General features: G+C 53.5%; 2 protein-coding genes and 1 pseudogene across 4 annotated transcripts; all 3 read right to left on the bottom strand.

The window, feature by feature from the left end:
• Positions 1-18,447: 18,447 nt before the first annotated feature.
• On the bottom strand, positions 18,448-23,868 carry TMEM270 (transmembrane protein 270; the record flags this gene model as incomplete). Its single annotated transcript, XM_084651174.1, has 4 exons — positions 18,448-18,501; positions 21,773-21,973; positions 22,536-22,976; positions 23,836-23,868. 4 exons carry the CDS (start codon positions 23,866-23,868, stop codon positions 18,448-18,450), a joined length of 729 nt encoding a protein of 242 aa, XP_084507300.1.
• Positions 23,869-31,803: 7,935 nt separating this feature from the next.
• Positions 31,804-70,364, bottom strand: LOC311532477 (claudin-4 pseudogene; annotated as a pseudogene). 2 transcript variants are annotated; one of them, XR_014714588.1, is made up of 3 exons: positions 70,290-70,364; positions 60,694-60,777; positions 31,804-32,682 (listed from the first exon to the last, which is right to left on the bottom strand). The product of XR_014714588.1 is annotated as a claudin-4 pseudogene (transcript). The 2 variants fall into 2 exon arrangements; XR_014714589.1 differs by lacking the exon at positions 70,290-70,364 and adding an exon at positions 66,678-66,751.
• Positions 43,294-44,524, bottom strand: LOC311532478 (claudin-4-like). Its single transcript, XM_084650968.1, has one exon. The coding sequence runs from the start codon at positions 44,451-44,453 to the stop codon at positions 43,824-43,826; it is 630 nt and encodes a 209-aa protein (XP_084507094.1). The 5' UTR covers positions 44,454-44,524; the 3' UTR covers positions 43,294-43,823.
• Positions 70,365-70,855: the final 491 nt, after the last annotated feature.

Genomic DNA, 70,855 nt, shown 5'->3' with positions numbered 1-70,855 from the left:
CCGAGGTCCAGCACACATCTGAGCAATTGAAACTTACCTTCACTACCACTCCAGTATTGGCCCATCCTGACATGACACAAGTGTTCATTGTGGAAGCCAATGCCTCTGTTACAGTGGCTGGGGCAGTCCTTTCCCAAAGGCATAGACCCGACCAAATACTGCACCCATCCCCTACTACTCAAGGAAAATTACATGTGCTCAGTGAAAAAAATGAGATCTTGGATAAGGAGCTCCTGGCATTTGAAGACCAACTTCAAAGAATGACGACATTACTTGGAAGAGGCCTGTCACCCAGTCCAAGTATTTACTGATCATAAGAACCTGGAGTACCTGTGCAAGGCCAAGACCCTGAACCAACAACTCCAGTGGACCCTATTCTTCTCCCAGTTCAACTTTACTTTTTGACCTACTGACCTGGAACCAGAAACAGCAAGGCCTAGCCTTATCCAGAAGATATGGCTCTGACTCATGAGGCCCCAGTCCAGAACCAGCCTGCATTCTCAAGTCCCATAATTACCTTAATGTAACTTGCTGCCAGGACCTGCTCATGGTCATCCACTCTGTCTCTGTCTCTGTAATTCCACCCAATGGATTGGCCATCATCAACCTGGAACCATATGACACTCGGGAGGTGATCACACTCATGAGGGACTTCATCTATGTTCCCCCAGACCTGCAAGAGTGGCAGTTGAAGAAACTGTGCCATGACTCCACCTTGGCAAGACACTTAGGATGATATAATACCCAACAATTAACATCCCATTTCTTCTGGTGGCCCTGAATGTGCCCCATGATAGAGACCTTTGTAACTTCCTGCAAGGTGTGTGCCTGAACTAAGATCCTGTGACGTGTCATTCCATATTCTTTATGAAAATATGATATAAACATGACATAACTGAGATATACTTTATGCAAGATGGCTCATGTGAGATATCATTGGAAAGGTTATGATTTACTGAATGTGATTATCCTATTTGTATGCCTGTATCTTTTCTATATCTGAAATTAGGAATATTGACTATATAGCTGTATTTCAACTATCTGCTTTGGGTGACGCCCACTGCCAACACTTCAGGTACAACAACAGAAAAGCCAGACAGTGCTGATGGCCTATCAACAAGGACAATGGACTGTAAAAGAGCTTAGTCTTCCTGTAACCGTGTGGTCAGCCTGTGAAGAATGGCTACAAGGGCCATACAGAGTCAGGTGGTCTTGTCACCTGATACTGAAACATTACCTGGGACTTCTTGTAACTTTCCACTGTAAGGGAAGGGGGGTCATACTAGGAAACAAAGGACTCCTGCCTTATGCAAATCCTATTTAAGGGTGGGGAGTGAGGTGATCCTGGTCGTCAGTTCTCCCCTGCTACCCCGCCCAAGATGACTGCTGGAAACAACTAAGACTGAACTGGGAGAAGGAACTGGGCCCAGGCTGGCCTGTGAAGAAGATTATTAGAACCACATTTAGGGTGACAATTTACATGTAACCAGTTTCTTTAGTGTATTAAGCTTAGTTTGCGTGCTCTGTTTTATTTTCTTAGTAATCTGCCTTGTTCTGTCTGATACCTCCTGAACTACTTAAAATAAACCTGTTATAGTGAATAAATTTATTTTAATTTTATTTATTTATTTATTTATAATATAACCCAGTTTATGCAATTTCTAACTGGGCGGTGCGAAAAGTGTGCACATCCCTTTTCCACACTGAGGGAAGAGGCGAATTTCATAATATATTTTTGGGTCTGTACTCCAAGGGAGGTGGACAGCTGAGTGCTGGAGGAGGTTTTAAGAGCCTGACTCAGCAACCACTTTGTCTGTTCTCTAGCCACCACACTTAAAACTCACCTAAAATCACCACCAGTGTTTCAGGGCAATAAGCTGTGCACACGATCCTGCCAACTACACCACTGTGACAGGTTGGACCCCTTGGGAAGTCACCTGATGTGCTGAGATACCACTGAGTCTACGAGTTCTGCCAGCATGGCCCTCTTTTACCTTGCTGAGCCAGGTTCTTAAAACCTCCTCTAACACACACAGGCAGGGACACACCCAGCTGCAGATCAGCTCTGAGAAGAAGGGACTCAGTCTTAGTTGTTTCCAGCAGTCATCTTGGGTAGGGTAACAGGGGAGAACTGATGACCAGGATCACCTCACTCCCCACCCTTAAATAGGATTTGCACAAGGCGGAAGTTCTTTGTTTCCTAGTTTGACCCCCCTTCCCTTACAGTGGAAAGTTACAAGAAGTCCCAGGTAATGTTTAGTATCAGGTGACAAGACCACTTGACTCTGTAGGATCACAGCGTCCATGAGCCAGGGGCAGTATGGAGCATCCATAGGAAGGCCGAGCTTTTCACAGTCCATTGTCCTCTCTGATGGGCCATCCACGCTGTCTGGCTTTTCCATTGTTGTACCTGAAGAGTTGGCAGTGGGCGTCACCCAAAGCAGATAGTTGAAATACAGCTAGAAGTCCCAGGTAATGTTTCAGTATCAGGTGACAAGACCACCTGACTCTGTATGGCCCTTGTAGCCATTCTTCACAGGCTGACCACACGGTTACAGGAAGACTAAGCTCTTTTACAGTCCATTGTCCTTGTTGATAGGCCATCAGCACTGTCTGGCTTTTCTGTTGTTGTACCTGAAGTGTTGGCAGTGGGCGTCACCCAAAGCAGATAGTTGAAATACAGCTATATAGTCAATATTCCTAATTTCAGATACAAAAAAGATACAGGCATACAAATAGGATAATCACATTCAGTAAATCATAACCTTTCCAATGATATCTCACATGAGCCATCTTGCATAAAGTATACCTCAGTTATGCCATGTTTATATCATAAGCATATTTTCATAAAGAATAGGGACTGACACGTCACAGATCCCTCTTCAGAAACCCTGAAGTTTCCTCCAACCTCTGGACACCCCATCTCAGCCCTAGGAGGCCATTTCCTTGGACTTTGTGGTGCAACTGCCAGATTCCAGAGGTTTCACACCATTCTGACAGTGGTAAATCACTTTTCTAAGATGACTCACTTCATTCCCTGCATGGGTTTACCCTCCATGGAGGAAACTGCCCAGGGCTCTGGATAAACAATGTAGTCTGTCTTCACAGCCTCCCAGATCTGGTCATCTCCCACCAGGAGACACAGTTTCCTTGCCCACTTCTGGCACATAACCCTGTGCTTATTAGGAGTCCATGTGCACCTGTCCTCTGCCTACCATCCTCAGTCGAAACGCCAAATGGAAAGAATCAACTGAATCCTCAGAGAATATTTACAATGCTACATCAACCATCACCAGGGTGACTGGTTTTCATGTTACCCTATGCCAAGTTCTTGTACAATAATGCAGACCATGCATCCGCAGGCCACAGCCCTCCCTTTATCAGCTCTGGACATCATCCCCAATTTCACCTACATCTACCCACATCTTCTGCCAATCCATTTGCCTATGACTTAGTACAACACATCCATCACATGCAAGAGGAGGTGAAGGGACACCTTCAAAAGGTGAATGAGAACTACAAAAAGCACGTGGAGAAGCACAGACAATAGGATCCTGCTTACTCTGCTGGACAAAAAGTATGGCTTTCTACAGAACACCTCCACATGGACAGACCATCTCAGAAGCTAACCTATTGGTTCCTTGGCCTGTACCAGATTCAGTGACAAATTAAGATTGTCACCTTCAGGCTCCAGCCCCCTCAATCCCTTAAAATCCACCATGTATTCCACGTCTCAATTCTCAAACTATACACTGAGAATACATTTCCTGGCAAAGCCCTATCACTGCCCCCATGGGTGTACTACAGGGTCAGGAGGAATACATTGTTAATGAAATCTTTGACTGTAAGATCAAGCAGGGCAAATTATAGTACCTGATTGATTGGGAGCATTATGGCCCAGAGGAACACGCTTAGGAACCATCTGAAAATGTTCATGCTCCCTGTGATGTTGCATTCTGTATGATTTTATAAAAATATGCTAATGCAAAAGGTCTCTTGTAAGGTATCATTACAAAGCTTATAATCTACTGAGTGCGGTCATCCTATTTGTATAAATGTAACACTCTTGTATCTGAAACTAGAAATATGAAATATAACTCTGAGGTCCTCTTGTAGTTATGCAAAGTGTGGGCCATTAATGGTGCTTTGGAATTTTAATGGCTCCCATTAACCAGGACAATTACCTGTAGATGGTTCTGTTTTACTTGTAAGTCTTCCTGTATACCTGTGGGCTGGCAAGTGGGTAATGAAGTCTTACAGTGACACGTGATCATGTCACCTGAACTGGAATCCATCTTTAATCTGCAAAAAGAAAAGGAGTACTTGTGGCACCTTAGAGACTAACCAATTTATTTGAGCATGAGCTTTCATGAGCTACAGCTCACTTCAATCCGATGAAGTGAGCTGTAGCTCACGAAAGCTTATGCTCAAATAAATTGGTTAGTCTCTAAGGTGCCACAAGTACTCCTTTTCTTTTTGCGAATACAGACTAACACGGCTGTTACTCTGAAACCTGTCATCTTTAATCTGGTGCTTTTCCATTGAGAAGAGGGGTGGGAATCCAGAGGGACAAATGATTTCCGACTTTTACTAAAGATATATAAGTGGGTGGAACAGAACAAATGGGGCGGCCATCATGAGAAATCCCCTAGCTACCACCTGAGCTGAAACAAAGGCTGTACCAGGGGAAAGGATTGTGCCCAGACTAGGCAGACATCCAGTCTGTGAAAGAAATTTATTGAAACATCTCTGAGGGTGAGATTTTAACTGTATTCAGTTTTATTACTGTACTAGACTTAGACTTGCGTGTTCTATTTTATTTTGCTTGGTAATTCACTTTGTTCTGTCTGTTACTACTTGGAACCACTTGAATCCTACTTTCTGTATTTAATAAAATCACTTTTTATTTATTAATTAACCCAGAGAATATATTAATACCTGGAGGGGGAGGGAACAGCTGTGTATATCTCTCTATCAGTGTTATAGAGGGTGAACAATTTATGAGTTTACCCTGTACAAACTTTATACAAGGTAAAATGGATTTATTTGAGGTTTGGACCCCACTGGGAGTTGGCCATCTGAGTGTTAAAGACAGGAACATTTCTAAAGTTGCTTTCAGTTAAGTCTGGAGCATTGGGGCACGAGGTTCAGACCCTGGGTCTGTGTTGGAGCAGACGGGCGTGTCTGGCTCAGCAAGACAGGGTGCTGGAGTCCCCGGCTGGCAGGAAAGCAGGGGCAGAAGTAGTCTTGGCACATCAGTTGGCAGCCCCAAGGGGGTTTCTGTGATCCAACCCATCACACTGCCACCCTGGTTCAGGCCTTCCATAGGAGCAACCCTGAGAAACCTAGACCCACATCTCCTGAAGGTCACCCCAAGGGGAGGGGATGATGTCTTCATCCATGGGTCTCAAAGCTGAGTTCATGGGAACAGCCACACTCCTACCCTCCACCTGGCAGCCTTCTGACAATTGCTCACCTGGGACACACAAAGCCCAAGCCCAGTTTGAGGCCCTGCCCCTGAGGTCCAATTGGCAGAGTCTCAGAGTGGCTGACTGACCCACTGACCCTAATTCAGCCAGCGTGTTTTGAAAATGACTTTGAAAAAGTCACTGCAAACTTGCTGAGGTGCATTAGTCCCTGAAGAGTGTACAAGTCTCTGACCAGGAGTCTGAACCAGACTCTCTGGGCAGAGCTCATGGTGTGAAGCAGAGTGCTGGAGCCAAGAGGCTCAGTTTCGGAGGCAGTAAGGCTGCATGCCCTACCCTGAAGAAAGAGTGGGGATCTGGCACACTGAAGGCTCCCTCCAAGTAACTGTTTAAAAGCTGGGGCATAGTACTGAGCCTATGGACCTATGGCAGTTGGCCATCCCAGCAAAAGTCCAAAAGGACCTTCTGAATTCTTTCTAAAAGGAGTGGAGGGAGATCCAAAACAATCCCCTTATGTCACAGCATAGAGGAGATTAAATTGTTAATGACTAACATGTGCCCTCGGAAGGAGAGTCCAGGCAAACACCACTTCCACTTCATAGAATCATAGAATATTAGGGTTGGAAGAGACCTCAGGAGATCATCTAGTCCAACCTCCTGCTCAAAGCAGGATCAACCCCAGCTAAATCATCCCAGCCAAGGCTTTGTCAAGCCTGACCTTAAAAACCTCAAAGGAAGGAGATTCCACCACCTCCCTAGGTAACACATTCCAGTGCTTCACCACCCTCCTGGTGAAAAAGTTTTTCCTAATATCCAACCTAGACCTCCCACACTGCAACTTGAGACCATTACTCCTTGTTCTGTCATCTGCCACCACTGAGAACAGCCAAGCTCCATCCTCTTTGGAACCTCCCTTCAGGTAGTTGAAGGCTGCTATCAAATCCCCCCTCACTCTTCTCTTCTGCAGACTAAAGAAGCCCAGTTCCCTCAGCCTCTCCTCACAAGTTAAGTGTCCCAGCCCCCTAATCATTTTCATTGCCCTCTGCTGGACTCTCTCCAATTTGTCCACATCCCTTCTGTAGTGGGGGGACCAAAACTGGACACAATACTCCAGTGCCGAATAGAGGGGGATAATCACTTCCCTCGATCTGGGGCAATGCTCCTACTAATACAGCCCAATATGCCATTGGCCTTCTTGGCAACAAGGGCACATTGTTGACTCATATCCACCTTCTCATCCACTGTAACCCCTAGGTCCTTTTCTGCAGAACTGCTGCGTAGCCAGTCGGTCCCCAGCCTGTAGCGGTGCATATTTGCCTCTGTTTGCCAGAAGCTGGGATTGGGTGACAGGATGCAATTAATCCCATCATCCAGATCATTGATAAAGATGTTGAACAAAACTCCTGGGTCACTCCACTTGATAACGGCTGCCAACTAGACATCGAGCCGTTGATCACTTCCCATTGAGCCCGACAATCTAGCCAGCTTTCTATCCACCTTATAGTCCATTCATCCAATCCATACTTTTTTAATTTGCTGGCAACTTCTGCAACCTCCCTTCCAACTTCTCCGTAACTCCCTCACTATTGCAGCCCAAAATATCATCTGGTTACAACATAATTTCCAATGCCTTAAAGCCAGTTCAGCTCCACAATAACCCATCCTCCAGCAAAGCTGGAGGAGCTGAAGTCACCTAGGCCCCTTACAGGAGTATGTCACTCTTCCCCCAATTAATGCAAGCTGAGGAAGCCTGCTTCAAAGAGTGATGGAGATGGTATGATGGGATAACATGATTTTGGCAATTAATTGATCTTTAAAGATTCATGGTAAATAGGCCCAATGGCCTGTGATGGGATGTTAGATGGGGTGGGATCTGAGTTACTACAGAGAATTCTTTCCTGGGTATCTGGCTGGTGAATCTTGCCCACATGCTCAGGGTTTAGCTGATTGTCATATTTGGGGTCGGGAAGGAATTTTCCTCCAGGGCAGATTGGAAGAGGCCCTGGAGGTTTTTCGTCTCCCTTTGTAGCATGGGGCACAGGTCACTTGCTGGAGGATTCTCTGCTCCTTGAAGTCTTTAAACCATGATTTGAGGACTTCAATAGCTCAGACATAGGTGAGAGGTTTTTCGCAGGAGTGGGTGGGTGAGATTCTGTGGCCTGTGTTGTGCAGGAGGTCAGACTAGATGATCATAATGGTCCCTTCTGACCTTAATATCTATACGTCTATGAGTCTATGACCTTCAGTCAAAACCTGGACAGTGCACACATGAGAATAAATACAGTCACATCATCAGCATGTGGGGAGACTGTCACCAAAGTACAAGCTGGAACAGGGAGAGAAAAGCCAGAAAGACGAGTTCTTAACAGAGGCTCCATCGAAGGAGCTTACAATAACCCAGACGGGGAACATTCCCCTACAGACTGGAAAGGGGGTGCTCGAAACCCCAGTCACCTTAAGAAGACTATATATATCATTATACAGTAACTGAAATCAGGGGCCAAACCTGGGCCCAACACCAAAAGTTCAAAGGGTGTGAAACAAATGCCCATGATCTATGCAATCAAAAGCCTTCTCCTGGTCACAGAAAATCAACCCAACATTCAAATCAAACATTTGAAGCGAAACTCAAACAGCTTAATGGGGCTAAATCGGGGGGCCCAGATAATCTTCATCCAAGAATATTAAAAGAATTGGCACAAGAAATTGCAAGCCCATTAGCAAGAATTTTTAATGAATCTGTAAATTCAGGGGTTGTACCATATGATTGGAGAATTGCTAACATAGTTCCTATTTTTAAGAAAGGGAAAAAAAGTGATCCAAGTAATTATAGGCCTGTTAGTTTGACATCTGTAGTATGCAAGGTCTTGGAAAAAATTTTGAAGGAGAAGGTAGTTAAGGACATTGAAGTCAATGGTAAATGGGACAAAATACAACATGGTTTTACAAAAGGTAGATCGTGCCAAACCAACCTGATTTCCTTCTTTGAGAGAGTAACAGATTTTTTAGATAAAGGAAACGCAGTGGATCTAATTTATTTAGATTTTAGTAAGGCGTTTGATACTGTGCCACATGGGGAATTATTAGTTAAATTGGATAAGATGGGCATCAATAGGAAAATTGAAAGGTGGATAGGGAATTGGTTAAAGGGGAGACTACAACGGGTCCTACTGAAAGGTGAACTGTCAAGTTGGAGGGAGGTTACCAGTGGAGTTCCTCAAGGATCAGTTTTGGGACCAATCTTATTTAATCTTTTTATTACTGACCTGGGCACAAAAAGTGGGAGTGTGCTAATAAAGTTTGCAGATGATACAAAGCTGGGAGGTATTGCTAATTTAGAGAAGGACAGGGATACCCTACAGGAGGATCTGGATGACCTTGTAAACTGGAGTAATAGGAATAGGATGAAATTTAATAGTGAGAAGTGTAAGGTCATGCATTTAGGGATTAATAACAAGAATTTTAGTTATAAGCTAGGGACGCATCAACTAGAAGTAACGGAGGAGGAAAAGGACCTTGGAGTATTGGTTGATCATAGGTTGACTATGAGCTGCCAATGTGATATGGCTGTGAAAAAAGCTAATGTCGTCTTGGGATGCATCAGGAGAGGTATTTCCAGTAGGGATAAGGAGGTTTTAGTACCGTTATATAAGGCACTGGTGAGACCTCACCTGGAATACTGTGTGCAGTTCTGGTCTCCCATGTTTAAGAAGGATGAATTCAAACTGGAACAGGTACAGAGAAGGGCTACTAGGATGATCCGAGGAATGGAAAACTTGTCTTATGAAAGGAGACTCAGGGAGCTTGGCTTGTTTAGCCTAACTAAAAGAAGGTTGAGGGGAGATATGATTGCTCTCTATAAATATATCAGAGGGATAAATACCAGAGAGGGAGAGGAATTATTTAAACTCAATACCAATGTGGACACAAGAACAAATGGATATAAACTGGCCACTAGGAAATTTAGATTAGAAATTAGACGAAGGTTTCTAACCATCAGAGGAGTGAAGTTTTGGAATAGCCTTCCGAGGGAAGTAGTGGGGGCAAAAGATCTATCTTGCTTTAAGATTAAACTCGATAAGTTTATGGAGGAGATGGTATGATGGGATAACATGGTTTTGGTAATTAAATATTCATGGTAAATAGGCCCAATGGCCTGTGATGGGTTTTTAGATGGGGTAAGATCCAAGTTACCCGGGAAAGAATTTTCTGTAGTATCTGGCTGATGAATCTTGCCCATATGCTCAGGGTTTAGCTGATCGCCATATTTGGGGTCGGGAAGGAATTTTCCTCCAGGGCAGATTGGAAGGCCCTGGAGGTTTTTCGCCTTCCTCTGTAGCATGGGGCACGGGTCACTTGCTGGAGGATTCTCTGCTCCTTGAGGTCTTCAAACTACAATTTGAGGACTTCAATAGCACAGATATAGGTGTGAGGTCTTTTTTAGGAGTGGTGGGTGAAATTCTGTGGCCTGCATTGTGCAGGAGGTCAGACTAGATGATCATAATGGTCCCTTCTGACCTAAATATCTATGAATCTATGAATCTATTTCTGAGGCCCCAGTTAAATCACTCAACAGGAAATGGTTATCAAAAATGTACCTGTTGGGGATGCAACAAGGTGCATGGCTGACCCAATCACAGTTTTCTGTTAATTGCCAAGGTCATTGAAAAAAGTTTATAGTCAGAGCAAAGTAGGGACATAGGTCTCCAATTCTTCACCTCCCCAAGATCCCCCTTCTTAGCCAACAGAGTAAGAACTGCTCGATGACAACTGAGTGTCAATATCTTCTCCCTGATATTCTCCTGAAAACCTGGAGAAAATCAGATCCCAGAAGGGTGCAAAAGGCCTTGTAGAACTCAATAGGAAAACCATAAGTACGAGGTGCCTCACTGGAGCAAAGCTGTTTAGGACAGAAGTCAATTCTGAGAGCATCAGGTCCTGTTTTCCACATCCAACTCTGAGATCCTGGGAAGATCCTCAAGGAACTGCTGAGTCTCAGATGGATACATTTTATGCGGCAAACAGGTCTAAGAAAAAGTCCACAGCAGAATTCCTGATCTCCACAGGACCCCAAAACACTCAACCCAACAACCGCCTTGAAAGAGCCAACCATCTTCCACTCCGCAAGTTTCTTCTGCAGGCCAAAAAACACCTGAGTAAGCACATGCATTTGAGAAAGGTCCTGAATCTGGACCCTAACCAGAGCACCCTGATCTTTGCTAGGAAAGTCCTGCAAGAGCAGGTTTTTACATTCAAGTTCTCACGTAATCCAGCATCATTACTGCCAGGAAAGGCTTTTTCAAGTTCCACAATCCCCAACTCTAACTCCTTCATACTCCAGCGAAGGCCCAGGTTGTCGGCTCCAAGCACTGCTGACAAAAACATGTAATATTAACTTTACCCACCTCCCACCAATGCCTCAAGGAGGGAAAATCATCCTTCAAGGCAACCCTGGCTTCCCAAAAATGATTAGCATAGACATCTTGTAAAAGGTGAGTATTAAAATGCCAATAAGGTCTTGAGTAAGGGGAAGGGCTAACACAAATAAAACCAAACATGATCTGAAATCCCAGGAGTATGATACAGCTAGAAAGCAAACAGTGATGAGTAAAACCACATAAATGATCCAAATGGCCCAGAGAGGAAGACCTGCCACCGGCACTCAACCAGGCGTGCTGCTGTGCCCAAGGTGGAAAATGCCACCACACATCTGCCAGGTCAGAAGGCTGTAAAAGAGTTAAAAGTTGCTGAGGAAGACAGTGGATGTGGTTCCAGATGACTCCTATCCAATCCTTCATTAACAGTACAATTAAAATCACCCCCCACTCCTCAAAAAGTAAAACATCACTTGTCAAACAATTTGACAAAAGAGCACCCAAAGTCTGGGAAAAGGATCCCGTCTTTCCTGACAGTAGGAGCAGAGAGTAATCAAAACAAAGAGAATATTGCTCAAAAGTAGCTCGAACTGTCTTTAAGAGCCTGGAATAACACCGTGCACAATCTCTGAATCAGGCTTCACCTCGTCCGCAAAAAGACTGGCAGCCCCTGCACTTGCAGTGGGACCATGACTCAGAAAAACCTTCTCTCCAGTCAGCAGGCCAACCACGCTTGGTGCCTGAATGCGTGTGTGTCTCTGGCAGAAGTGCATTACCCACCCTTTTCTGGGGCAAGTACTCGAAAAGAGGCAGGTACTTTTAAATGTCCCTGCACCCATTCACATACAAAATCATGAATCAGACCAGTACTCATCAGACAAAAGAAGACGACAGAAACGGGAGTGGGGAATACCCAAAACCTCAACAAAACCACCAGAATTTTCAATATCCATTAATCGCAACAGTACAATTGGTCAAAGAGACATACTTTAGTCATCAGTTTTTTCAATCTATACTGCTTCTGTTTCATAGAATCATAGAATATCAGGGTTGGAAGGGACCTCCGGAGGACATCTAGTCCAACCCTCTGCTCAAAGCAGGACCAATCCCCAACTAAATCATCCCAGCCAGGGCATTGTCAAGCCTGACCTTAAAAATATCTAAGGAAGAAGATTCCACCACCTCCCTAGGTAACCCATTCCAGTGCTTCACCACCCTCCTAGTGAAAAAGTTGTTCCTAATATCCAACCTAAACCTCCCTGTAGCAGGGCAGTCACCCCGCTCCAGCCCTGAAAGGGTTAAAGCCCGCCCTGGGGGAGGGCTGGGGCTGCAAGAAAAGGCTAGATTGGGAGGGCAGCCACAGCTGGGGCCATGCCCCAATCAGGCCACAACAGGCCCTATAAAAGGGCTGTGAGCCAGGAGCTCACGCAGAAAGAGTCTCTCTCTAGCTGTAGAGAAAGAAGGACCTGGCTGCCTGGGAGCTGAGCAGGGTACCTGAGTGGAGCAGGGCTGGGGAGCACCAGCCTGGAGAACCCCCAAGGCTGCAGGCCTTGCTGAAGGCCCAAAGCAGATACTGGGGTTGCAGAGGGGCAGCCCAGGGTTAGGCAAAGGCAGTAGGTCCAAACCCTCCTTGCTGATAATGAGTGGTTTACAGACTGCAGTCTGCCCCAGTGAGTGGGGGCTAGATGGTGACTGGCAATAGCCACTGAGGCAAGGTGGGGATAGAGGGGTGGGGAGGAGACCCAGATTGTGGGTTACTGCTGGGGGCAGAGCCCTGCCGTAGAGGGGCACCAGGGTCCAGGAGGGACTTGGGGGCCAGCAGCAGATGAGATGCTGGCCTTCAGAGGGTGCTCGGGGCTGGAAGAGCTAATTCCCAAGATGACTGGCAAGAGGTGCCGCACCGGTGAGTCTTGCCCCGCTACAAGGTGGTGGAGAATGCGGCCAGAAGCGAGTCTTGCCCCGATACAAGGGGCAGGGACGGGACAGGACTGGGACTATTGCCTGGAAGAGGAGGGGACAATGAACCCAGCCTATACAGAGGCTTTCTTTGCTGAAGGCTCTTGTGCTGTCCCTTGCTGGTCTCTGGTGCCAGGGCCCCAACAGAAGGGGACTGACGGAACACAGGAGAGCCATGAGACCTTACTCTGTGTGGTCCGGGAGAACTAGGAGAGACAGTGGGAGGTACAGTGGGCCTTTTAGGCACAACTGGGGCAGCTAGCAGAGGGGCAGCAGGCCCTGGTGAAACTCCTGCGAAGGGAGTTCCAAAAAGACTGCCGAGACTGGTGGGAGAAGCCCAGCACTGGGGCCAGGAGGCCTGGGGGAGAGTGTCGGGCTCATTACACCTGTGGGCGGCATGGACATGTGAGGGTGAATTGTCCTTACTGGGATGGGGGCAGGGAGCCTCGCCCAGGATGTGGGAAGGGACATACCTCTTGTTAGGGGACTTATTCCTTCACCCACTTACTTCCCTGGTCCTTCTCGCATGAACAGAGAGCAACAATACCCGAAGTCCAAAGGTGCAAACAATTCGATGTTTATTGGGGTGAACTTCCAGCAAGCATGATTCCAGTTTCCTTCCTTAGTATCCTCCTTCCCAGCTCTGACACCACAGAGCCTTACACCTGTGTCCCTGTTCCCATTCCTACCCTTAGCCAAACATGATTCCAACTTCCTTACTCCCGTTCCCATTTCCCCCTTTAGCAAAACATGATTCCAATTTTCTTACCCCCATTCCCTGTTCCCATCTCACATGCCCACCCCCACCCACACCCCGTCACTTCCTCATTGACTACAGATTATATAGTAAAACTTGAGTTCTGCTTAGCTATACCTTAACCAATCATTTTCCTGAAATTTAACTAACCAATCCTAACATATTGTAACATGATTATGTAACCAATTATATCCCACCACCTTAATTAGTTTACACCCAGCAAAATTAATTATACAGCAGACAGGAACAATCACAGAACCAGACAGAGATTATACAGACAAACAACAGCAAAGGGGGAACTATAATGACAAAACAATACAGAAGTGAGGATTTCACATCCCAGCTATTGATAAGTGAGTTCTTGCCAGACAGGATGCTATCAAACTAAGTTTCCTTTTACATTTTCTAGGCACTTCCCTTTCTCTGGAGGTGATAGGAATACAATCCTGTCCTGATAGTGCCTAACAGCCCAATAGCACCTTATTTCAATGTGACTAGTTTGGGATGTGACCGTTCGCTTCCCAGCTTATGGCTGCCTCTGCTGCTTAGCCAAAGGCCTGAGCCTAAGAACAGGGCCTCACACGGTCACAGTAAGAGAAGGCCCTTACACCAGCAGACAGTGATTTTGATTCTTTCTTTTATACCTCTATCACTAGCCAAGTGATAAGAATATACCTAAATTCTTAGAGTACAGGCCTTTACAGACAGGCCTGAATATCTATATCCTAACACCTCTATGAGAGGCCACCTGGCGACTGAAGCCAGAAGGCGAAGAAGGTGTTGAGCCGGTGGGCAGTGGGGGTACCTATGGAGGAAGTGCCCTGCCACAAGGAGCATGGCCCAGGGCAGCCCATGGAGGGCCGTCCCTGAGAAGGACCAAAAGAAGAAGCCGGGGCCTAAGGCAGCAAAGGGGCAGCGAGCCTGCTTTGGCTGCCAGGAACGGGACACATAAAGAGGAACTGCCCCCTCAGAGGAGGACAAACTCAGGTGGAGGGGCCTGAGGACCCAAATGGGTCAAGGACCGGCCGGGAAGGTTATAGAAAGATAGCAGTAGACATGACCGAGAGCCACCCATGGAGGATGGCAGACAAAGAGCCTGGGACAGAGCGGGCCCAGCAAGAGGCCGGGACCCAGGCTGTAGTGGAGCAGGTCGGAGTAGGCACTCAGACCCTGAAGGAAGAGGGCCCGGGGGAGTCTGGCCTGCGTGCGCGGCTGGAGGCTGCAGAGCAGACCCACCAGGAGGTCGAAACGAGAGCCCTGGACCTCGGTAACAAGTATGCGGCCGTCGTTGAAGAGGAGACCCGTTTGCATAAGCAGCTGGAGGAGTCAGAGAAGAAACGAGCGGCTCTGGAGGCGCATGGGCAAGTGGTCCAGGCCAGGAGACCCACCTCCTACTCCCAGGGCTGGTGATCTTGAGGGGGGAGGGGTGTAGCAGGGCGGTCACCCCGCTCCGGCCGTGAAAGGGTTAAAGCCCGCCCTGGGGGAGGGCTGGGGCTGCAAGAAAAGGCTAGATTGGGAGGGCAGCCACAGCTGGGGCCATGCCCCAATCAGGCCACAACAGGCCCTATAAAAGGGCTGTGAGCCAGGAGCTCACGCAGAAAGAGTCTCTCTCTAGCTGCAGAGAAAGAAGGACTTGGCTGCCTGGGAGCTAAGCAGGGAACCTGAGTGGAGCAGGGCTGGGAAAGGCCTGGGGAGCTCCAGCCTGGAGAACCCCCAGGCTGCAGGCCTTGCTGAAGGCCCAAAGCAGGTACTGGGGTTGCATAGGGACAGCCCAGGGTTAGGCAAAGGCAGCAGGTCCAAACCCCCCTTGCCGATGATGAGTGGTTTACAGACTGCAGTCTGCCCCAGTGAGCGGGGCTAGATGGTGACTGGCAGTAGCCACTGAGGCAAGGTGGGGTTAGGGGGTTCCCCTGAAAGGGGAGACCCAGATTGTGGGTTACTCCTGGGAGCAAAACCCTACTGTAGAGGGGCACCAGGGTCTGGGAGGGACACGGGGGCCAGCAGCAGGTGAGATGCTGGCCTGCGGAGGGTGCTCTGGGCTGGAAGAGTTAATTCCCAAGGCGACCAGCAGGAGGTGCCGCACCAGTGAGTCTTGCCCCGCTACACTCCCACACTGCAACTTGAAACCATTACTCCTCGTTCTGTCATCTGCTGTCACTGAGAACAGTCTAGATCCATCCTCTTTGGAACCCCCTTTCAGGTAGTTGAAAGGCTCAGCCACAGAGACTCATTTCAAAGTACAAAACAGATTAAGATGAGAAAACCAAGCTGCCTCCTCTACCACATCTTTCCCTTTAGGCTCACCCAGAAATCTGCCAATCGCATCCAGGATGAATCCCTCTTTAGGGAGTTCAGGACCCGAAGGATCTGTGAGTGCGTCATCCCCCACCCCTTTCAGAGTCACTGCCATCCTTGAGGGAGGAGACCCCAGAGGGAGAGGGCTGCAGGGACTGAGGGGGCAACACTGATGTCTGATGCCTCCAACTAAAGAACCACGTTCAGCAGCCTTGTGCTCCCCAACTGCACCAGCCAGCACCCTCAGAATAGGGCCCTCTCCACTTTCAACAGCCAATTTGTACTCTGGGCTTTGCCAGCAAGCCAGAATCCCCAGCCAAGGCCGCAGATTCCATAGCAACAGGCTCAGCCTCCATTCCACAGCCAAGCCCAGGCCGTGAGACCACTGAGTCAGGAGCCACAGACCCAGTAATGCCATCTGCCAGCATGCAAAGGGGGCGCTAGACCCCCAGAGCAGAGACATCTGGCGCCTGCTGGCCCATTCTCTGCCACCCCACGTGTGCTTCGCTCACAGAAATCTCCACATTCCCAGGGGCAGCCTGATTGACCAAAAGTGTCAGACACCCACAAGGAAAGCAGGTCATGCCCTCACTAGCCAAAGTCTCTCTCTCGCACACACACACACAGGCCTCAGGGAAACTTTGAGCACCTTGGAAGCATTGTTTAATGTCATAAAACCTGCCCTATGAAAGGCCATGGCTAGTGCCCTTACCACAAGTCGCTAGGTCTCTGGCCAGCTGCTTGTCTGGACATCAGAGATCGTGACTTTAACAACAAGTGTTGAGAGGGACAGAACAGGGACAAAACCATACCACATAACCATCCCCTCCACCACCATAAGCTCAACAAGGCTAAGTGTGAAAAGCAACACAACATTTGCAAGGCACCTCACATTTATAACCCCAACTCCTTCCCCACAGCTAGAACACACTCCTCCCCAGACTCAGTCTGGAGGCAAAATCCCAACCTATGGCCACAGGTTAAACCCTGCAAATCCACAACAAAGTGTGGTGTTGGCCTCCAGGCAAGCCAGCCCAGCCCAAATGGGGCAGACAAAAGAACCCTTGAAACTAAACACCCAATGACCAAAACCCAAACCCCCATTACCCCAAAAGAGAGAAGAACAAAGCACAGCCATGTGTAGCCTCTGTCCCAAACACTCCCACACTCCTTAGGGAGAGAGAGATGTATCTGGGAACAGACAGACAGATAGGGACAGAGCTGGGACAGAACAGCTCCCAATGCCATGGGAGGTTGGAGTTCATTCCTGCTCCTCCCCACAGTCCCTGTGTGAACTTAACCTCTCTGGGGATGTCTGCACTGCAGCTGGGAGTGAGCCACCCCCTTGTGAATAGCTGTGCAGACATTGCTGCGACGCTTTGGCTTGGCCTGGAGCTTGAGCTCTCTCCAGACCTCAGATTTGAGAGCCCAGGTTCCAGCCTGAGCTGCACCATCTACCCAGCCCTTTTTAGGGCACCAAGAAGAGCCTGTGGCCCCAGGCTGGGTGGCTCGCTTCCAGATGCAGCATAGATGTGCCCTCTGTGCCTTAGTTTCCTAGCTGTACAATGGTGATAACCGCACTGTCCAGGGACAGCATGGGGCTGTGGGGCATGGTGCTCACAGGACAGGGCGAGGACCCCACTCAGGGATAGCACAGGGCCGTGGGGCATAACAATATAAGAATGGCCATATTGGGTCAGACCAATGGTCCATCCAACCCAGTATCCTGTCTTCCAACAGCAACCAATGCCAGGAGCTTCAGAGGGAATGAACAGAACATGGCAATTATCAAGTGATCCATCCCATCATCCAGTCCCAGCTTCTGGCAGTCAGAGGTTTAGGGACACCCAGCACATGGTTATCATAGAATCATAGGGTTGGAAGGGACCTCAGGAGGTCATCTAGTCCAACCCCTTGCTCAAAGCAGGACCAATCCCCAGTTTTTGACGCAGATCCCTAAATGGCCCCCTCAAGGATTGAACTCACAACCCTGGGTTTAGCAGGCCAATGCTCAAACCACTGACCTATCCGTCCCCCCCCCCCCCCCCCCCGGGATCCTGGCTAATAGCCATTGATGGACCTATCCTCCAGGAACTTGTCTAATTCTTTTCTGAACCCAGTTATAGTTTGATCATACTGCTTACAAATGTATCCACGGCTCTGTGTGTTCCTTTTGGGGATGCTGGGCACAGGCTGGGGCCTGGCCCAACTGCTGGAGGCACTGGGGGCCTCGTGCGTTCCTCCAGGGCAGTGCCAGGAGCAGTGTCACAAAGTCCATTCTCCCCATGTACAGAGCAGGCTCCAGCTTGCAGTGGGTTTGCCAAGCAAGGGGCAGTGACCTGTGGGTAGATGGTGCCCTCTAGAGGCCCAAAGTGAGTACTGCTCTGTGGAAGAGGTGCATATTCTGGTGATGGCTCACCCTGGGAAGCCCATGGCTGAACCCTGTGTGCACAGCCCCACAGGAACCATGGGCACAAGCCAGCAAACCCAGCCAGCAGCACAAAGACAGGATGGGCAGCATCTTCTCCATTCCTGCCCTTGAATCCCATCCATGCTCTAGGCCCTGGGCTGCCCCAACCTCAGAGGGGAGGCCCCGGAGGAATCCCAGCTGTCTTTGGGCACACCCAGCTGGTTCCCTTTATCTCGTGTCTGACGAGCCAGCCATTGGGCACAGGAAGGTCATGTGACTCACCTGAGGTCACACAAGATGTCAATGGCAGAGACAAAAACGGAACTGAGCTCTCCTGAGGGCTGGGTCAGGGCCCCTCCCTCCTCCCTTGTTCTGTGCTCTCTGTGTGATGGGAAGCACCAGAGCCCCAGCTAGGATCAGCCCCACGGTGCTGGGTGCTGCACAAACCCAGAACTCATCCCTGCCCTTAAGAGCCTGCCTGCTCTGCTCCCCCTTCTGGAGCAGCAAGGCAGCACACGCTTCCCTGGCTGCCAGGCTGGAGTTGAGCAAGGCACAGCTTTCTAGGTGATGAGCAGGAGGGGGGAGTCTCTCTAGCTCAGCCAGAAGTTGCTGGGCTCCATGCAGGACTCACTGGCTGGGAATCTCTGGTCTATCCAGGCCAGACACAGGATGACCACATGGTCCCTTCTGGCTCGAAAATCGATGAAGCCCCCACTTGGGGGCACTGTGCAGTGACAAGTGCAGGCCATGCACCTCAGCCAGTGCATCCAAACATGTAGAGTCTGGGCCTGCCCAGCTAGCAAAGCTGCTGAATCATAGAATATCAGGGTTGGAAGAGACCTCAGGGGGTCATCTGTTCCAGTGCCCTGCTCAAAGCAGGACCAATCCCCAATTTTTGCCCCAGATCCCTAAATGGCCCCCTCACAATTCACAACCCTGGGTATAACAGGCCAATGCTCAAACCACGGAGCTATCCCTCCCCTCCAGCTGAGTTGCTAGAGAGGCTGCCCAAGTTAAGTGCCTGCTCCCAGCCACCTACCAGAGGCCCAGGCTGCTGTGCTGGAGGCATCCTGAGGGGGCAAGTGCAGACAGTTGCTTGTGCCCTTTGTGCCTCATAAACATTGCTCCGGGGCCACTGACGCAGCCATTGGGGGACGTACACTCAACCTGGAGACCCTCAGCTCTTCAGATAGGGTCTCTGCCCAGAGGGGCACTCTGGCCGCTGCTGGACAATGGGCTCTGCGTATTCCCACTCCCTCTCCCCAACCCCATGTGTGAGGGGTGAGCAGCTTTCCTAGCAGCCACACTATCAGAGGCTCGTTGACCTGCACATCTACCAATGTGATCTATGCCATCATGTGCCAGCAATGCCCCTCTGCCATGTACATTGGCCAAACTGGACAGTCTCTATGTAAAAGAATAATTGGACACAAATCAGACGTCAAGAATTATAACATTCAAAAACCAGTCGGAGAACACTTCAATCTCTTTGGTCACTGGATTACAGACCTAAAAGTTGCAATTCTTCAACAAAAAAACTTCAAAAACAGACTTCAGCGAGAGACTGCTGAATTGGAATTAGTTTGCAAATGGGATACAATTAACTTGGGTTTGAATAGAGACTGGGAGTGGATGAGTCATTACACAAAGTAAAACTATTTCCCCTTGTTTATCCCCCCTCCCCCCCCCCCCCCCCCCGTTCCTCAACCCTGGTCTACACTAGGACTTCAGGTCAAATTTAGCAGCATTAAATCAATGTAAACCTGCACCCGTCCACACGATGAAGCCCTTTATTTCGACTTAAAGGGCTCTTAAAATCGATTTCCTTACTCCACCCCTGATAAGTGGATTAGCGCTTAAATCGGCCTTGCTGGGTCGAATTTGGGGTACTGTGGACACAATTCGACGGTATTGGCCTCCGGGAGCTATCCCAGAGTGCTCCATTGTGACTGCTCTGGACAGCACTCTCAACTCAGATGCACGATTGTCTGCCGTTGCTCTGGTGCAGGGAGGGGTGACTGACAACATGGCTTACAGGGTTGGCTTACAGGGAGTTAAAATCAACAAAGGGGGTGGCTTTACATCAAGGAGTATTTTAGGCAGGACTTCACGGAGGGTTCCAATAAGAAATGGTGCACCTAAGTTATTGTTCTTATTGGAACAAGCAGGTTGGTCTGGCCTCTGATTGATACATGGCTAGATTTACCTCGCTGCACCTTCTCTGTGAGTGACTGCAGTGTGACCTAGAGGAATGAGTCCCCTAGATGGGGGGCGGGGGGGTTGCAAATGAGTACAAAACAAATCTGGTCTATTTCTTGTTTTGATACACTCCATCTATCTTTTACATCTTTGGCTGGCAGCATACGGTGCAGAAGGACTGCTAGCCATCCTCATCTCTTGCCTGCCTGGCAGAAGATGGTACAATACGACTGCTAGCAATCCATATCGCCTGCCTGCTCACCATAAGATGGTTCAATAGGACTGACTGCAGGGACTAAAGAGAATGACCTGATCAAGTCACTCCAAATTTAGTCCCTGCGCCCATGTCTGCCCAGGCACTCTTGATCGACCTCACAGAGGCGACCAGGAGCACCTCGGACATGACAATGACGGCTACCAGTCCTATTGCACCGTCTGCTGCCACAAGGCAATGGGTTGCTGCTACTGTGTAGCAATGCAGTACCGCGTCTGCCAGCACCCAGGAGACATACGGTGACGGTGAGCTGAGCGGGCTCCATGCTTGCCGTGGTATGGCATCTGCACAGGTAACTCAGGAAAAAAGGCGCAAAACGATTGTCTGCCCTTGCTTTCACGTTGGGAGGGAGGGAACGGGGGCCTGACGATATGTACCCAGAACCACCCGCGACAATGTTTTAGCCCCATCAGGCATTGGGATCTCAACCCAGAATTCCAATGGGCAGCGGAGACTGCGGGAACTGTGGGATAGCTACCCACAGTGCAATGCTCCGGCAGTCGACGCTTGCCTCGGTACTGTGGAAGCACTCCACCGAGTTACTGCACTTAATGCACTTAGAGCATTTTCTGTGGGGACACACACACTCGACTATATAAAACCGATTTCTAAAAAACCGACTTCTATAAATTCGACCTAATTTCGTAGTGTAGACATACCCTCAGACGTTCTTGTCAACTGCTGGAAATGGCCCACCTTGATTATCACTACAAAAGGTTTCCCTCCTCCCCCTCCATCCCCCCTGCTTCTCCTGCTTGTAATAGCTCACCTTAAGTGATCCCTCTCGTTACAGTGTGTATGGTAACACCCATCGTTTCATGTTCTCTGTGTATATAAATCTCCCCACTGTATTTTCCACTGAATGCATCCGATGAAGTGAGCTGTAGCTCACGAAAGCTTATGCTCAAATAAATTGGTTAGTCTCTAAGGTGCCACAAGTACTCCTTTTCTTTTTTCCAGCAGTGTTTATTAAAGGCCATGGGAAGAAACTTCGACTCTGGCCTCCTTCCCAAGGAAATGTGAATCCTTTGGTGCGAGGGAAGCGCAAGGCCTTCCTCCCCTCTCAGTCTTCATCCTCACCATCTCCACGCCCTCCTCTGCCTGGCTAGCGACACTGGTGGTATGTTCAAAAGCAGCTTGCAGGAGCCAGGCCGTGAGGCCAGTGAGCCTGGTGATGCAGTAGGCAGGGCCCCAGGCTACCGGGGCCACCAGACGCTCCAGGCGCCAGGAGCAGGTCAGGAGCAGCAAGAGCACAGTGACAAACGGCCTCTCGAGTGCCCTCTGGCAGAGACAAAGGCAGGGCAGGGAGATGAGTGGCCAGCACAGGCGGCAGAGTCCATGCCAGCACACAGGTGCAGCACGGGGCTTGGAGACACCAGGGCAGGTTGCACAGCTCCAGTTGCCAGGCCTGCTCAGGTGGCCGGCATGGCAGAGAGGCCAGGGAGGCAGGGACCCAGTAAGGGGGAGTTCAGAAATGCGGCCCCAGCAGCTGGCCAGGCAGGTGTGGGGCTAGCCAGGGCCAATCCACACAGTGAGGGGGACTTTGCGGAGGCTGCCACAGAGGCAGGCTGGCTCTCGGAGGAGAGACGGCAGGCAGACCACGGGCGTGTGCAGGAATTTAACTTTGATCCCTTTTGGGGGGTCACGTTCTCCCTCCCTCCCCCCCCACAACGCCCCCCCACCGGCTCCAGCGGGAGCTCACTCTCCTCCCCACAGCCCCAGGGCCGGGAGGAGCTTGCACCATGTCCAGCACTGCCAGGGGTGTGGCAGAGACCCCAGATTGGGGATTCCCTTGTGAGTGGGGCGCCCTATGTCCCTACAGCCCTCCCCCACCACTTCTCACCCAGCTCTGCTGCAGCTGCGCCTGGACACGCTGCTGGACTCTCTGGGAAGCCTTCCATATGAGCAGCAGCAGCAGCATGCAGCCCAGCAGCAGGTTCTGGGCCCAGTAGAAGAACATGTCGGTGCAGAGCTCCAGCGAGAGACGGATGCAGCTGACCACATCCTCCTGCACCTTCCAGAGGCAGAAGTACCAGCCGAGCAGGCTCACACGGAGAGACAGCAGCGAAAGGCAGAAGGGGTTTAGAAAACCTCGCTCAACAACCTTGTGCCTCGTGGGCAAAGAGGCCTCTGGCCCCTGCTCAGAGGCCGGGTCTGGGGCATCCTGTAGCTCAGAACAGGCAACATGCATATCAGCCACCTTGGGCAGCTTGGCAGCCCAGCAACTGGAAGGGGCGAGCTTCCAGAGCAGCCATTTGTAGAAACAAACATGATTCACATAAGGCTGTGGGAAAAAGTGAGAGTGAGGAGCATAGCGCCAGCAGGGGGCACTCACTGCCCTAGAACCCAGGGGAGACCCTCCACCCCCAGGGCACCACTTCCCCTGGGAACGAGGGGAGACAGGGCCCAGGCCTCAGGGGGCACCACTGGCACCCCGGGACCAAGGAGAGACAGAGCCTCCCCAAGGGCACACCTACTGCCCCGGGACTGAGGGGAGACATGGCCCCACCGCCAGGGGGCACCCACTGCCCCGGGACCAAGGAGAGACAGCCCCACCCCCAGGGGGCTCTCACTGCCCCAGGACTGAGGGGAGACATGGCCCCACCTCCAGGGGGCACCCACTGCCCCGGGACCAAGGAGAGACAGCCCCACCCCCAGGGGGCTCTCACTGCCCCAGGACTGAGGGGAGACATGGCTCCACCTCCAGGGGGCACCCACTGTCCCGGGACCAAGGAGAGACAGCCCCACCCCCAGGGGGCTCTCACTGCCCCAGGACTGAGGGGAGACATGGCTCCACCTCCAGGGGGCACCCACTGTCCCGGGACCAAGGAGAGACAGCCCCACCCCCAGGGGGCTCTCACTGCCCCAGGACTGAGGGGAGACATGGCCCCACCTCCAGGGGGCACCCACTGTCCCGGTACAGAGGGGAGAGACGGCCCCACCCTCAGGGCTGCCCCCGGCCCGAGGGCAAGACAGCCCCACCCCCAGGGTGCATCCAGTGTCCTGGGGCCAGTGCAGTAGGTCTGGGGGTGGATGGGTGCACTGGGGAAATGTGTCCAGAGATCCCGGGGGAGGTTTTCCTTGGGGCTGAGTTGGTGTCTTCCCCAGGCTCTCTGTTCAGCCACCAGGGTGACCGTTCTCACCAGCTGCATCAAGACATCAGTGAGGCTAGCCATGGCCCTTCGTGTGCCCATAGTGAGGCCTCCTGCCCTCCAGCTTCTTCCAGCACTGGCAGCCCCCAGTGCTGAGCTCACACTAAGCATACACTGTGACATCAGGCCCACCCTGCAAGGCACAAGCCAGACCCCCAGCAGTTACCATGGCCACCAGGCAGCCCCATCTGGTTGTTATGGTGATGCCAGAGCCGGACAATAGTTGCCATAGGGATGAGGTAGCAGCATCTCTGAAGGGTGGATACCAGGAGAGCTGGGAGGCCTAAATAGGGACTATTTAGAAAAGCTGGACGTGCACAATCCATGGGGCTGGACGAGTTGCATCCGAGAGTGCTAAAGGAATTGGCGGCTGTGATTGCAGAGCCATTGGCCATTATCTTTGAAAACTCGTGGCGAACTGGGGAAGTCCCGGATGACTGGAAAAAGGCTAATGTAGTGCCAATCTTTAAAAAAGAGAAGAAGGAGGATCCTGGGAACTACAGGCCAGTCAGCCTCACCTCAGTCCCTGGAAAAATCATGGAGCAGGTCCTCAAAGAATCAATCCTGAAGCACTTGCATGAGAGGAAAGTGATCAGGAACAGCCAGCATGGATTCACCAAGGGAAGGTCATGCCTGACTAATCTAATCGCCTTTTATGATGAGATTACTGGTTCTGTGGATGAAGGGAAAGCAGTGGATGTATTGTTTCTTGACTTTAGCAAAGCTTTTGACACGGTCTCCCACAGTATTCTTGTCAGCAAGTTAAAGAAGTATGGGCTGGATGAATGCACTACAAGGTGGGTAGAAAGCTGGCTAGATTGTCGGGCTCAACGGGTAGTGATCAATGGCTCCATGTCTAGTTGGCAGCCGGTATCAAGTGGAGTGTCCCAAGGGTCGGTCCTGGGGCCGGTTTTGTTCAATATCTTCATAAATGATCTGGAGGATGGTGTGGATTGCACTCTCATCAAATTTGTGGATGATACTAAACTGGGAGGAGTGGTAGATACGCTGGAGGGGACGGATAGGATACAGAAGGACCTAGACAAATTGGAGGATTGGGCCAAAAGAAATCTGATGAGGTTCAATAAGGATAAGTGCAGGGTCCTGCACTTAGGACGGAAGAACCCAATGCACAGCTACAGACTAGGGACCGAATGGCTAGGCAGCAGTTCTGCGGAAAAGGACCTAGGGGTGACAGTGGACGAGAAGCTGGATATGAGTCAGCAGTGTGCCCTTGTTGCCAAGAAGGCCAATGGCATTTTGGGATGTATAAGTAGGGGCATAGCGAGCAGATCGAGGGACGTGATCGTTCCCCTCTATTCGACATTGGTGAGGCCTCATCTGGAGTACTGTGTCCAGTTTTGGGCCCCACACTTCAAGAAGGATGTGGATAAATTGGAGAGAGTCCAGCGAAGGGCAACAAAAATGATTAGGGGTCTGGAACACATGAGTTATGAGGAGAGGCTGAGGGAGCTGGGATTGTTTAGTCTGCAGAAGAGAAGAATGAGGGGGGATTTGATAGCTGCTTTCAACTACCTGAAAGGGGGTTCCAAAGAGGATGGCTCTAGACTGTTCTCAATGGTAGCAGATGACAGAACGAGGAGTAATGGTCTCAAGTTGCAGTGGGGGAGGTTTAGATTGGATATTAGGAAAAACTTTTTCACTAAGGGGGTGGTGAAACACTGGAATGCGTTACCTAGGGAGGTGGTAGAATCTCCTTCCTTAGAGGTTTTTAAGGTCAGGCTTGACAAAGCCCTGGCTGGGATGATTTAACTGGGAATTGGTCCTGCTTCGAGCAGGGGGTTGGACTAGATGACCTTCTGGGGACCTTCCAACCCTGATATTCTATGATTCTATGATTCCTAGCTGCCTGTTAAGCAGTGATAACAACTGGTTTCTCATGCATCCAACGAAGTGGGTATTCACCCACGAAAGCTTATGCTCCAATACGTCTGTTAGTCTATAAGGTGCCACAGGACTCTTTGCCGCTTTTACAGATCCAGACTATTTAACTTGTTTTTTGCCAGTTTCGCATTGTTCCTGTGATCCAGATCATAGAATCATAGAATATCAGGGTGGGAAGGGACCTCAGGAGGGCATCTAGTCCAACCCTCTGCTCAAAGCAGGACCGACCCCAGTTAAATCATCCCAGCCAGGGCTTTGTCAATGTCCATCCAGCTCCAGCTCCCCTGCTCTTTGAACCCCACCACACAGCCCCAGGCTCTCCATCGGCACGCCCTGTATTGTTTTAGCTTCATTAGCCAAAGGCTCAGAAGCCCAGGGGCAAACTCCCACTGATGTCAATGGAGCCAGGATTTCACCCCGGGCACTAAGGAGCCTTGGAGGCTCGTCTGCACAGATTGCGGCAGCAAGCCTCCCAGTCTGGGCCAACAGACATGGGCTAGCAGAGCTCATGCAAGCACCCTAAAAATAGCTGTACAGACAGCACTTTGAAGCTGGGGCTGGGGCTCCGGCTCGGAAGCCCACCCTCCTCCTTAGTCTTCAGAGCCCCTGTTTCAGCATGAGCTGCATTTTCAACGTGCTGTCTGCACGGCTGTTTTTAGCATGAGTCCTGAGCCTGAGTCAACCCGGGCTGGGAAACTCGCTGCTCCAAGCAATGTAGACAGACAACCTAGCACTGTAGCTGAACTCCGTAAAGCAGCTACGTCATAGTTACTGGGCTAGCCGCACCTCTGACCCTTCTCTGGTGCATCTCCTCAGGTGTCAGCATCTTGCCTTTATCTCTACTGGGGAGCAATTCAGCAACTCTCCCACTAGACCAGCCTGTGCTTGTCCTGCAAACCTGAGTTTGGACATCTGCAGTTCTTCCCTTTGGGAGTCTGTAACCACGGTGTAGAGACAAAACTGCCTTCTTAAACCAAAGTATTGATCCTGGCATTGTCTCTTAACTCTTCAACTGTTTGCTCAGAGATGGCTTTTTCTTCCTGCCTGCTTCCCAGACAGCCCCCTACTGAGATAACCCAATGTAGTCATATGTTAAACTCCACAATAACCAGCCCAACATACGGTATTACTATAAGGTGGGTGTACAGCTGGTTGAAAGATCATACTCAAAGAGTAGTTATCAACGGTTCCTTGTCAAACTTGGGGGACATATCTAGTGGCATCCCCCAGGGGTCTGTCCAGTACTATTCAACATTTTCTTTCATAACTTGGATAACAGAATGGAGAGCAGGTTACAAAATTTGTGGATGACACCAAGCTGGGAGGGGTTGCAAATGCTTTGGAGGAAAGGATCAGAATTCAAAATGATCTTGACATACTGGAGAACTGGTCTGAAATCAACAAGATTTAATTCAGAAAAGACAAGTGCAAATCCTTAGGAAGGATCAATCAAATGTGCAATTACAGAATGGGAAATAACTGGCTAGATGGTAATGCTGCTGAAAAGGATCTGGGGGTTCTAGTGGATCACAAATTGAATATGAGCGAACAATGTAATGCTATTGGAAAAAAGGCTAATATCATTCTGGGGTGTGTTAACAGGAGCGTCGTATGTAAGACACAGGAGATAATTATCCTGCTCTACTTGGCACTGGTGAGGCCTCAGCTGGAGTACTGTGTCCACTTAAGAAAGATGTGAACAAATTGGCGTCTAGAGGAGAGCAACAAAAATGATAAATGGTTTAGAAAACCTGAGTAATGCGGAAAGGTTAAAAAAACTGGACATTTCTTAGTCTTGAGAAAAGCAGACTGAGGTGAGAACCTGATAACAGTCTTCCAGTATGTGAAGGGCTGTTATAAAGAGGACAGGTTTCAGAGTAACAGCCGTGTTAGTCTGTATTCGCAAAAAGAAAAGAAGTACTTGTGGCACCTTAGAGACTAACCAATTTATTTGAGCATGAGCTTTCGTGAGCTACAGCATCCGATGAAGTGAGCTGTAGCTCACGAAAGCTCATGCTCAAATAAATTGGTTAGTCTCTAAGGTGCCACAAGTCCTCCTTTTCTTTTTATAAAGAGGACAGTGATCTATTGTCCTCTATGTCCACTGAAGGTAGGGCAAAAATTACTGGGTTTAATCTGGAGCAAGGGAGATTTAGGTTTGATATTAGGAAAACTTTCTAACTCTCAGGGTAGTTAAACTGTGGAACAGGCTTCCACGGGAGGCTGTGGAATCCCCGTCACTAGAAAATTTTAAGAACAGGCTGGACAAACACCTGTCAGGGCTGGTCTAGGCAGGGGTGAGATGTGGTTGGGTCAGGGGCTGTGGGGGGTCATGGATTGGCCAGTGTCTGGGGTGGGTCATGGCTGGGCAGGGGCTGCAAAGGGGTAATGGCTGGGTATGGGGCTGTGAGGGTGTCATGGCTGGGCAGGGGCTGTGTGGGGGTCATGGCTCGATTGGGCTGGGGGGGTCGTGGCTGGGTCAGGGGCTGTGGGGGGGATCTGGATTGGGTTGGGGTTGTGGGGGACTGTGGCTGGGTCAGGGGCCTTGGGAGGATCTGGATTGGGATGGGGCTGTGGGGGGGTCGTGGCTGTGTCAGGGGCTATGGGGGTTGTGGATTGGGCAGCGGCTGTGGGGGACTGTGGCTGGGTCAGGGGCCTTGGGGGGATCTGGATTGGGATGGGGCTGTGGGGGGGTCATGGCTGGGTCAGAGGCTGTGGGGGATTGGGCAGCAGCTCAGCAGGGATCATGACTAGGGCAGGAGCTGTGGGGGGTTGTGGCTGAGTCAGGGGTCTTGGTGGGGTGTGTGGATTGGGCAGGGGCTATGCGGGGGTTGTGGATTGAGATGGGATTGTGCAAGGGTCATGGCTGGGTCAGGGACCGTGTGGGGTTGTGGATTGATTGGGGGAGGCATGGCTTGGTCAGGGCTGCCAGGGGGTCGTGAACTGGGCAGGGGCTGTGGAGGGAGGTTGTGGCTGGGCAGGGGCTGTGCGAGGGTCATGGCTGGGGGGTTGTGCATTGGGCAGGGGCTCCAACCTCCTAGGCCTGTCCCTCAGCACTGCCTGTTCCACAGCTGGTTATACCAGTAACCAAGGGCCTGGAGCCGCAGTCTGCGTGCCCAGGAGCCGCAGCCTGCATGCCCAGGAGCTGCTTCCCCGGGCCCAGGCAAAGCCAGACTGTCTTGTTCGGGGCGCACAGCTGGGAGCCCTGGGGGGAGCCGAGGCCATGTTACCCACATGCTGGCCAGCCAGCTTGCAGGAGTGCCGGAATCTCCCTAGCCATGCGGGGGGCCACCGGTGCCGGGACCGTAGTCCCGCCCCACACGCCACCCCTCCCCTGAGGCCCTGCCCATCCTCTGCTCCTCCCTCTGTGGCCCCACCCCACTCTTCCACCTCTTCCACCGAGGCCCCGCCCTCGCTCCGCCTGTTCCCCTGAGGCCCCAGCCACCCCTTGCTCCTCTCCAAACCCTCCCCCTGTTGCTCACCCTTAAGGCAGGCAGAAGTGATGGGACCATGGCCCCCTGACCCCCCCCCCCCGATCCTGCACCCCTGCTCAGGAAATGTTAGCCCCCAAGAATCACCCCCCACCACCCGCAGGGCAGCAGATTCCCTCTCAGACGGTCTCGAGCTTCCCTTGAAATCAGCCCAGACTGAGCCTTCGAGCTACCAAAGCCTTTATTAAAACCAGCCTGGGTCAGCTGGCCCAACGAGGCCAACGGCAATAAACAGCATCTTCCCCCAGAGCTGCTGGAACTGCTCGGACCTCGTGCTGCAGGGTTCAGACGCCAAGACCTGCTCACACAGGCACAGTGATCTCCAGGGGGGATGACCACCACCCAAAGCACAAAGTGATTGGCTGCCCGCTCCTCTCCCCCAGCCCTGGCATGGCACAGCTAGCCAATTCCTCTGTCTCCTCAGCTGCTGGTGCTAGTGGCTCTGGGGGCTGTACGCGGCACACAGTAAGGCAACCGTTTACAGATGTGGCTGCTGATTTGCAGAGCCCAGCTGAGACCCCCTGGGCCCATCTTCTGAAGTGCCAGCTGAAGCCAAGAGGTTCTATGGGCGAATAAGGCCCACTGGGTCTCCTGTTGGACACCCAAAACTAAGCCCCAGTTCTGAAATATCAGGCTATATACGTAATATCTGTCTAGCCTGTGGTACTCCCTCATGGATATGGCAGCCCACTGCTGAGCCCCAGGAAGGAGGGGTATTTCATGGACAAGGGGCATCAAGCAAAACTCCCCCATCACCTCTTCCTGGTCCCACATTCCCCAACTGCTGGGAGGGACAGCGAGAACACGGCTGCCAGACTCTGCAACCGCAGGCAGAGGGCTGAGGGGCAAGGCACAGACATGGAGGCATCACATGTTGAACAGGTGGTGAGGGCACTTGGACAAGACACAGATGGGATGAAGTGGGGAGGGCGCATGCAGGGACGAGATGTGGCTGGTTTCTACCATCCCAGGCTGGCTTGGAGACAAAGACCTGGCCTCTGTTGCTCACGCCATCGTCCCTTTGCAGCTGGACTGTAGCAGAGCGACAGTGGGCATGACGCCTTCAGGTCTTGGGAAACTCCAGCTAGTTCAGAATGCTGCAGCACATCTCCACAGGCTGGCACATCCAGCCTGTCCACTGCTTTCTGCGCTGGCTTCCCACAGCACCTCGGATCAAGAGCACGGCCTCGGGCCTTATCTTCAAGGGGTTCCGTGGCCTGGCCCCAGGATACCTGACAGCACCTAAAGCCCTGGGATGAGAACCAGGGTCAACAACTCTGCTCCCGCAGGCCAATGGAACTCTGCACATCAGGGCACAACTGGTCTATGCAGGAGCCAGAGATTGGTGCAGGCTAGTCCCAGCCTGCACTGACCTCCCCTGGAAGCAAGGACTGTAACTAGCCAGTCTGGCCCTTCTGGGTAGCATTGAGTGATTGGGCTGATGATTCCCAGCCAGGGGATATAAAGGAGAGCCCAGCTCCAGGAGAGGGTTGGGCGTGTGGTCTCTTGTGGCTGCAGCAGGAGGGTGTGAGAGGGCAGGAAATCCCGTTCCCCTGTTCCAGGGTGGGGAAGGTCCAGCCCCTTAAGCTATCAGAGGCTGGGGAGCCCCACAGTCACAGCTGAGAACAGGACTGTTGCTTTTTGTTATTGTTCCATGCTTCTTTTTTGTGTTAAAGAATAAACAGAGCCCTGAGGAAAGGGCTACAGACTGACCTGGACATGCCTGATTGGCCCAGGCTGATGATCAGGTTCACCAACCTACGTGGGCCGTCTCCAACCTCATCGCCTTCCTCTCTGAGTGCAAGCTGCACTGTTCTAACCAGCCTTTCCTGAGTGTGTGTGTGTATACAAACAAGCAAAGCACTACACTGCACACACATCTCCCTCTGACATGTGACAGACGTTAATCACGTTTCTTAATGCGTGACTAGAAGGCACTTAGATACTATGGGGGTCCAGAGCACATGTCAAGGGGGATGTGGGTGGGGAGAAGGCCTGTGGAGCAGGACATGGGCAGAGATGGGGGATGCATGGGGCAGGACACCAGCAAGTAGGGGATACATGTAAGGAGGTGACATGTGGGGTGGGACATGGGAAAGGAGGGAATATGTGTGGGATGCAGGGGGGGATACAAATGAGGAGGTGGGATGGGCGCAGTGGGATGCAGGCGGGGGATACATGTGGGGAGGTGGGAAGGGTGGGGTGGGATGCAGGCGTGGGGGATCCACGTGAGGAGATGTGACGGGTGGGGTGGGGTGGGATGCAGGCAGGGGGGATACACGAAAGGAGGTGGGACAGGTTGCGTGGGATGCAAGGGGGGATACACATTAGGAGGTGGGACAGGTGGGGTGGGATGCAGGTGGGGGGGATATATGTGGGGAGGTGGGATGTGTGTGGTGGGATGCAGGCAGGAGGGATACATGTGGGAGGTGGGATGGGATGCAGCTGGGATGCACATGGTGGGGTGGAATTCAGGCAGGGAAACATGTGGGGTGGGATACACATTGGGAGGTGGGATGCAGGCGGGGGGATACATGTGGGGAGGTGGGATGGGTGGGGTGGGATTCAGGCAGGGAAATGCGGGGGGAGGTGAGACAGGTTGGGGTGGGATACGGGTGGAGGATACATGTGGGGCAGGATCTGGACTGGGAGGGGAACCCCTACAAATTTCACACACTTCGGCTTGAAGCCAACATCCATTTGGATGGCTGTAAAGGGGCCCCTGTGAGCACGTGGGATGGGCCGGGGCAGGAGTGGCAAGGCAGGGCCCCTCACACGTAGTTCTTAAGGGCATAGCTCCCCAGGCTGGAGTGCTTCACCATTTTATACTTCATGGGGTATGGCACCTCTTGGCTGTGGGGGCAGGAGCAGCACAGTATGCCCCCCCCAAACACCAAGAGGGCACTTGAGGCCCAGCCCACATAGAGGGAAGCCCCCAGCTCCTTCTTTAAAGCCTCTGGCACCATGGGGTTGTAGAAGTTGCTGATGATGGTGTTGGCCGACCAGGACACGGGGATGAGCAGCACAATCCCAGCCAGAATGAAGACAGCCCCGCCGGTAACGGAGATCTTGGCCTTGGCTTCCTTGTCATTGACGCACCTGGTGCACTCGGCCCCAAAGAAGGCAAAAAGGAGGGCAAAGAAGGATGCAAAAATGGAGACCACAACAAGGGCGCGGGCTACCTGGAGGTCCGAGGAGAGGTCCAGCAGCGAGTCGTAGATCTTGCACTGCATTTGGCCTGTGCTCTCGTACACACAGTTCATCCACAGCCCCTCCCAGAACACCTGGGCCACGACGATGTTGGAGCCGATGAAGGCTGTCACCTTCCACATGGGCAGCGCACAGGCCAGAAAGGTGCCCATCCAGCCCAACACCGACAGGGCCAGGCCCCCCATCTGCACGGCCATCACCGACATGGCTTACGGGCAAGTCACGCTCTCACCTTTGGAGACAGTGGGAAGAGCGGATTAGAGATGCTGCACAGCAGACACACACACACATCCCAAGCTGAATGCCAGTAATTTGTAGGAGATGAAACCAGGGACTGCAACAGCAGGGGGAGCTGGATCAAGGCCCCAGATTAGCTGGTCAGACTCAGAAGACTTGGTTCTGCCACAGTCTCTCTGGGTGACCTTGGGCAAGTCACTCTGACCTTGCTGTGCCTTGGCTGCATATCACTACGATCTGAGAAGAAGTGGCACTTGGGGTCTTATGTTGGGCGTCTGGGCCAGAGGCCAAGTTCTAGGAGACAGAGCTGGCTTCCTGTAGGCAGAGCAGCCGCGATACCCATGGTTACCTTCGCTCAACCCTGTCCATTATATCCCCCGATGCCAAACTTTACCTGTTCAGGCTGAGCTTTTTCGGTGCCTGCTCTTGCATGAATGTGGATTGTGTGCATGTGCATGGATTGCGTGCACATGTACCTGTATGTACATGTGTATATGTTGTGACAGGTTCGGGCCAGATGGCTACAGGAGAGTGATAGAAGACAGATATATTAGCCCCAGGTTAAGCAGGTCCCTTTTCCCTGGGTAAGGTAACAGGGGCAGTTCCAGAACAGTCAGGAACTTGCTGGAACCAATTAAGGTAGACAGGCTAATTAGGACACCTGGAGCCAATTAAGAAGCTGCTAGAATCAATTAAGGCAGGCTAATCAGGGCACCTGGTTTAAAAAGGATCTCACTTCACTCAGTGAGGGGTGCGCAAGGACTGAGAGGGCATGCTGCTGGAGGACTGAGGAGTACAAACGTGATCTGGCATCAGGAGGAGGGTCCTGTGGTGAGGATACAGAAGGTGTTGGGAGGAGGCCATGGGGAAGTAGCCCAGGGAGTTGTAGCTGTCACACAGGTGTTACACGAAACACTGTAGACAGCTGTGATCCACAGGGCCCTGGGCTGGAACCCGGAGTAGAGGGCGGGCCTGGGTTCCCCCCAACTCCCTATTGGATACACGAGGAGTTGACCTGGATTGTGGGTCCCACCAGAGGGGAAGGTCCCTGACCAGCAGAGACTGTGGGGATTGTTCTCCTTCCTTTTCCCCATGCTGGCCAGTGATGAGGTTAGCTGAGTGAACGGCAGGTTTGAGCCACTAGCGAAAGTGGCCAGACTGAGGGCTGCCGTGAATCTCTGAGGCGAGCAAATCCGCCAATAAGCGCAGGACCCACCAAGGCAGAGGCCAGCTCCCCAGGCCATACTCCCCAGTCTCAGTGAGTGGCCCACGCTAGCTAGCCTCTGCCCCCAATTCCAATACCTCTTAGCCTAGGGGGAAGTGCACTGGGCTGAGAGCCAGGAGTACAAGTCTCACCTCACTTGCTGACTGGGGGTGATAATTCTGTGCCCCGTGCTACCTTATTCCTGAGCAAAGGCTCCTGAGATAGAACACAAGTCCCTAGTAGGGCAGACTCAAGTCTCATCCCCTTAGCCACGTTATCGCTCAGAAGTAGGGTGCCAGGTCCATGTGCTTGGTTATTGCTCTCTGACCACTAGACAACATTCCCCTACCAGAGCCAAGAACAGAATCCATGAATCCTGGCTCACTGTGTTCCGCTGCTGGCAAGGAAATAGTTGTGTAACCCACTGGCAAGTGACTACTCTCTAGTCAGTGGCTGGTACGCATAGAGGATAACAAGCTAGTCCTTAAGCTCAAATGGCAGAGGGCTGTGCTGTGGATATGACTATCCTGGGTTCAACCCAGCTTGAGGGGTCAGTACAGTTCCACAAAATGGAATTTCTGTTTGGGTTGGTTGGTTGTTTTTTCCACACAACAAACTAAAATAAAGGAACTTTATTAAGGCTGCATAGTCAAGTAGACAAAAGTTATGAAATACCAGAATGAAAGGTTACTTGTGCAACTTTAATTTGGCCCCCTTGTACATTATGCTGCATTCTTTTATTACATGATCACATGCTAATTTTTCCACATTTCTGGCCTCATTCAGTGCTCAGGATGCCTTGTGCTCTGGAATGAGGCAGCTGTTCAATATCTTTTCATCTTCATCATTTAAGGTGTGGCCCAGCACTTTATTTACTGCCCACTATTCAAAACCTGCACCAAAGACAGAATTACTAATTTCCTGTGGTGCTCATCACTACGGTACCTGAGCTCTTCACAACACCTGTGGGAGGTAAGGGAGGTGGTGTTATTCTCATTTTACACTTGGAGAACTAAAGCACAGAGAGAGTAAAGGCAAAAATATTAATTTGGGTGTCCAACTTGAGATGCCTCACACCTGAATTTGACTTAACACTTTTTATTTATAGCATAACAGGCAGTTACAATATCTTCAACACACAGCTCCTGTTGAATTCAGCTGCAGCTGTGCGTGCTCAGTACTTCTGCAACTCAAACCCAGGAGTCTCATGTTGGGCACCCAGAAAACAAGGAACAAACAATTAATGACCAACTGTGAACATTGCATCCTACAGGAACTCTGTGACTTAACCATGAGAACATCCTTTCTCTTCTTGCAGACTCCTTCCCCATGCACTACACACTTTCCAACTTCTGCAATAAATGAGGTTCTACAGACAAGAGACTCCTTCACTGCACCATCCTGATTCATCCCAGAGCAGTATCCATCCTGTGCAGAGAATAAGGCAAGAATCTTCTGGAAAACTAGTTTCAGAGTAACAGCTGTGTTAGTCTGTATTCGCAAAAAGAAAAGGAGGACTTGTGGCACCCTAGAGACTAACCAATTTATTTGAGCATAAGTTTTCGTGAGCTACAGCTCACTTCATCGGAAGCGTTCCGGAAAACTAGTGTGTAATCATATGCATTCTGATACAGTCTTTAATGGTATGTCCAAGGGGACCAAATTAAGGTTGCATGGACAACTTTAATTCTTGCAGTGTTGTTGTAGCTGTGTTGGTCCCAGGCCAAGGTGGCTGAAATAATATCTTTTATTGGACCAATTTCTAAATTAGACCAAATATTTGAAGTTTGACGAAGTTATAAGCAACTGAAAACATGGTTTTATAATGGAAAGAGTTAGGTGATCCTAGTGCTGGGCTTCACTTGTATGTGATCCCTGACTGTTCTGAAAGCAATTCCAGGATTCTAACATATTCTCCTAGTTACGTGCTTCCTGCAAGGTTTGCACCAATTTCAGCAAAGAGCTGGCCAGTCAAAGGGTTCTCACTGCTGGATACCAGCTCTGAGTGGCTTGTAGAAGGCTGATCTTTTGGTAGGGATGTCTGTTGAGCTGTAGCTTGTCCTGCTGTGGTTGGCTGGTCAGCTGTCAGCTGTCAGACTGGAAGGTGTCATTAACCACAGAAGTTATTGTGCAGGGACTGTGGAAGAATGCTCAGCAATTGCTGGTAACTCTGAAGTTACTCGCTGGCTGATTAAGTGTAGTTCTCATTACAGAATGAAATGAAGTAAGAACAGCAGCATATGAATCAGTGATAGTGTTTAATTACCAGACACAGCTGTGGATCACTAGGTAAGTGTCACAAAGCCCTGCAGAGTGGACACGCCCTGTTACTGCTCCAAAGAAAGGACACTGCTATTTGTGTAACTTGTTCCATTGTCTTTGGTTTTAGTCTCACTTCCCTGCTCCCCATTCCCCTCTCCTCCATTTTGCTCTAGCTTCTTCCTCTTCCCTCTTTCTCTGGGGTGGGCTCAGGGGTAACAGATTCCTCCTAAAAGTGGGGGGGCACGTAGCCATTCCTTCTCTGTCGCCCCACCCCTGCCCCTTCTCTTCCCCCAAAGCTGGAGCTGGGCTGGGGATCCTGGGCCCATCCACCTGCGTGGGGTGGTGGGGCCTGAGAGCAGTCCCTGGCCATGTCCCTGCCCTGCAGGCCCCCCTCCCAGGGCAGGTGTAGGATCTGTGGCTCCCCACAGCTGCCTGCACAGCTGTTACCCCAACCCGGCTCTGGTTTCTAGCCTGGCTGGGGGGCGGGGCCTTGGGGCCGAAGAGCCACACCCAGGCCATGGTAAGAGCTGTGGACCCTCCATCTGCCCTGGCCAGGGAGCCCAGGGGGTGGGGACACGGGCCAGGGGCTGCTCTTGGGCCCCCCAACCTGGGCAGGTGGAGGGTCTGCGGCTCCCCACAGCTGCCCAGGTTCCCTGGGCTGCTCTTACCTGGGCCGGGTTCCGGCTTCCGGCCTTGCGAAGGGAAGGAACCTTGGGGGGAAGATGAGGGGCAGGGGGCTGGGCCTGTGGTGAAAAATGGGAGGGCCATGGCCTGTTGGCCCCACTCTCCCCCACCCCGTTCCGGTGCCCCTGGGTGGGATCCCATCCTCCTGACCTATCAGAAGTTCCTGCTAACCTGGGAACACATCAGAGCCCCTCCTTTGTAACAGGAACCCATGGAGACACTGGAAACTGACATGTGACAAGTGTCATCTGTTCATCAACCTGACCCATGTCAGATGCTGGGGTCATCTCTTCCCAGAGCTGTTACGGAAGTGTCATGCCCTCCTCACTTGGGGTCAGGATGGAACAAACAATGTTAGCATTAAGGACAAAAGAAGGAGTCGGTCCTGGGGCGGTTTTTGCTCAAGAGCTTCATCAATAAAAAAACCGAGGAGTACTTGTGGCACCTTGCAGACTAACAAATTTATTTGGGCATAAGCTTTTGTGGGCTAAAGCCCACTTCAAGGATGCATGCAGTGGAAAATACAGTAGGAAGATATCTATACACAGAGAACATGAAACAATGGGTGTTGCCATACCAACTGTAACTAGACTAATCAATTATGGTGGGCTATTATCAGCAGGAGAAAAAAAACTTTTGTAGTGATAATCAGGATGCCCATTTCAAACAGTTGACAAGAAGGTGTGAGTAACAATGGGGGGAAAATTAGCATGAGGAAATAGTTTTTACTTTGTGTAATGACCCATCCACTCCCAGTCTTTATTCAAGTCTAATTTAATGGTGTCCAGTTTGCAAATTAATTCCAGTTCTGCAGTTTCTCATTGAAGTCTGTTTCTGAAGTTTTTGTTGTTGGAGAATTGTGACTTTTAGGTCTGTAATCGAGTGACCAAAGAGATTGAAGTGTTCTCTGACTGGTTTTTGAATGTTATAATTCTTGACGTCTGATTTGTGTCCATTTATTCTTTTCATAGAGACTGTCCAGTTTGACCAATGTACATGGCAGAGGGGCATTGCTGGCACATGATGGCATATATCACATTGGTAGATGTGTAGGTGAACGAGCCTCTGATAGAGTGGCTGATGTGATTAGGCCCTATGATGGTGTCCCCTGAATAGATATGTGGGCACAGTTGGCAACGGGCTTTGTTGCAAGGATAGGTTCCTGAGTTAGTGTTTTTGTTGTGTGGTGTGTGGTTGCTGGTGAGTATTTGCTTCAGGTTGAGGGGCTGTCTGTAAGCAAGGACTGGCCTGTCTCCCAAGATTTGTGAGAGCGATGGGTTGTCCTTCAGGATAACCAAGATTTGTGAGAGCGATGGGTTGTCCTTCAGGATAAGTTGTAGATCCTTGATGATGCGCTGGAGAGGTTTTAGTTGGGGGCTGAAGGTGATGACTAGTGGCATTCTGTTATTTTCTTTGTTGGGCCTGTCCTGTAGTAGGTAACTTCTGGGTACTCTTCTGGCTCTGTCAATCTGTTTCTTCACTTCAGCAGGTGGGTATTCTAGTTGTAAGAATACTTGATAGAGATATTGTAGGTGTTTGTCTCTGTCTGAGGGGTTGGAGCAAATGCAGTTGTAACGTACAGCTTGGCTGTAGACGATGGATCGTGTGGTGTGGTCAGGGTGAAAGCTGGAGGCATGTAGGTAAGTATAGTGGTCAGTAGGTTTCCGGCGTAGGGTGGTGTTTATGTGACCATCGCTTATGACCACCGTAGTGTCCAGGAAGTGGATCTCTTGTGTGGACTGGTCCAGGCTGAGGTTGATGGTGGGATGGAAATTGTTGAAATCATGGTGGAATTCCTCAAGGGCTTCTTTTCCATGGGTCCAGATGATGAAGATGTTCATCAATGTAGCGCAAGTAGAGTAGGGGCGTTAGGGGACGAGAGTTGAGGAAGTGTTGTTCTAAGTCGGCCATAAAAATGTTGGCATACTGTGGGGCCATGCGGGTACCCATAGCAGTGCTGCTGACTTGAAGGTATATACGTTGTCCCCACATGTGAAATAGTTGTGGGTGAGGACAATCACAAAGTTAAGCCTCCTGGAGGGGGGGATGTGGGTGTGTGGGGAACACATGCTAGAGGTGAGGCTCTGGAGAGGGGGATGTGGTATATGTGGGGAGCACAGGCCGGGGGTGGGGCTTTGGAGAGCGGGACATGGGGTGTATGGGGAGCACAGGCTGGGGGCAGGGCTCTGGAGGGGGATGTGGGATGTGTGGGGAGCCAACCCTGGGGGTAGAGGCAGGCTTTGAAGGGGGGGGACTTGGGATGAGTCGGGAGCACAGGCCAGGGGCGGGGTGGGGTTCTGGAGGGGGGACGTGGGGTCTGTGGGGAGCACAGGCCTTTGGTGGGGCTCTGAACGTGGGGGACGTGGGGTATGTGGGGAGTGCAGGCCAGGAGTGGGGTGGGGCTCTGGAGCGGGGAAATGGGGTGTGTGGGGAGCACAGGCTGGGGTTCTGGAAGGGGAGAAGTGGGGTCTGTGGGGAGCACAGGCCTTTGGTGGGACTCTGGGGGGGACATGGGGTGTGGGGGGGCCACAGGTCAGGGTGGGGCTCTGGAGGGGGGGACATGGGTGTGTGGGGAGCACAGGCCGCAGGCAAGATGGGGCTCTGGAGGGGGGATGTGGGGTGTGTGGGGAGCACAAGCCAGGAGGCAGGGTGGGGCTCTGCAGGGAGAACGTGGATGTATCGGGTGCATAGGCTGGGGGCGGGGCTCTGCAGGGGGCAATGTGGGGTGTGTGGGGAGCACATGCTGGCAGTGAGACTCTGGATGGAGAGGGGCCTGTGGGATGTATGGGGAGCACAAGCTGTGGGCAGGGTGGGGCTCTGGGGGGAAGTGTGGGGAGCACAGGCTGGGGGGGCTTTGGGGGGGATGTGTGGGGACCACAGGCTGCGGGGGGCTCTGGGGGGATGTGTGGGGAGCACAGGCTGGGGGCGGGGCTCTGGGGGGATGTGTGGGGACCACAGGCTGGGGGCGGGGCTCTGGGGAGATGTGTGGGGAGCACAGGCTGGGGGCGGGGCTCTGGGGGGATGTGTGGGGAGCACAGGCTGGGGGGGGCTCTGGGGGGATGTGTGGGGAGCACAGGCTGGGGGCAGGGCTCTGGGGGGATGTGTGGGGACCACAGGCTGGGGAGGCTCTGGAGTGGGGATGTGGGATGTGTGGGGAGCACAGGCTGGGGGCGGGGCTCTGGGGGGGATGTGTGGGGAGCACAGGCTGGGGGTGGGGCGGGGCTCTGGGGGGATGTGTGGGGAGCACAGGCTGGGATCGGGGCTCTGGGGGGGATGTGTGGGGAGCACAGGCTGGGGGCAGGGCTCTGGGGGGATGTGTGGGGAGCACAGGCTGGGGGCGGGGCTCTGGGGGGGATGTGTGGGGAGCACAGGCTGGGGGCGGGGCTCTGGGGGGATGTGTGGGGAGCACAGGCTGGGGAGGCTCTGGAGTGGGGATGTGGGATGTGTGGGGAGCACAGGCTGGGGGCGGGGCTCTGGTGGGGATGTGTGGGGAGCACAGGCTGGGGGCGGGGCTCTGGGGGGGATGTGTGGGGAGCACAGGCTGGGGGCGGGGCTCTGGGGGGGATGTGTGGGGAGCACAGGCTGGGGGCAGGGCTCTGGGGGGATGTGTGGGGAGCACAGGCTGGGGGCAGGGCTCTGGGGGGATGTGTGGGTAGCACAGGCTGGGGGCAGGGCTCTGGGGGGATGCGTGGGGAGCACAGGCTGGGGAGGCTCTGGAGTGGGGATGTGGGATGTGTGGGGAGCACAGGCTGGGGGCAGGGCTCTGGGGGGATGTGTGGGGAGCACAGGCTGGGGGCAGGGCTCTGGGGGGATGTGTGGGTAGCACAGGCTGGGGGCAGGGCTCTGGGGGGATGTGTGGGGAGCACAGGCTGGGGGCGGGGCTCTGGGGGGGATGTGTGGGGAGCACAGGCTGGGGGCGGGGCTCTGGGGGGATGTGTGGGGAGCACAGGCTGGGGGCAGGGCTCTGGGGGGGATGTGTGGGGAGCACAGGCTGGGGGCGGGGCTCTGGGGGGGATGTGTGGGGAGCACAGGCTGGGGGGGGCTCTGGGGGGATGTGTGGGGAGCACAGGCTGGGGGCAGGGCTATGGGGGGATGTGTGGGGAGCACAGGCTGGGGGCAGGGCTATGGGGGGATGCGTGGGGAGCACAGGCTGGGGGCGGGGCTCTGGGGGGATGTGTGGGGAGCACAGGCTGGGGGCGGGGCTCTGGGGGGATGTGTGGGGAGCACAGGCTGGGGGCAGGGCTCTGGGGGGATGTGTGGGGAGCACAGGCTGGGGGGGGCTCTGGGGGGATGTGTGGGGAGCACAGGCTGGGGGCAGGGCTATGGGGGGATGTGTGGGGAGCACAGGCTGGGGGCAGGGCTCTGGGGGGATGCGTGGGGAGCACAGGCTGGGGGCAGGTAGTTCAAGACCAGTCCTGCAGTTCCCTGATGCTGGAACCCCCCAATCCATCCCTGCCCCGTCCCCCAAAGCTGCCTATGCGCCTGTGAACGAGCTGCCGGGAGGCGGGGGCCCAGGCTCAGCCCGCGGTTGTTCGACGGGAAACGAGAGACGGCACAGCCGGGTTTGGAGCAGCTGCGGTTTAATGTAGAAAATGGCACTAATTTATTAATATTTCACATTGGCAGGAAGATCACAGCCTGGCCCCCAGTCTGCAGAAGGGGGCTCCCAGGTCACTCTGGGGCACAGCCCCCTTCCAGCACTCTCCTGGCATCCCAGCGCCCATGCTCGCTCCACCCTTCCTGCGCCTGGCACTTCCAGCCTCCAGAGCCACTCTGCTCGTCGTGAGCGGAGCTCTGCCCCATGCCCCAGCTCTCGGGGGAGGCCTATGGGTCACCACTGAGGAAGCAAATCAGCCATGCTGACGGGGGGCCCCCTTCCCAGAGGTGAACCCTGGAGCCGCCTGGCCTAGTCTGCATAGGTGGGAGCCAGCATCAGGCCACAGGATGCGCCTGGTGCCTCATTGGGTGCCTGTTACAGTGGCTTTGCCCCTCCCCAGGTTTGGCAGCCCACAGGAGCTGTAGCCAGCTGATTAATCTGGGCAGCCTTCAGGCTGTTCCTGTTTGCAGTGGTCCGGGTGCAGCTCCCCTGTTCCAGACTCAGCCGGAGCAGGACATGTGCGGCAGCAGGCTCCCAGAGAGGGGGTGTGCCACCAGTGGAAGCACCCTTCCTTTCTGCTCTTGCTCAGCCTGCCTGGCTCTGCTCCCACCTCCCAAACCGGTTTGCCCAGCTGGGCCATTGACATCCAGTCCCCAGCACTGCCCCTCCCGCAGGTGCCACTCACACAGAAATCACAGGTGCAGCTAAACAAATACAGGCCTGAGAATGGGTCAAAGCAGAAACACAGGGTGTTACCCGGGGCTCTTTCAACCCAAGGCTTCAGGCACTTTACTGGTTTGCCAAAGTCGCCCCGTACAAGGGCAGGGGTGGGATGGCGGGAAACAGCTCCATGCTCAGCAGCCCAGCCCCTCAGGATGGACCATCTGAACCAAGCACTGTCTCTGGTGGATGCTAAAAGCAGGTCAGAGCCCTGTCTCCACTCGGAGCGTTGGCCAGTGTGTCTCTCTAGGTACAGCCACGGGGGCAAACCTCCCAGGGGAGATGCAGCTTGTCCCAGCAAGAGTGCTGTAGCCAATACAGCTTATCCTGGCTCCCTGAGAGAAATAAGCTATGCCAGCAAAGGACTTTTTTGCTGGCATTCCTGCACCTTCTCTGCAGCTTTTGCCAGCACAGAAATGTGGTACAAATCACATCCCCTACGTGACACTGCACTACCAGCAAAAGTTTCTCGTGTAGACCTGGCCAGAGTCACCAAGAGCAAGACAGACCCCTGGAGTGAGACAGAGACACCCACTGAACAACAACCCTGTGAGTCAACAGGCAAACACAGAAACTCAGACACACCCAGAGACACAGACAGAAACGCAGTCACCAAGACATCATGACGCACACCCAGCCTGAGACACTGACAGACACATGGAGACACAAAGGGGCCCTGTTGCAGTTTCACTCTAAGGCAGTCTCAGACTAAAAGCTCCTGCTTTGACCCCTGGGCAAGGGCCCGACCGAAATGCCAGCACCTGCTGGAGACCCAAGCTCTGGTACTGGAAGGAGGCCTAGAGGTCCCCACCCTTCCCTCAGGTGCTGCAGGGGAGGAATGGCAACGCCTGGGCCTCACTGCAGCTTTCCTTCCTCTGCAAGGGCTGGGCTCACTGCTCCCAGGGAGGACCTGCCCTGCCCCAGCGTCATCTCTCTGTCCCCCTGAAGCATGGTGCTGCCAGAGCAGTCAGGGACTGTTTCTATCTATTCTCCATTTTAACTCGGATTAAAGAACCAGCTGAAATCTCAAGGGAAACAGAGAAGCACCTGCAAACTTTCTTACTACTCTCCACCCCCCACCCCGCACACATCGCCCAGTGCACCCCTCCTCCCCCTCCCCCTCCCCCTCCAAGGTGGGCACAGGTGGTGCCAGAGCTGCAAGGGGGCTGGCTGACAGCGCCAGAGCTGGCCGTGCCTTGTGGAGATGCCCAGCAGAGCCCTGATGGGCTGCCAGGTCCAAGCCCAGGCTGGCTTCGCTCAGGTGACCTTGAGGAATTCCAAGAGCTCTGTGCTCTGGCACAAACAAGCTGCAGTGGCAGATTCTTAGCACTGGAGCTGTGCAGCCGCTCACCAGCTGTGCACGTCAGCCAGGGATGTGCTGAGGGTGTGTCTGAACAGCCAGCCAGCCCTGGCATCGTGGGGCTTCTGCTCTCAGGAGGCAGAGCTGCTCTCCCAAGGCCCCAGCCCATGGAAAGGCCACAGTCTTCTCCTTCGGGAAGCTCCTTGCCAGCTTCTGTCTGTGTTCAGCCATCAGGTCCAGGGCCACAGGTGGGAGAGCTGGGCTCAGGCAGAGGTACAAGCAGAGCAGCGGGCTGGATTTGAGCAGGATGGCAGCTCCTTGATTGTCTCAGGTGGGAGGGGTGGCCGAGGCTCAGAGCACGCATGGTCCCTATACGTAGTTGCTGGCCGGCACCGACCGAGCAGCAGTGTACTTGGCAGAGTAGGGTTTCTCATTCCGGGGGGGGCAGCTGCAGCAAAGCAGGGCCCCCCCGATGAGCAGGAGAGCGGATGCAGCCCAGCCAATGTACAGGGAGGCCCCCAGCTCTCTCTTCTGCGCCTCAGTGACCATGGGGTTGTAGAAATCCCGGATGATGTTGTTGGCTGACCAGGAGACGGGGATGAGGATCATGATGCCAGCGATGATGAAGATGATTCCAGAGACGATCATGACCTTGGCTTTCGCAGAAGCATCCTCCACACAGTTGGTGCATTTCCCTCCAATGATGGCCAGGAGGAGGCCCAGCACGGCCAGCACGATGGCGATCACCACCAGGGCACGAGCCGCCTGCAGGTCCTGGGGCAACGCCAGCATGGAGTCGTAGACCTTACACTGCATCTGGCCCGTGCTCTGCACCACGCAGTTCATCCACAGCCCCTCCCAGATGATCTGAGCCACCACAATGTTGTTCCCGATGAAGGCCGTCACCCTCCACATGGGCAGCCCACAGCACAGGATGGTGCCCAGCCAGCCAATGACAGAGAGGGCCATGCCCAGCACCTGAAGCCCCATAGAGGCCATCACTCCCTGATCTCTGCCTCGCACAAGCCCCGACAGAGCTGACTGGTGTCCTTGGAAGTGGAGATGCAATGCTCCACGGCTGGACCATTTGGAGAAGTTATAAACCTTTGCAGGGGGTGGAGTTTCATCCCCCTTGCTCCATCCACTTTGCACAGACAGAATGTGTAAAACCAGTTCCCCAGGATTCCTGGGCTCTGCATTCTCATCACAGCAGTGGTGCCCCAGGGCAGATTACAGAGGGACCAGCTCTCACGCCCTACCAAGGAGGCTGCTCCCAGGGGCACATAGCTGGGCTGCCTTACAGCTCCCACCATTTATCCTAAATTAGGATTTTTCCCAGCTTTGCTAAAGTCCCATCTGGAAAGAGCACCCCCCCCCGCCTCCTCCGATGATGGGGGGAGCAGGCTCTGCAGGTGGAGGGGAGGAAGCTTGAAGAGAGGGTCTAAGTGCTGGAGCAGGATTCTGGGCTCTATTCCCAGCTCTGCCACTGACCCACTGTGTGATTTTGGCCATGACATGTGATCCATCTGTGCCTCAGTTTCTGCCCCCAGTAGAATGGCGCTCCCGGGGGTCACTCCTGTTATAGGGTTGTGCTCTCCACAGCTGTCACTTCTGGGACGCTCCCCACTATTAGCACAGCCCAATGTTCCCTCTAATTTTTGACAGGCCATGTGCGCAAAAAATGTGTTCTGTGCAAATTTCTGTATGCGAGGTGTTTTGCTGTGTGCGCGGGGTTTAGGATCCGTGTGTGCGCACACCCAGCTTAGAGGGGACAGTGGCACTGTGCACTGCTGGGAGCCTGTTACCTCATCCCACCCAGCCCCAGCCGACAGAGCACAAGCTGCTGCCCTCGTTTGTACCAAGGCTGGTTGTTGACAGCATCCAAGTGTGAATCAGGCCTCAGGGATGCAGTGTCCCCAGTGCGTCTGAGAGCCCCAAACCGGTCTGAGCTGCTGGCTGCTGCAGAGAGGAAGGGCTGGGGCAGATCCCTGTGAACAAGCACTGCACACAAGAGCTTTCTGTGGACTGTCATTACACAGCATCCCTCCCTTCCTCCTCCCCAGCACAGCAGTGTCACACAGCACTTGCAGCCACCACACTGCCCTGCTGTCCCAATCGCTGACTCAGCCCAGAACGCTCCTCACCCTCCCTGCCCAGAGAGAGGCTGGGGGAGGAACAGACAGACCAGGGCAGGGAGTGGTGCAGACCTGCCTTTTGCCCTGGGGCAGCTGGGGCTGATAGCTGGGCTGTAGCAACCCCTGAGGTCTGCAGGCAGCTACCACCACCCATGGGCCTGAGAAACTACACCACACCACACCACACCTGGCTGAGAAACCCTTGCTATCAGGACAAAGGCACAGGAGGTCATGGGCCTGGCCCAGGAGGGGTGTTGGAGAGCCCAAAACAGATCTACTTCCCCACCTCACCCCAGGTCACAATGGGCCCATGTCACGGGGTGCGCTCATTGGGAGAACAGCTAGTTACTGCTGACTCACGGCCTTAGCTTGGGCTGGGACACAAGTGGGATCTTATGCTGCTTCTGAAGGGAAATCCACTGCAGGGGGAGGGATAGCTCAGTGGTTTGAGCACTGGCCTGCTAAACTCAGGGTTGTGAGTTCAAACCTTGAGGGGGCCATTTAGGGATCTGGGGCAAAAATTGGGGATTGGTCCTGCTTTGAGCAGGGGATTGGACTAGATGACCTCCTGAGGTCCCTTCCAACCCTGATATTGTGTGAGAAGAGACAGCTGGGTCCCAAGCTGCAGAGCTGGCAATGGAGAGGGCACAGGTTCTTGGGGAAATAGAAGGCAACGGAGAAATGGTCTCTCTCCCCCTTAAATCTCTATCCAGCTCCAGACAAACCCCTCTAGCTATCTAGGCATTTCTGCACACCCATCGTTGTGGTTTTGAGGCAGCCATGACTGCTGCCCAGACCCAGAGAGTGAAAATGGGCAGTTCCTGGGAGAACCCCAGGAACAGGGTCCTGAACCCCTGCTTCTTCCCAGAGAGCAGCGCAACACCATCCCAGGCACACAGCCAGTGGCCACTCATGACAAGTATCTGATCCAGAAATGAGAGCCTACCCACTGAGGAGAACCTCTCCCATCCCCCTGGTCTGCATCTCACCATCTGGGAGGGACTGTCTGGGAATGGCAGAACAGGACCCAGTGCCCCCAGCTCCCTGGATTCAGCCTAGTGAGCAATGGGGATCACAGATGCTGCAGGAAAACAGCAGAGTAACCTTGTGAGGAAGCCTCAGACTCCTGGAGTGTGGGAGGAGATCCCAAGGAACAAGCTGTGTGCTCCAGCTTCTCCTCAAGGCCCAAGGCTAGGTCAGTGTGCCAGCATAGAGACCAGAGACTCGTCTAGACAATCAAACAAAAGCCCAACAGCTTAATCACCTTGGTTATTGTCACCTCCACTGTGATCCTTTCACAACCACAATCCTCCTGATGCTCCCCTTACATCACCACCTGGGATACAGATGACTGACATGCATCTAGGGACCATGGGCGCCAGGTTTGTATAATTTTTGGTGGTGCCCAGAACAGGTTCAAGCAGAGCCGTCCTGTCCATAGGATGAACCGGGCCAATTGCCCCGGGCCCCACGCTTTGGGGGGGCCCCATGCTTCAGGGGGACACAGGGTCCAGGGCGGACTGGGAGGTTAGCGGGGGGCCTGCGACCCAGACCCAGCCCACCCCGCTCTGCTCCGCCCCACCAGCTCCTGGCGCCGCTTGGGGGAGGGGACAGAAACCAGAAAGAAGCGGGGTGGAGGCTTGGGGGAAGGGGTGGAGCAGGGGTGGGCTGGGGCCAGATCTCTTGCTGCTGCCGGCACCAGTTCCCCCACTATCCCTCCCGGCTGCCCTGGGCCCTGCGTCCCCCTGAAGCGCGGGGCCCCCCAGAGCGCGGTAAGCCCAGACATTGGTGGAGCCGGGCCTACGTTCCTAAAGATTGGTGGAGCGTGGGCACCACGGGCCTGTATAACTCGTCGCCTATGCTAGGGACTCAGGTGCAGGGGCAACAGGCAGAGACTATTGAGGGGGATTCTTATAAGCAGAGCAAGAGCATTTCACCCTCTTTGGTAGCCTCGCAGAAAATTCACAATGGCGTAAGCCCAGAGATCATGAGTTCTAATACTGATCATCTACTGATGACTATTAATATTGCTGGACACTTCACAACCGCTGTTCTGCACTGTACTGCTGCCTTGGGGGCAACTGTCACTTACCTGTTTAACAGATACGGTGCCCGAGAGAAGGTCACTTCAGGCACAGCTCGGGACAGAACCCAGGCCTTGAACACGACAGACCAGGGCACGTTCATTTTGCGACTCAGAAGGTCTGTATCAGTCAATACAGGAGTTTCTGTAACCCACATTAACCCAGTCTGGCTCTGTGCCAACCCCTAGTGACTAGATAACATATAGAGGTTTATGAATGCAACTGCTTCCATGCTAAGACTGCTGGTTCTTCAGCTCAAGCAATAAGGCTCCTGCTTGTACATGCAGAGAGTTAGCGGGTCAGTCAGCCAGATGACCCAGACAAAGGCAATGCTGCAACTGACTGTTGTCTGTGCCATGTACTGCCTGCTTGGTAGTAACATGGGCGGGCACCATGCTTGTAAAACTAACCTAGCTCTTTCTTAAGAGAGCTATTTACAGAGCTGCTGCAACTAGCATGCAGACAAGTTCCATGCCGGCAGGCGGCTACACTCGCTGTAGCCAGGAGACCACTGTGGGCACCCACTGGCTCACATAGTTGCTAACAGCAGGCTTCTCTGGTCCCTCAGGTGCTCCTGGAAGTGAGGTGGAGCTTGGGTTGTAGAACGGAAAGTTAGACGCTCAAACCCTGCGGATATCCCATAGAGTGGTGAAAAAATACGCACAAAGAAACCTGAAGAAATTGTTGGATTAGTGTAACATTTCTGTACATAGAAGTGAATTTGGATGTTGCCTAAATACATGCTTTGCTGTTGCATTGTTAGTGTTTGTATTGTGGTTCATGGGAGCTGTCCTTTAAGAATAGGGGTGGGGCACTTTATTGTAGACTGTGTTTGAGAATTTTCAGAGTAGCAGCCGTGTTAGTCTGTATCCGCAAAAAGAAAAGGAGGACTTGTGGCACCTTAGAGACTAACCCATTTATTTGAGCATGAGCTTTCGTGAGCTACAGCCCACTTCATCGGATGACAGCAGTGTGTGGCAGGTTTGACCGGAAAGGGGAGATTGGGCCTGTGTGAGCTCAAAAAGGTGATTACCTTTCCTGAAAACAGTCTCATTCATGAAGATAGGTGCTCATGGGGGACTGATGGCCTCAGGACATTGCTAATGAGCTACGGAGCCTGTCTGAATCCTGCCCTGCTCAGCAATGTTAAATGCTGTTCCCATGTAATGGATGTTTGGTGGCCTCCACATGAGGTGAGTTTGGTGAATCCTAGTTCCTGCCCCTAGATCACAAACTCACTATTTTACACTAGGGGTGGGAGTCTCAAGGGGGACTCAGGTGCTTAACTGCTACTCTCCAAACACCTCTCTGTCAGAGAGTCAAACCCGTACTGACCCTGAACGCCAGCTTTGTCCTACCTACTGGCCCTGAACCAGAACTGAACTGAAAAAATGGGGGTTCCCCGTTAAAATAAAAGGTTTGCATTTGTAACACCGACAGACCCCAGGATCGAACGTGGGGCCTCTGGAGCTCACTGCATGAGCAACTACCCTGTGAGCTAAAAGCCACCTGGCCCTTACCTAAGGCTGTGGCCGGCTAATTAATCTCTCTCTTGGTGCCACTAGAGAGGCCAGAGCACCACACCCAGGAGGGGTGTGGGGTACACATTTTTTAGCTCAATATTTTTAAAAAACGTGACCTCTTTCATTATAAAACAAGACAACAAAACAGGAGGGGCGGAAACTCCTAAGAGTGGGGGGCCACTGGTGCCCAAACTGTCGTCCCCTTCCCCCAAGGTCCTGGCCTCATGCCACCCCTCCCCCCCAAGACCCTACCCCCTGCTCACTCCTCTCTGCCTCCTCTCCCCCATCGCTCCCTCTTATGGACAGTAAAAAGTGGGACGGCACTTTTAAAAGTGACGGGGCCATGGCCCCGCCAACAAAATACCACATTGGCATGTGGTCGCTATCAGAAAAAGCAGCCACGGTCTGAGGAGGAGAATGAGAACATGCGAGCAGACAGGGAGAGGAAGCTGCACCACGTGAGGCAGCCAGGGCTCCATGGTCTCTGAGATTCCCCTCTGGGGAGAGAAGAGGTAGGACGCTCCCCGGTCTCAGAAGTAAGAATAACTCTTCAAGCCCAAGGGAACCGTAATGGCTCCCCAACCAGGCCTCCCCCACCAGCCCCTGGGCAGCTCCTCCCACCAGCTGCCCCACTGGAGGCCCCAAATTCAAATGTATTCTCTCCCCTCCCCCGAGGACCAGTGTGATAGAGCAAATGCTAGAAGGTGTTCGCTCAAACAAGTTGCTCGTAAAAAATAGTCCTGTTTATTTTGACACAAAAACACTAGGAAAACTCATGGAAAGCTAAAGTTAAACAATCAATAAATGTTCAAAAATCAAAATAGTTTCCATTTTAAGCTTCAAGTCTCTTTTTTTTAATTTACTTCCACTAAGATTGAAATTTGATTTGCGCCAGTAGCTGAACTGGGGTGTATGGGTGTGGGTGTGTGTCTTGACCCACAACTGAATCCAAACACACTGACTGCAACTGAACCTGACAGTGAACCGAACCCAAATCAATACCGGTTCCAGTCCCTGCAGCCTGGATCTACGCATCTAAATCCCCTGGAGGGACTCAGCATGCCTACTGGCTAGCTTAGGCAACACGGCTTGTGGGTTTTGTGCCTCCCGTTCTTAGGCGCCCCATGCACTGGGTGGGAGCCTGGGTGCCCAGCTCAGCATGGTGAATAGCAGCAGGCAGCAGGGTGCCCAAGCATTCAGTGCTGCAATGCAAAGAGCTGCAGTGTCTGTGTTCCCCTAGACTGTTCGCTCTTTGGGGCAGGGGCGGTCTCTGTGTGTTTCTACGGTGCCTGGCACAATGGGGCCCCCATCTCAGCTGGTCCTCTAGCATGAGCTCATACAGCAGGGACCAAAAGCATCTTCCCCGCGGTACCTGTGGAAGAGCGGCCAACACTGCATATACTGCCAAAGCAGGGTATTGCAAATGTCAGAAGACAGGCCAAAAACACATTTTTAATCTCAGGATTTTGGGGGGCTGCATCATGATTTTCTTTTTAAAAAGGCAAAATTACAACAAACGTTCACATACTCCACTGTCCATGACTTATTCCTTAGTCAGAATCAGGTTAATGTTTAAAGAACCTGGCTAAAAATTCTGGCTTTCTGGCTGCAGAGCCCTCTTCCTCCGAGTACACTAAAAAGGGTGTCCAAATTTCTAAATACCTTTCTTTTTTTCAGTGCTTCTCTTGTTTACATGCTGGGTGTGAAAGCTTTTCCGTTACAAGGACTGTCCATATGTTACTTTACCCCAATTCCATAGGAGGAGAAGCGATATTTTTCCAATAACGTGCATTACGAAATCTTGCAGCTAACAATAAAAAAGAATTAATTTGTTGTTCTGTTCAAAATGTAGCTCCTTTGCTGGAGCATTAAGTCAGCAGTTCAGGGGATTTCTAGGAAGCATATTGTCATAAGTTGAATCTCTTTAATAATTTCCTCCCAAAACCTTCTAATTCTGGGACACAACCACCCCGTGTGCGAGTATGTCCCTCCTTCCCCACAAGCCCTCCAGCACAGCACCTCCCTAATAGCAAAAATAAGATGGATCTGGACTGGAGCCAGATGCCATCTTCACCGTACTTTAGAAACTGAGTGAGGATTTTGGGGCATAGTGATGAAAAAATGACGGCGCTTGCTAAAAACAATGAGGCTCTAGACAGCCACACAGGCCAGGGTCCTTCGAAGCCTTTGAACCTGTCAACCAGCAAGTGCTGTTTCTGTGCCACACTGGGGATGCAGGATAAATAACAGCAAACTAGCCAGGCTGAACCACAAACTCTTGCAAGGTTGTGAAGTAACTTCCTGTTTTACCTCCTCTTCTATTTTAGATGCTTTATGCTGAAAGAATCATAGACTCATAGAAGATCAGGGTTGGAAGAGACCTCAGGAGGTCATCTAGTCCAACCCTCTGCTCAGAGCAGGACCAACCCACTTGTACTAGAGCTTCAGTAGATCAAACTATATATTGGATACACCAGGGGTGCTGGAACAATTTTTATAGTGGGGATGCTGATGACGGAAACCATGGAAACCATGTATTTGGTGTTTGTTATTACGACTTCACGACAGGGGGTACGGCAGCCCCCCCTTGCACCAGCACCACTGGGATACACTATTATATCTATAGGATAGGAATGAAGGTGTTCTGGTGCCCTGCCACCCAGTGGAATTTGCAGCCCGGAGCTAGGCACCCACAGAGGGACCCACAAGGGGAATTAGGTGCCCAACTGCCACTTTAGGTGCCTAAACCTAATTTTTAGATCCTCAAAACCCTGGTTAAGCAGCTGCCTAACCCTTTAGGAACCTGAAACCCCCAGGATCTAGATCCACAAATGCCAAATCCCGGACTTAGGCTCCGCTGGGATCCACAAAGCTCCTGCCTCACCCGCTAAGCTATGAGCTCCCTAAGTGCCTATGTGTCTGCCTCTGGACATGTTCACTGTTTGGATGCCTCTCTGCTGTCCAAGCCCCAGCATGATCCACAGAGCAGGAGAAGAGGGGCACTCCTCCACATATCGCATCCATGGAGCCCATCCCACAGACATGCCTGCCGAATCAGGTCCCATGCAGACTCTGAATGGAGGAGTCCTGCAGACTCTAGGCCATGCCCAACTTATAACTTTTAGCCCAGTGGTTAGAGCCCTCGCCTGGGATGTGGGAGACTCAGGTTCAATTCCCCTCTGCCAGGGGGGGAGAAAGGATTTGAACAGGGAGAAAGGATTTGAACTATAAGGCGGGTAGAAAGTTGGCTAGATTGTCGGGCTCAACGGGTAGTGATCAATGGCTCCATGTCTAGTTGGCAGCCGGTGTCAAGTGGAGTGCCCCAGGGGTCGGTCCTAGGGTCGGTTTTGTTCAATATCTTCATAAATGATCTGGAGGATGGTGTGGATTGCACTCAGCAAATTTGCGGATGATACTAAACTGGGAGGAGTGGTAGATACGCTGGAGGGCAGGGATAGGATACAGAGGGACCTAGACAAATTGGAGGATTGGGCCAAAAGAAATCTGATGAGGTTCAATAAGGATAAGTGCAGGGTCCTGCACTTAGGATGGAAGAACCCAATGCACAGCTACAGACTAGGGACTGAATGACTAGGCAGCAGTTCTGCGGAAAAGGACCTAGGGGTGACAGTGGACGAGAAGCTGGATATGAGTCAGCAGTGTGCCCTTGTTGCCAAGAAGGCCAATGGCATTTTGGGATGTATAAGTAGGGGCACAGCGAGCAGATCGAGGGATGTGATCGTCCCCTTCTATTCGACATTGGTGAGGCCTCATCTGGAGTACTGTGTCCAGTTTTGGGCCCCACACTACAAGAAGGATGTGGATAAATTGGAGAGAGTCCAGCGAAGGGCAACAAAAATGATTAGGGGTCTGGAACACATGACTTATGAGGAGAGGCTGAGGGAACTGGGATTGTTTAGTCTGCAGAAGAGAAGAATGAGGGGGGATTTGATCGCTGCTTTCAACTACCTGAGAGGTGGTTCCAGAGAGGATGGTTCTAGACAATTCTCAGTGGTAGAAGAGGACAGGACAAGGAGTAATGGTCTCAAGTTGCAGTGGGGGAGGTTTAGGTTGGTATTAGGAAAAACTTTTTCACTAGGAGGGTGGTGAAGCACTGGAATGCGTTACCTAGGGAGGTGGTAGAATCTCCTTCCTTAGAAGTTTTTAAGGTCAGGCTTGACAAAGCCCTGGCTGGGATGATTTAACTGGGGATTGGTCCTGCTTTGAGCAGGGGGTTGGACTAGATGCCCTCCTGAGGTCCCTTCCACCCCTGAGATTCTATGATTCCATGATTCTAGGGGTCTCCCGCCTCCCAAAAGAGTGCTGTAATCACTGACCTATGGGATGTTATGATGGGGGCGGGGGAAGGGTCCCTCAATCTTTCTGTGGAAGCTGTTCCACTTTGCATAAATACGGACAGTCATAGGGCCAGAGGGAGACTGAGCCTATAGCCTGGTGGCCATGGAGCCTCCTTGGGAGGTGGAAGGCCCAGGTCTAGTCCCCCTGCTCAAATGACTCTTCAATTATTTATCCAAACTGGAGCAGCGTCAGCAGCATACTAGCCCATCACCCTGTGGTTAGCACCCGCTCCTGGGAGTGCTGTTCAAATCCTCTCTCTCCTCTGGCAGAGCGGGACTTGAACCAGGGTCTCCCACATCCCAGCTGAGTGCTCTAGCCACTGGGTGAAAAGCTACCAGGCAGGTGGCTCTTCCTCCAGCTCTTTCTTGTGGAGCGAGGCAGGCACCTAACTCATTCTGGCAAGGAGTGACTGAGGGAACGTCGTCACTGCAATAAAAGCCCCACGGTACGACCACAGCTGACTCGGGCCCGCAGGGCTTGGGCTCCGCTATAAAATAGCAGTAGAGTCGTGCGGGCTCTGGCTGGAGACCTGGTTCTGAAGCCCTGTGTGGGGGGAGGGTCTCGGAGCCCGGGCTCCAGCCTGAGTCCGAATGTCTCCACTGCAATTTTTCGCCCTGCGCCCAAGCCCCAGGACCCCAAGTCAGCTGACCTGGCCTTTGAGACTAGGTGCTGCGAGTGTTTTTTTACAGCCTAGCCCAGGGGTCGGCAACCTATGGCACACGTGCCAAAGACGGCACGCGAGCCGATGTTTAATGGCACGCTGCTGCCTGCCGGGTCCCAGCCACCAGCCCTGCTCAGCCCGCTGCCGAACCCAGGCCGGGCCCCCGGCAGGCAGCAGCGTGCCATTGAAAATCCTGCCCGCCCCGGCCCGCTCTTCTCCGTCCCCCCCCACGGGGGCAGGGTGAAGAAGCTTGGTCCTGCCGGCTGCTGCTGCTGCAGGGCAGGCAAGCTCCCCCCTCCCCCGCCCCTTCCCCCGCCCTGCTGGGTGCCTGCCCCTCCCCCGCCGCTTCCCCCGCCCTGCTGGGTGCCGGCCCCTCCCCCGCCTCTTCCCCCGCCCTGCTGGGTGCCGGCCCCTCCCCCGCCTCTTCCCCCGCCCTGCTGGGTGCCGGCCCCTCCCCCGCCTCTTCCCCCGCCCTGCTGGGTGCCGGCCCCTCCCCCGCCTCTTCCCCCGCCCTGCTGGGTGCCGGCCCCTCCCCGCCTCTTCCCCCACCCTGCTGGGTGCCTGCCCCTCCCCCGCCTCTTCCCCCGCCCTGCTGGGTGCCTGCCCCTCCCCCTCTCCCTCCCTGCCCCCGATCAGCTGATGGCCCTTGTGCGGGAGAGGGAGAAGGGGAGCACCGGGCACTGGCTGCTCCGGGGAGGAGGCGGAGACGAGGTGGGGACGGGGCCTTGGGGAAGGGGGGTGGAATCAGGGCATATCCCCTCCAGCCCCCTGCCGTGACCCTTACATCCCCCCACACCCCAACCCCCTGCCCTGATCCCCGCATCCCCCACACACCCCAGCCCCCCGCCCTGAGCCCTGCACCTCTCACACACACACAGCCCTCTGCCCTGACCCCTGCACCCCCCCACAACCCCAGCCCTGACTCCTGCACCCCCCACACTACCCAGCCCCCTCACACCCCATGTCCTGACTCTTGCACCCCCCACATTCCCACCCCCACCCTGAGCACCAAACAGGAGCTCCTGCACCCTCCAACGTTCCCACCTGCACCCCTCGCACGAAATGGGAGCTGCCCAGGTAAGCACTCCACACCCAAACCTCTTGCCCCAACCCCGAGCCCCCTCCCTCATTCTAGCTCCTGGCCAGACCCTGCACCCCAACCCCCAGCCTGCTCCTTCACGCCCAGCCCTGTGCTCAGTGCAGAGAGAGAGGCAGAGAATGGGCTAGAACCAGGGAGAAGGTAGGTACCCACTCTGTGTGGGCAGGGCCGGGATCCCAGACTGGCAGCGGGCTGAGCGGGGCCAGCAGCCGGGACCCTGGCTGGCAGGAGCCGGCGGACTGAACCCCAGACCGGCAGCGGGCTGAGTGGCAGCCGGCTGAGCCGCTTAGCCCACTGCCGGTCTGGGGTCCCGGCCGCCAGCCCCTTGCCAGCCGGGGTCCCAGCTGCAGGCCCCGCTCAGCCCTCTGCCGGCCTAGGGGAACGGAAGGCCAGGCTGGCAGCGGGCTGAGCAGGCCAGCGGCGTAAGATCAGCATTTTAATTTAATTTTAAATGAAGCTTCTTAAACATTTTGAAATCCTTGTTTACTTTACATATGACAATAATTTAGTTATAGAATATACAGACTTATAGAGAGAGACCTTCTAAAAACGTCCAAATGTATGACTGGCACGCGAAACCTTCAATGAAAGTGAATAAAGGAAGACGCGGCACACCACTTCTGAAAGGTTGCCGACCCCTGGCCTAGATGTACCCTTAGACACCTACGCTACCAGGCTCCAGCAGAGGAGTTCCTCGCTGTGGATCACAAGTAGAGATCGGCACCTCCCCGAAGCTTGGACTTAGGTACCAAACTCCGCGGGAGGGGCAGGGCTTAGGAAACATCCATCTTGTCGCCATCTCTCATTGGCTAACACTGGCAGCTCCCCAAACGATGGCTTTGGTGACTCGCATTCTGAGGTGCCTCTTGCTCCTCGTGCCTTGTAGAGGGAGCCTAGGTGCCTAACCCAGGCTTTGCGGGTAACAGTGGTTTGTTCCTGTGATCTCCTACATGCCAAATTGCTAAGTATTGCAACACCCCCATCCCTTTGGGAATCCAGGCCTGGTACCTAACTCCCAGCTGTGAAGGCCGCTAGGTGGCAGGACACCAGGCACTACAATACCTGTTTCAGAGTAACAGCCGTGTTAGTCTGTATTCGCAAAAAGAAAAGGAGGACTTGTGGCACCTTAGAGACTAACCAATTTATTCGAGCATGAGCTTTCGTGAGCTACAGCTCACTTCATCGGATGCATACTGTGGATGGATGCATTCCACAGCATGCATCCAATGAAGTGAGCTGTAGCTCACAAAAGCTTATGCTCAAATAAATTGGTTAGTCTCTAAGGTGCCACAAGTACTCCTTTTCTTTTTACAATACCTGTGTGGATCTAGGCCCTGAAGGGCTTAGAGTGAGAAGGGGAGCTACAGGAAGCAGGCTGGCTCCTGGTGCTCCCCCCACCTCAGCAGATGGACTGCAAGGCTGGGGAAGAGGCCCAGGAGCAGGAGGGTCAAGCAAAGAAGCTGTGATCCATGCTGAGCTGCTTTATTTGGGGGTTACTTGTCAGCGCACCCCATAAACCCTGTGCAGACCCTGGCACACACATCAGCCATCTACAAGAAAGAGAACTCATTTTTAACAAAACTACATCTCATAAGGTACTGATTTTGCATTAAAAGAGCTGACGCAGCCCTGTGTCATGCTGAAGCCCACAGTGCACCAACCAAAACGGTGCCAGGCCAAAAGTCCTGACCAGCTGTATGACTGGCAGCTGCACCGAGAGCCCGTTGCATATGGTGCTCCTATTAACCTTATTACCAAGTTTCAGGGAATACTCCAGAGATGCAAACAACTGTTTTGTGCTATTTCATTAATTGCTCTCTTCTGTTGGTGATGACCAAGCAAATGAGTCAAATGATTTGACATTGCTGCAGGATAGAGCCATCCAGGAGTGTGAGGAGACTTTCCAGAAAGACTGACTTCAAAATGGACGTGTCTGCAGACAGCAAAGAGTGCTAATGAAAAGAACATGGAGTTGCACAGAGCTGGCCAAAGAACTTTACCACAAAGGGGCCCACAGAAGGTAACTTGCGGAAGAAGGTTGGAGTAATGAAGAGTTGGCCAAAGGAGCTCACCACAGAGGGGCCCACGGAAGGTAACTTGCAGAAGCGGGTTACTGACTGGAGATGAGCCAGTGGGAATTCAGCAGATGGCCCAACATGTACTATACAAACTGATATGGCACAAGATATTTTGCACAAAGAAACAGGAATTATCCAGAGACAAAGTTGCAAGAAGCCATAAAGGAGAATGAGGAGAGGGGACAAAACTCAGCTTCTGGTTTGACATTTCAAACTTTCCCCAGAAGCATGAATGAAACCACTTTCAGAGAAGGGGTTGGAATGGGGGAAGGGGTGGGAAGAGGCGGGGCAGGGGCGGGGCCTCACAGAAGGGGTGGAGTGGGGGCGGGGCCAGGGCAGTGGGTCGGGGGTGGTCAGTGGTGCAGCCCTCAGGCCAATGTACTAGTCCTCATGTGGCCCTCATGGTCATTTGAGTTTGAGACCCCTGGCCTAACCCCACAAGCACCTCACTTTCTGCTGGTAAGCATGGGCAAAGATGCCTAAATCCTGATGCCACCCCACAGCTAACAAGCTGCTTTGAGCCCTTGCTCAATGACACATCAACTGGCCGCGCAGATGAGACATTCCCCACTCGTCTCCACAGCAGGACCTGATCCGGTAGGTGTTCTCAGACCATGCCTACAGGATCAGGTCCTGCACAAAACAGTCAGGGCAGGCAAGCTGGGCATTCTTCAGGCTCACATATGTGCACCCACACCCAGGACAGCCAGTAGCCCAACAATTTAGGGCACACCCCGTTTGAATCCTTCCTCTTCCTGATTTGGAGCAGAGACTTGAACCTGACTCTCCCACATGCCACGTGAGTTCGCTAAGCACTGGGCAACAGAGTCGCTCACTTACACACTCACTCTGACCCAATGAATATTTTAATAGTTATACGAAATGGAACGGCTTCAACAGGTCAGATTAAGAGAGACACATGCCAGACTAGCCAAGAGCCTGGCAGTTTGGGCACTCACCTGGGAGAGCTGAATTCATGTCCTCGCTCAAAATCAGGCAAAGTGGCAACTGCCAGCCTGGGAACCCTAATAAAAAACAGGCCTCTGGCCTGACAGGCTGGGATCAATGGGAGCTAGGTACCTAAGTACCTTTATGAATCTGAGAGCTAAGCCTTGCCCCAGTCCTCGGCATTTCCTATCGGCTTTCTTAGGCAGCCCACCACTCCGCATGCTGGCTTCTGAGAACCCGTCTTAAATCCCTGGGTCTCCCCATGCACTGTACAATGGAGCCATTCGCTTAAATCAGGGCTCAGAATTCCACTAGGCAGTGGGACGCCTAAGGATTCGATGTGGCAATGCCATAAGTTCCTTTCTGAATGTGGTCCCTCTGTTTTTTAAAGTCCTATCTGGGGAGACCACTGCAAAATTCAGGAAAAGAATAACGCCTTGAGTGACTCACCTGAATGAACTCTAATCTAACTCAAGAACCAGTCATTGAAACAGTGAAGCTAAGCTGGAGAACCCACATTCATACCAGTTCCAACTGATAAGTAGCCGAACAACTTTTATTCATGTGATGACTTGGTCATGTTAGGCTAAATGCTTCTCAGAAAGTCTTTACCTTTATTAAAACCCTCTGAATGACTCAAATGTATGTGTACTTGTATTTCACTAACAAATTTAGTCTTAGTTATTTACAAGTCATGCTGATTCATTAAGTCAGTTGAGAGTGCTAGGACAAGGGAAACTCATCACTCTAGGTCAGCCTAATAATGATGTAATTGAAAGCTGGGCTTCATTACAGCAAAATTTATTTTGTCAAATCCTGAGTGTTTTAAAAAGGTCAACCTAGAAATTGCACAGCTTTCAAGAGAATTAGACAAAAAGAGGAAGATACTTTGAATTGGCTTGTAAACTAAAGATTTTCCCATTATTGCTGTGAGTAATTAATCTTTTTATAAAGAAACAAACAAGAAAGATTACCAAAAAAATAAATAAAAATTATTTGACCACTATTTGAACCTTTGGTTAAAGTGGCATAGGAACCCACAGCGCTGGTGAAATTCCTGAGAAACTAGAACAGCTTCAACATTATTCCGTGCATATTACAGTTTGGGCTTAGCATATGATAGTCTTGTGCATGTATAAGTGGCAAAGTATGGCTCTGTGTCATGGGCAAGGTCATTCTGAACTGAAAACTGACATTCTTTGATAACCAAGTAATTTATCTAAAATTCTACATCCTGCTGTAGAATTGTTTGGTGGAACTGACAAGAGCAGTTCCATAATTCCACTGGGATATAATCTTGATGAGAAGTAAATAAGGAGCTGTAATTAAGAATCCATAATTCTGTGCTGGAACCACAATCACTTGCACTAGACTAGTACAGAACTAGGATCAACGTTACCTTTGTAACAAGGTTGTGATAAGACCTTAAATGCATTTAACTGATTTATCATCTCTTGATAATTGTAACTTCTCATGTTAAATTCCATTTTCACATCATAAACATTATCAGCCAACCATCTGTATTCTGCTTTCTGTAATTTCTTATTAGCCAACACAACTTTGAAAGCAAATAAGCCTCAAAGATTTATATAAATTCTCCTGCTTGTACTTTAGCTAAGGAACACAGATCCAAAGAACAGTGAGAAACCTAGTAGAGGGAACTGGTTAGTTAAACCATCTCACCAATGTGCATTACATATGCCCGCACTCTCTGTCTCTCAGTAGCGAAGAGGGCCACTGGCATGTGTGCTCCAGCCGTATCGGCTCTCTAGCACGGACCATTGTGGTTGGCGTGGGCCCCTGGCCTGGAGCATTCTAGTGCAATGGAAACATGCTCCCCACCCCCCGGTACTGTCCCGCATCTAGCAGTCAGAGGCCTCCCTTGCTTTGCAGCGTGGCCCTTGTGCAGGGTCCCCAGGCGAGCTCTGAGCAGCAGGGAAAGTTTCCTTCCCAACATCCCTCTCAGTACAGCAAACCTTCCCCTACAGGTTTCAGAGTAACAGCCGTGTTAATCTGTATTTGCAAAAAGAAAAGGAGTACTTGTGGCACCTTAGAGAGAGCTGTAGCTCACGAAAGCTGATGCTCAAATAAATTGGTTAGTCTCTAAGGTGCCACAAGTACCCCTTTTCTTCTTCCCCTACAGAGGCAGCTCAAGGGGCCCTCTGGGGAAGCAGGCGCTGGCCTCCTAGTGCTGCACAGCACAAGTTTCAGGGCTCCGGGGAGGGGCCCCAGCTCACATACACACACCCTAGTGCAAGATGCCAGACAGGGAGTCTGTTGTTCTTTGTATCCTACCCCTCCTGCTCTCCTAGCCAAGACAGGAGCTGCCATTCATGCTAAGAGCTGATTTACCTGCTGTTGAAGAAGGGCCCTCATGAAATACCCAACAACAGAGCGTCTGTGTTCTGGATGGGAGAGGATCTAGCAGGCCAGCTCCTGAAACACAATCAGACAGGAAGTGTTTACAGCCCCTGCCCAGAGGCACGTTTTCCAATCCTTTAATAATTCTCGTGGCTCTTCCCTGGACCCTTTCCAATGTATCAACATTCTTCCTGCATAGGGGGGAACAGCACTGGACACAAGATCCAACAGCACCACTGCCAGATACAGAAGTAAAATAACCTCTCGACTCCTAATCAAGATTCCCCTGCCTTAGCCCTTTTGGCCACAGCATCACACTGAGAGCTCATGTTCAGCAGATTGTCACCACGACCCCCACATGCTTTTCAGAATCGCTGCTCCCACAATACAGCCCCCATCCTGTAGGTATGATCTGCATTCTTTGTTCCTCCATGGATAACTTTACACTGGGCTGTATTAAAACACATATTGTTTGCTTGCATCCACTTTACCAACAGATCCAGATCTCTCTGTATCACTGACCTCTTCATTATTGACCACTCCCCCAGTTGTGTCATCTGCAAACTTTAGCAATGATGACTTTCTGTTCTCTTCCAGGTCATTGATGAAAATCTTAAATAGCACAAGACCAAGGTTCCCTGTGGAACCCCACTAGAAACACACCTGCTCAATGGTGATTCCCCATTTACAATTACTTTTTTCAACCAACAGTTAGGCAGCTTTTAATCTATTTAATGTGTGTCATGTTAATTTTATATTCTTCTAATTTAATACTCAAAATGGCATGCTGTACCGTGTCAAATGCCATACATAAGTCTCAGTCTATTACATCAACACTATTCCCTTTATCAACCAAACTTGTAATCTCATCAAGAGAAGATATCAGATTAGTCTGACGCGACCTATTTTCCATAAGCCTGTGCTGATAGACATGAACTATATTACCCTCCTTTAATTCTCTGTGAACCAAGTCCTGTATCAGTCAAGCCATTATTTTGCCTGGGCTCGATGTCAGACTGAGGGGCCCATAGTTAGGGGGAAACCACTCTGGCAGCTCGGGGGGGAAGAGGCTCCGATCCCCAGACCTACTTCCTTCCCCTTTACACCTCAGTGACAGGAGCATAGCCCTTCTCAAGCCTTGCCATGGTGCAGCTCCCGTGGGATGGGAGTCATGTGGCACGGCCCCGCTACTCGCAAACATTGTGATTCGTGGCTCCTGAGCCCCTGTTGCCTGGGACCATGTGAAGTCGGGAGCAGATTCTTCCCAGGCTGTTTATCCCAGTGCTTTGCCCTCTGGGGGACTGGGAGGGGGCAGGGGAACAGACCCCACCCCAGGAGGTGACTATAATCTGACTGTTCTGACCTTCCTCTAACCACTGTATCCAGCCCATCCCAGGGTGCTGTTGTTGCATAACCTCCCGCTACCGTGAAGCCGGGCCCAGCCTACTCCTCCCCATGGCACATGGGGAGTCAGGAAGGTAGGCCTTCCCTCTCAGCCATATTCGTGGTGGCAGCTCCCAAAGGGCTCCTTGGAGAATTTGGGCTAGATTCACAAGGAGACTCTGCTCCGCATTGCAGCACTTAATGTCTAGGCACCCTGCACCCACTGGAATTCAAAGACCCGAGGTAGGCACCCAGGCTTGCTATACACTGCACGGGAAAGTGAGCCACTAAGAAAGGGATTCACAAAAGCTGAGTGAGGAGCTGCCTAAGTGAGCCAGCACTCCAGCTCTCGCGGGGAGTTAGGCAGCTGTGAGTCTAGCGCCTGAACCAGGTCAGCCTTTTTTCAGGAAAAACTAAGGAGGCAGCATTCCCCCTTCCCCTCGTCCCGTGCCACAACATTTACCCAGAATACAGGAGACTCAAGTTCAAATCCCCACACAGCCTGATTGGGAGCAGCTCGCCTATCTCCCCAGGGAGCGCCTGAACCGCCAGGCACAGCAACCTCTTAATCGGTCTGGCTGGAGCTGTTTCACTGTGTTTAAAATACTGACATATTCACTGGACCAAAAAGAGAGAGTGGGCATGATTCTGTAGCTCAGGGCTTGGGGTGGGGAGCCCTGAGTTTACTTGCACTGGGTTCTCCCATGTCCTGTGTGAATGCTCTAACCACAGGCCTCTTGGGTCTATGGGGGCACAACCATCTCCTCCTTTGCTGTTTCACATGGGGCCTGGCAGGCAGCCCCTGGGCATGCCTGCGGGATCAGGCCTGGCAGGCATGATAAGCAGGGGGATGCCTGGCTTGAGGATCTAGATGCCGAGCAGGCAGCCTCTGGCAGAGATGTAAGGGGCTGTACTGGGGAGGCCTAGACACCTGTAGATCAGGTGGCAGCTGTTTGAGGATCTGAATTTTGGACTTCGGTGCCCAAAGTGGCAGTTACGTGCCTAAACCCCTTTGTGAATCGAGCTCTCTGCCTCCATTATCTCATTCTCCTCCTTTCCCTTCAGGCCCTAACTGACTTGATGTCCCTCTTTCCGCATATAACAATTACACTAATGAATTAATGCCAACACCTTCCATCCCAGGATCTCTGGGTGCTTTCCAGACATGCATGAATTTGCCTTCCCACCTCCCCTGTGGGGTTGATCCCTATCCTCAGTCCCAGGCACTCAGGTCCCATGACAATGTGCACAGTATAAAATCCTAGAGACAGAGGAAATTAAAGTGAGTTCAAGGAACTGGTGCAATTCCCACTCACGTCAAAGGACAGTCTTGGAGCGGAACTGGGTCTGACCAAGTGTATCGGGGGGTGATGCAGAGACAAAGATGCCTGCGTGTAGACACCCATTTTGAACATCTTGCCCAGTGACTTTTAGGCTTCTCTGACCTTCTCATCTGAGCTGTAGCTCACGAAAGCTTATGCTCTAATAAATTGGTTAGTCTCTAAGGTGCCACAAGTACTCCTTTTCTTCTTCTTATGGATGGGTTTGACACAGCTTCCCACTGCCCATCACAGGGCCCTGGGCAGAGGGGCTCCATGGGATAGCGCCAGATAAATACTATTGGTCAACTGCAGGTAACAACAGCCAGAAAACAAGCTGTCTCCCCGCTCGCCCAGGCCTGCCGGTGACGGGGCCAGCCGTGCAGCTAAGCAACACAACCCCAAACAGGACAGAGCCAACAAACATGGCAAAGAGCAATTCAGGAGTTTGGGGACATGGGACTGCAACAGCAATGTGAGGGCGAGTCCCAGACAGGAGAGCCAGCCTCTCCCTAGCCCCCCATGGGGCACCAAAGTCCCAGAAAGGACAGCCAGCCCCTCCCTAGCCCCCCATGGGGCACCGAGGTCCCAGTCGGGACAGGCAGCCCCTCCCTAGCCCCCCATGGGGCACCGAGGTCCCAGTCGCGACAGGCAGCCCCTCCCTAGCCCCCCATGGGGCACCGAGGTCCCAGTCACGACAGGCAGCCCCTCCCTAGCCCCCCATGGGGCACCGAGGTCCCAGTCACGACAGGCAGCCCCTCCCTAGCCCCCCATGGAGCACCGAGGTCCCCGTCGGGACAGGCAGCCCCTCTCTAGCCCCCCATGGGGCACCGAGGTCCCAGTCGGGACAGGCAGCCCCTCCCTAGCCCCCCATGGGGCACCGAGGTCCCAGTCGGGACAGGCAGCCCCTCCCTAGCCCCCCATGGGGCACCGAGGTCCCAGTCGGGACAGGCAGCCCCTCCCTAGCCCCCCATGGGGCACCGAGGTCCCAGACGGGCACCCCAGCCAGCCCCTCCCTAGCCCCCCATGGGGCACCGAGGTCCCAGTCGGGACAGCCAGCCCCTCCCTAGCCCCCATGGGGCACCGAGGTCCCCGTCGTGACAGCCAGCCCCTCCCTAGCCCCCCATGGGGCACCGAGGTCCCCGTCGCGACAGCCAGCCCCTCCCTAGCCCCCCATGGGGCACCGAGGTCCCCGTCGCGACAGCCAGCCCCTCCCTAGCCCCCCATGGGGCACCGAGGTCCCCGTCGCGACAGCCAGCCCCTCCCTAGCCCCCCATGGGGCACCGAGGTCCCAGTCGCGACAGGCAGCCCCTCCCTAGCCCCCCATGGGGCACCGAGGTCCCAGTCGGGACAGGCAGCCCCTCCCTAGCCCCCCATGGGGCACCGAGGTCCCAGTCGGGACAGCCAGCCCCTCCCTAGCCCCCCATGGGGCACCGAGGTCCCAGTGGCGACAGCCAGCCCCTCCCTAGCCCCCCATGGGGCACCGAGGTCCCCGTCGGGACAGGCAGCCCCTCCCTAGCCCCCCATGGGGCACCGAGGTCCCTGTCGGGACAGGCAGCCCCTCCCTAGCCCCCCATGGGGCACCGAGGTCCCAGACGGGCACCCCAGCCAGCCCCTCCCTAGCCCCCCATGGGGCACCGAGGTCCCAGTCGGGACAGCCAGCCCCTCCCTAGCCCCCCATGGGGCACCGAGGTCCCAGACGGGCACCCCAGCCAGCCCCTCCCTAGCCCCCCATGGGGCACCGAGGTCCCAGTCGGGACAGGCAGCCCCTCCCTAGCCCCCCATGGGGCACTGAGGTCCCAGACGGGCACCACAGCCAGCCCCTCTCTAGCCCCCCATGGGGCACCGAGGTCCCAGTCGGGACAGCCAGCCCCTCCCTAGCCCCCCATGGGGCACCGAGGTCCCAGACGGGCACCCCAGCCAGCCCCTCCCTAGCCCCCCATGGGGCACCGAGATCCCAGGCGGGACAGCCAGCCCCTCCCCAGCCCCCCATGGGGCACCGAGGTCCCAGACGGGCACCCCAGCCAGCCCCTCCCTAGCCCCCCATGGGGCACCGAGGTCCCAGTCGGGACAGCCAGCCCCTCCCCAGCCCCCCATGGGGCACCGAGGTCCCAGACGGGCACCCCAGCCAGCCCCTCCCTAGCCCCCCATGGGGCACCGAGGTCCCAGTCGGGACAGCCAGCCCCTCCCTAGCCCCCCATGGGGCACCGAGTTCCCAGACGGGCACCCCAGCCAGCCCCTCCCTAGCCCCCCATGGGGCACCGAGGTCCCAGACGGGCACCCCAGCCAGCCCCTCCCTAGCCCCCCATGGGGCACCGTGATCCCAGGCGGGACAGCCAGCCCCTCCCCAGCCCCCCATGGGGCACCGAGGTCCCAGACGGGCACCCCAGCCAGCCCCTCCCTAGCCCCCCATGGGGCACCGAGGTCCCAGTCGGGACAGCCAGCCCCTCCCCAGCCCCCCATGGGGCACCGAGGTCCCAGACGGGCACCCCAGCCAGCCCCTCCCTAGCCCCCCATGGGGCACCGAGGTCCCAGTCGGGACAGCCAGCCCCTCCCTAGCCCCCCATGGGGCACCGAGGTCCCAGACGGGCACCCCAGCCAGCCCCTCCCTAGCCCCCCATGGGGCACCGAGGTCCCAGTCGTGACAGGCAGCCCCTCCCTAGCCCCCCATGGGGCACCGAGGTCCCAGACGGGCACCCCAGCCAGCCCCTCCCTAGCCCCCCATGGGGCACCGAGGTCCCAGTCGGGACAGCCAGCCCCTCCCCAGCCCCCCATGGGGCACCGAGGTCCCAGACGGGCACCCCAGCCAGCCCCTCCCTAGCCCCCCATGGGGCACCGAGGTCCCAGTCGGGACAGCCAGCCCCTCCCTAGCCCCCCATGGGGCACCGAGGTCCCAGACGGGCACCCCAGCCAGCCCCTCCCTAGCCCCCCATGGGGCACCGAGGTCCCAGTCGGGACAGCCAGCCCCTCCCCAGCCCCCCATGGGGCACCGAGGTCCCAGACGGGCACCCCAGCCAGCCCCTCCCTAGCCCCCCATGGGGCACCGAGGTCCCAGTCGGGACAGCCAGCCCCTCCCCAGCCCCCCATGGGGCACCGAGGTCCCAGACGGGCACCCCAGCCAGCCCCTCCCTAGCCCCCCATGGGGCACCGAGGTCCCAGTCGGGACAGCCAGCCCCTCCCTAGCCCCCCATGGGGCACCGAGGTCCCAGACGGGCACCCCAGCCAGCCAGCCAGTCCGGGAGCCCCGGGGCAGGTCGCGCTCCGGTCACTCACCGGGACCTGGGTCCGCGGCTAGCGGCCGAGCGCTCCGAGCGGCGGCTGCGGGCTTAGGGGCTCCCGGCTGCAGGTGCGGCTGGGAGGGGAGCGGCCTCCGCGGCCGGGATTGGGCGCCCAGGAGAGGCGGGGAGGAGCGGGCAGGGGCGCCAGCGGGGACCCCGGACCAGATCGACCCCGACCGGCCCCCGGCCCGGTGTGAGCGGGGCTGACCGGCGATGCGGGAACCGGCCGGGCGGTGGGGGGCCGCGGCGCCGGGGATGCGGGCGCCGGGCGGGAACTGGGGGCAGCAGCCGGGGGGGGTGGCAGGGCGGCGGGGGCGTGTGTGTGACGCGGGCCGGGCTCTCGGTTGCGGAGCCGATACTCGCTCCCGTGCGTGGTCCTGACTCACGGGGACACAGGTCCCGCCATCGGGACTCCCAGGGCTGTGAGTCACCCGCACCCGAGAGCAGCCGCTTCCTTCCCGGCAGGCTCTGTGGCGCTGCGGGGAAGTCCCTCCGGGATCTCGGCTGGGCCAGGCAGCCTCAAGCCTCCCCGCAAGGCCCTGGAGAGTTCGGCCAGGCTCCAGCCATTCCCCCGCTCCCTGCATCCCGCAGCGCCGGGCTCCCAGTATCCACGTGCTAAGGTTGCCAACCCACCAGGATTGTCCGGGAGTTGACAGGAATTATGTCATGCGATGAACGCCCAGGAATACATCCAATCAAAATTGGCAACAGTAACCCCTGCTCCCCGCAATCTCCCACTACACTCCCCTCCCCCCCAGTCAAGCTCTGGAACAGACTTCCAAGCTGGGTCCTGGAATCCTACCCACTGGAGGTTTTTAAGAAGGCTAATAGCTGCCAGGCATGTCTCAGGATCCCTTCCGGCTCTACCTGTCTGGGATTCTATGTCAGAAAAAATTCCATCCAGGTGGCCTGAGCCACCTTTCCCCTGCAGCCCTTCTGGGGTACATGGGCACATGGCTGTCAGCCTCAAGACACCAAAAAACGTGACTCGGGGCCCCCAAATCATGCTTTTTAGTCTGTCTTTTGACTCCTTAGCTCCCCTGTAGTCCTCTGCCAGTGTGTGCATTTAAGAATTGCGGGTTGAAAAGACAATCTTTAATGCCCACAAAACACGTCACTCCCTGGCTGCGCATGCAGGACTCCACTTACCCTCACTACTGTGAAACCATAAAATCATTCACTTTTCTTCTTCTCATTTTAATAACTATATTGACAGATAAATGACTCTGCAGTTACAATACATAGAATCATAGGACTGGAAGGGACCTTGAGAAGTCATCTAGTCCAGTCCCCTGAACTCATGGCAGGACTAAATATTATTTCTAGACCATCCCTGAAAGGTGTTTGTCTAACCTGTTCTTAAAAACCTCCAATGATGGAGATTCCACAACCTCCCGTCGCAATTTATTTCAGTGCTTAACCACCCTGACAGTTAGGAAGTTTTTCCTAATGTCCAACCTAAACCTCCCTTGCTGCAATTTAAGCCCATTGCTTCTTGTCCTGTCTTCAGAGGTTAAAGAGAACAATTTTTCTCCCTCCTTCTTGTAACAACCTTTTATGTACTTGAAAACTGTTATCATGCCCCCTCTCAGTCTTCTCTTCTCCAGACTAACAAACCCAATTTTTTCAATCTTCCCTCATAAATCATGTTTTCCAGACCTTTAATCATTTTTGTTGCTCTTCTCTGGACTTTCTCCAATTTGTCCACATCTTTCCTGAAATGTGGCGCCCAGACCTGGAGACAGTACTCCAGTTGAGGCCTAATCAGCGCAGAGTAGAGCGGACGAATTACTTTTTGTGTCTTGCTTACAACACTCCTGCTAATACATCCCAGAAGGATGTTTGCTGTTTTTGCAACAGTGTTACACTGTTGACTCAGATTTAGCTTGTGATTCCCTATGACCCCCAGATCCCTTTTTGCAGTACTCCTTCCTAGACAGTCATTTCTAGGGTGACCAGACGTCCTGATAATATCGGGACAGTCCCGATTTTAAGTTATTTTCCCACATCCCGACCGTACATTGGTCAGGACGCTCTTTGTCCTGATATTTTGGTTTGCAGTATGGGACCGCACATACCTGGGGGTGGGAGCTGTGGGGCAGCTCCTGCCTCCAAACAAGGAAGCGGCCTCCAGCAGGAGTCTGCAGTGCGGCCCCTAGCTAGGCAGAGGCTGCGAGAGGGTCTTCGCTGCCGTGTGCTGCACCGGCTCCATCCTGCCCAATCAGAGCTGCAGGGGTGGGGCTAGCAGGTGCCAGCAGCGTACAGAGAGCCCCCTGCTCCCCCACCCTAGCGCCCACCCCAACCCTAGGAGACAGAGGGATCTGCCAGATGCTTCCTGGGATCCTCCCCAGGTAAGCAGCCCCAGCACTCCCCAGGACTCCCCACCTTGCCCCGCAGCAGGTCCCTCTGGCTCTTAAGGTCGGGTCGGGTCCAATCCGGTTAGGTGGGGTCAGGGGCGGGAGGACAGGGGGCTCTCTGCACTCTGCTGGCGCCTGCAAAAGCCCTGCTCTGTGGCTCCGGCAGCTCCCATTGGTGCTTTTCACGGCCAATGGGAGCCACGGAGCAGGGGTGCAGCATGTGGAGACCCCTCAGCCGCCCCTGATCCTAGGAGCCAGAGGGACCTGCCAGATAGTTCCTGGGAGCCGCCCCAGGTAGGCACCGCTGGGATCCCCCACCCCCGGCAGATCCCTCTGGCTCTTAGGGTTGGGGGGGGCAGGGGAGTCTGTGGGCTGCTCCCGTCTGCAAGCCTGGTCCATGGCTCCAGCAGCTCCCATTGGTGCTTTTCCCTACAATGGAAGCCACGGAGCTTGCACTTGTGGCAGGCGCAGCATATGGAGAGTCTGGAGACCCCCCCTTGCCGCTCTGACCCTAGGAGCCAGAGAATTCCCAGCAGGGCTGATGACTGCGGCCAGGGAAGGGGGCAGGGCGTGATGGAGTGAGTGTCTGAGAGGTCTGTGGGGGATGCTGGGCTGTGAGGGTGTGGAGGGCGCTGGGCAGTGGGGGAGATCTGTGTGTGCCAGGGCAGTGGGGGTCTGTGTGGGTGTCAAGGTTCCTTCCCCACTCTGAACTCTAGGGTACAGATGTGGGGACCTGCAAGAAAACCTCCTAAGCTTATTTTTACCAGCTTAGGTTAAAACTTCCCCAAGGTACAAACTATTTTACCTTTTCCCTTGGACTTATCACTGCCACCACCAAACGTCTAACAGATAAATAACCGGGAAAGAGCCTGCTTGGAAACGTCATTCCCCCCAAAATCCTCCCCATACCCTACACCCCCTTTCCTAGGGAAGGCTTGATAAAAATCCTCACCAATTTGCATAGGTGAACACAGACCCAAACCCTTGGATCTTAAGAACAATGAAAAAGCATTCAGATTCTTAGAAGAAGAATTTTAATAGAAGAAAAAATAAAAGAATCACCTCTGTAAAATCAGGATGGTAAATACCTTACAGGGTAATTAGATTCAAAACATAGAGAATCCCTCTAGGCAAAACCTTAAGTTACAAAAAAGACACACAGACAGGAATAGTCATTCTATTCAGCACAGTTCTTTTCTCAGCCATTTAAAGAAATCATAATCTAACACATACCTAGCTAGATTACTTACTAAGTTCTAAGACTCCATTCCTGTTCTGTCCCCGGCACAAGCATCACACAGACAGAGAGAGCCTTTGTGTCTCCCCCACTCTGGCTTTGAAAGTATCTTGTCTCCTCATTGGCCATTTTGGTCAGGTGCCAGCGAGGTTATCTTAGCTTCTTAACCCTTTACAGGTGAGAGGATTTTTCCTCTGGCCAGGAGGGATTTTAAAGGTGTTTACCCTTCCCTTTACATTTATGACAGGGGCATTGTGTAGTTGTGGTGGTGGGGCTCTGGGGAAGGGCACTGGGAGGGAGGGGAAATCTGTGTGTATTGGGAAACTAGCAAGTGGGGGGTTCTGTGTGGGGTGCTGGGCAGCTGTGGTGGGGCTGTGGGTGGCGGGGGTGCTGGGCAGGGGTGGTGGTGTGCACAGCAATGTGCATTTGTGGTGGAAGGGTTGTGGGGGGGGCTCTGGGCATAGTGGATCCAGGGGGCGCTGGGCAGGGGAGCTGTGTAGCGCAGCATGGGCCCACCCCCAACAGGAAGGGGCACACTGGTAGCACAGGGCCAGGCGGACCAGTGTGCCTCTGACCATG

This window comes from Lepidochelys olivacea (genome assembly GCF_965140295.1).
Source record: "Lepidochelys olivacea isolate rLepOli2 genome assembly, chromosome: 17".
NCBI classification, from domain to species: Eukaryota; Metazoa; Chordata; order Testudines; family Cheloniidae; genus Lepidochelys; species Lepidochelys olivacea.
Note: the sequence above shows the minus strand (reverse complement) of the source record. Positions and strands in the feature narration are given on the sequence as shown.

Coding starts and splice junctions, on each gene's coding strand:
- LOC311532478 (XM_084650968.1), bottom strand. CDS start 44,453: ATGGCCTCTATGGGGCTTCAGGTGCTGGGCATGGCCCTCTCTGTCATT.